The 72,089-nt window shown below is 35.1% G+C and overlaps 3 protein-coding genes across 3 annotated transcripts; 1 reads left to right on the plus strand and 2 right to left on the minus strand.

The window, feature by feature from the left end:
• Nucleotides 1–5,533: 5,533 nt before the first annotated feature.
• On the minus strand, nt 5,534–7,423 carry LOC149403059 (uncharacterized). Its single transcript, XM_089608615.1, has 4 exons — nt 7,381–7,423; nt 6,419–7,021; nt 6,216–6,319; nt 5,534–5,758 (listed from the first exon to the last, which is right to left on the minus strand). Exons 1-4 carry the CDS (start codon nt 7,421–7,423, stop codon nt 5,534–5,536), a joined length of 975 nt encoding a protein of 324 aa, XP_089464741.1.
• Nucleotides 7,424–20,397: 12,974 nt separating this feature from the next.
• Nucleotides 20,398–23,738, minus strand: LOC149403060 (F-box/kelch-repeat protein SKIP11-like). The gene is made up of 3 exons (XM_089608971.1): nt 23,434–23,738; nt 22,875–22,950; nt 20,398–22,672 (listed from the first exon to the last, which is right to left on the minus strand). Exon 3 carries the CDS (start codon nt 22,456–22,458, stop codon nt 21,157–21,159), a length of 1,302 nt encoding a protein of 433 aa, XP_089465097.1. The 5' UTR covers nt 22,459–22,672; nt 22,875–22,950; nt 23,434–23,738; the 3' UTR covers nt 20,398–21,156.
• A 25,357-nt stretch (nt 23,739–49,095) lies between these two features.
• LOC149403061 (uncharacterized) lies at nt 49,096–50,985 on the plus strand. Its single transcript, XM_089608616.1, has 4 exons — nt 49,096–49,556; nt 49,860–49,924; nt 50,261–50,570; nt 50,658–50,985. Exons 1-4 carry the CDS (start codon nt 49,096–49,098, stop codon nt 50,983–50,985), a joined length of 1,164 nt encoding a protein of 387 aa, XP_089464742.1.
• The last annotated feature ends 21,104 nt before the right edge of the window (nt 50,986–72,089 follow it).

Consider the following 72,089-nt stretch of genomic DNA (forward strand, 5'->3'; position numbering starts at 1 on the left):
GAGCCTAGGAAAGTTTGAGCCATACGTGTTTCGAGAAAGTACGGCTTCCTCTCACAGGATTAGGCGAGGTACCATCTGTGCGAAGAACTTGGAGAGAGGAAATATCGGAGCCAGAAATGATCTAAGACCTTGCAGTGACAAAGATCGGAGAAAGTCCCACAAGAAAATTCATAATGGCCATTTTCTCCTGCTGTTGCTGCTGAACTTTCACATCAGCGGTGAAGGGAACCAACATGTTGAGTTCTTCATAAGTCTTCTAGAACTCCATAAAATAAGAAATGAGTGATTGGTCCTGTTTTTCAGCCAGTAGAAGGGCGTTGCACACATCGTACATGCGAGAAAGATTTCCTTTTCCATGATAAAGGAAGTCCGAATACTCTATTAATTCTTTGACAAACTTGCAGTCATTAACAAGACCAATTACCTCATCGCCAATGGAGTTTTGGATTTGTAGAAAAAGACGAGCATCCTCACGAAGTCATGTAAGTCATGATTCGTCACTCGGGGCTGAGTTAGTAATGTGATTATCTTTGTTGATACTTAGGAGGAACAAGGAATTGTCTTACTCCAATCGAGGAATTTTGAACCATTCAGCTTGTCGTCTGTGATCTTCGAGAAGACGGGCACCATCTCCGATACACCAACAAGTTTCTGTTCAGCCATTCCGATAGAGATAAAATTGGTAGCAACCCGGAAGCAGCGGTTTGTTGAGGTGATTCGAGATTGAGACGAACGACACAAGAATGGAGGCAAAAGCTTCCGTCGGGAGACCAAAAAAATACTGAAATAAATCAGTCGAATTGACTGAGGAGAGGTAGACAAAGCAAGCGGGAGCAACGAAATCGGAAAACGACGGCGACAGCAGGCGCGTGGACTACACACGCAGCGGAGGACGATGGGCGCGTGTGGTGGCGCGTGGGACGGTTTCTAGGTCGCCGATCAGCACACACTTGGTCGGAATTTGATGCTCGGTCTATTTAGAAGGGTGGTGAGATTAAGAGGTAAACAAAATGAGTGATTTTGATACAAAACTCAAATATGGAAATAAGAGTTTGGAATTTCGGGGATTTTCTAAGAAAAATAGAGGTGATTTAGGACATTTTTTTTTTAGAATTATAGGAAGGCTAATTTCATTGCTCTGATACCATGTAATCATAGAAGAATTGGAGAAAAAGGTTATCGCTCTTAACGTACAAGAAAGAAGTAATTAACAAATATTATATAATCAGCCTAATGACTATATGATAATCTCTCTAATAATTATGTAATATTCTCTATAATCTCTATCATAGTACTGTACGTAGTATTCTAATATTTTGCTTGAATGATATCGAAAGGCGAAGTTTCTTTAAAAACTGCATTCACATGAGATTTTTATTTTAATATTTGTGATGTTTCGTTTTAGGAATCACATATTCATCTTTAGCGTTTAGGATTCAAAATATACATTCTGATTATTTATGTGAAATCTCAAATTTTTTAGCCTAATAAGAAAAGTTAAGATTTTTTTTTTTTTTTTTTTTTTGGTTTAGTAACTTTAATTTTTTTTTAATGGGGTGACAATCATTATTTTGTTTTTATGATGCATGTTTTAGTATTTGAAAATTTAATAATCATGGCATATATATAGATATGTGGGTTAGTCCCTAAGGAAGTAAATTTTCCATTCTCATTCATGTTATGATATGTACGTATATTATGTATTTATATAGATAGTTATTCCTTTAAGTGTACGAATATTTTTAGGGATTAAATAGTTACTTACGTGGTCAAACTGAATGCTATTGTATAATTATTATGTTAAAGAGAATTTTGGTTACGTGTTAGCAATCCGAATCTTTAGTTATTTTTTTTTAAATAAAAATAAAAATCCAAATCCTAATAGATTTTATTTCACGTGGTTGTTTTCACAAAGCCCAAAAAAAAAAGCCTCAACCTTAGCACATGAGAACCCTAGTACTCCCAAAGCCCTATATATAACCTAAGCCAATCTCGATTCTTTTTTTTTTCACGTTTTATATTCTTTCAACCTCACACTCGCCCTCTCTCCAAATTCTTCAAATCCATCATCGTTCCTTGTGTTTTTTGCTTCTAAAAGTCTCAAGAAACAATCATCTACATCCCCATCAAGGTATTCTCTTTAGGTTGTTTTTCTTTGATTTTTGGGGTTTTGTTTTTTAAAAATCGTTTCATAAAACGCTTATCGTAGTTTCAAAACTCGTTTCTTTAATCGATTTTTTTGAAAAAGCTAGATTTAAATGCCTTCTATCTAAACCTTAATCGAAAAATATTTTTATGAAATACAGAATATTTTTCGATTATTTTTCAAATCAGTACGTAGACCTGATTCGCAGGTCTGGCCTATTTTCGATTTTCAGACTTTAAAACGTTTACTGTGGATTCAAAAATTATGATTTTTCATTGATTCTTTTTGGAAACTCTAGTTTTACATTTCTTATTTTTAAAACTGTAATCGAAAAATATTTTCTTCTTGTAAATAATATTTTCTGATTATATTACGATAAGTGCACAGACTTGTATTCGCCCTGATTGTTTTTACAACAAAATGTCTTCTTATATATCTACAAAATTCGTTTTGACCTAATTTTTGTACACGACCTAGTTCTATATGTTTTTGGTATCTAGTCCAAATTTTAGAATTTTCGGATGCACACATAATATATTTAGAATAAATTCCAAACAGTGCGCAAAATCGTTCCAAAACAGTTTTTGTTTTTAAAAAGACTAAATATTGCTTTCTTATACTTTTGATTTTTATCAAATAATCTGAGCATATTTTTTATATGCCTCTGAAGTACGAAGTGTTCCAAATATCATTTTTCTTTTACTTTAATTTTTATAGATTTATTTTTCAAAAATTTATTTTATCGACCCTAAGGGTATTTTCGTAATTTTACACCTTCAGCCGAAATTAAGAAATTTCCGTAACCTGAGTTGTCTTTAGAACTCTTTAACAGAAGCTTAGTATTTTTTTCGTCGATTAGGTTCTGAGCCGCTTAGCTTTCCCGAGCCGTCTAGTTTTCCCGAGCGGTCCACGACCAACGGTCGTACTTTTCGAAACAACGGTGAGAATAATCTCACTGCAACACGAATTAGTTCAAAACTATATATTAAGTATTATGTGATCTGAAGTATTTATGTGTTATGTGAATTTTTGTGTGTGCGATTGTTCGGAATGTGTTTGATATGATATGACATGACGATATGTGAGTTTATGTTATCTTATGCTGTGCATTAGAATATCTATAGCACGTCTTATTTTTTCTAGCTATGTTATCATATATGTTTATATCTTATGTCGCTCATGCTTTTAACGTAATAAATAAGATTAATAAGTTAAAAAGTAAAAGAGTCGTACCGCCTCGAACTACGGAGGCAACTAGAGGAATTTCTCGAGCCGAATTACGGGCTCACATAGAGAGTTCCTCATATGTTTATTTATGTGACGGGGCGTTCTATGGGAGGTCGCAGCCCCATGGTTCGTTTCCAAAGTGTACACTGAAATCGGTACGGCTACTCTAGGGGACCCCCGAATTAAAATACGATAGACTTTTAATAGAGTTTCTCATGTCACGGTTAAATTTAAAATACTAATAACGGTTCATACATTTTATTTTACTGCTTATGTTTTATGAGTTATAGTTATTCTCCCTGAGCATTAACTCACCCTATATACATACGTCCGTGTTGTAGGTAAACAACATATGAACACATGAAGAGGGTGGATCAGCGGCGGCAATAGCAAGATGGGTTGGGTTATGGTTTCCATTTTCGAAAATAAAAGACTTCGGCTTTGCTTTCCGTTTTTAAATAATCCAAACCCAAGGATTTATTTTTCATGGTTTTAAGTTACGCATTTCAATTCCGTTAAAGGTACTTATGACTTTCGTTATGGTATTATCCACAATGGTATTTCTGTGGTTTTAATTTCGATTATGCAACTTCGATTGCTTTTTTGTTGTTTTAGTTCATCAAATTTTTAAACGAAAATTTATTTTTAGGTCATGAATTTTCAAACTTTATATTTCAAGTTATGTTTTTAAAAAAAGTTCCTCAAATTTTCTAAAAGATTAAAAAGTAAGATGAGTAAGACGGTCCGAAAAGTCATCATAATTTGATTTTGATTCATTTATAATTTTTGTTTAGTAAGTACATATCACCAAAAAGTAGAATAGGCTATAACATGAACTTATGTGTTATTTTTTTTTAGCGAAGATTTTGATTGATATGAGAAATCGGTATGCTTACTTACTAGTGTTTTTATTTTGTTATTGTTGTTATTTATCTATATTTCATTTCATGCGTGCATATGGTCTTAATTATGCTTGACTAATTACTATTAAACGTGCAGCTCTTGGAATTTGATGCCTTTTTCCCAAGGATCGAAATACCGTTACCGTTATCGTTCCAAGTTTTAGAATTTACTGGTAACCCTTGGTACCGTAAAAGAATACCGGGGAAAGCAGGAAAAAGGAAACCGGTACCGTTGAATTTACCGTTACCGTAGAGGAATACCGTCAAATACCGTATTTACCAAGGGGAATCCAGAAAAGAAATATACAAAAAACATACAAAGTACGTATGATAAAATTCATTAAATTAAAAATAGTGTACAATGTTTCAACACATTACCAAATTACAAACACAACAAAAACTAAGTTCAATAGTACAAAACAAAATGATAAAGTTCAACACAATCCACCAAATACTATAGTTCAACAAATTCAACATAAAAGGAATATAAATGACTACTCATAGTGACCGTATGCAACGGTCGTACAGTAATCATACCAACTCATGTAATGAGCACATGCACGAAATTATTGTCCAAGTGATAGTCGTACTCATACTGAGATGAAGCAACAAACATGGACTGGAGGGGATAACCTGGAACTAGTCGCACCGTCTCGGGAGCTTGACTTGATGGATAGTAGTCCTGGTTGTAACTGGAAGACCCGTCATCATAAGAAGACTCCGTGCCTTGACGACCAATTGATACCAATCCAAAGTTGTAGGAAAAGTCATCAACGTCATTGCTAGACATAAATTACATGACATCATTCATACCTCCGCCCTGAACTCCGCCCCCGTATCCTGAATAAAAAAATGCGGGATGATGAAGACGATCATAATCTTTTTCCGATGGTGCGTATCCAACTTGAGTACCGCCGACATCACCATATGAACCTCCAGCACTAAAGGAACCTCCAGCACTAAAGGAACCTCCAGCCCGATATGAACCTCCACCACCTCCCCTTGATCCACCTTCACCTCCACCTCTTCCGCTTGACCTACGACTTGAACCTCTGCCATTTGAATCCGAACTGTCTCCGGATCCGCGTTGAGGTTGGACGTCCTCGTTAAGCACTCGCTCCGGATCAACTCCATGCTCTCGAGTCGCTTTAGCTACTGTCGGATCCGGGTTCTGGTTGACGTCGTCCATGTGAACTTCGTCAATCCAGCGGAGCATTTCTTCGTCTCCCTCATTGTCATTCCCCGAGCGTTTGAAAGCTCATTCGATGATATCCAAAAGATCCATCGGGGTGAGGTTGTTGTGGTGAATCCGAGTTATTTCTCGGAGCTGCAACTTCATGTTGTATGAGCAGAAAACAAGCTTCTCGAGTCTGTTGTACGCTAGACGGTTCTTTTGTTTTGTGTGGACGAGGGCAAATATACTCCAATTCCTCTCATAAGCGGACGCGGATGAAGTTTGTGATAAAATTCGAATGGCCAACGTCTGTGAAGTCGGGGTCCAATTTTCGTAACACTCTCACCACTCACCTGTAATCATGTGACATAAATCATATCATGTCATTCCATACCATTCCATGACATAGTTAATGTATACAATTCATCTCACAAGCTTACTTGCACAAAGGGTGTCTCGTGCCGAAATAACACTTCTTTGTGAGAAGTCCCCTCGAGCGTCTCGAAATACGATTAACTGTAATTACAAAATCAAATAAGACTCATATATTCATAATGTGATATACCTTGTAAGAATTTATACCTCTCTCCCAAGAGTTGCCCCATCAAGATCCGGATGCAAGAAAGAGTTGCCCCATCAACCTTTGTGACAGTGGTCATGTGAGTATTGTCACGGTTATATCCTGGTTAAACATCAACTTTGGATTTAGGAAGAAAGCTGCAATGTGTAGTGGATGCTCCATTTGAGTACTCCATATGTGGTTTACAATGTCGACGACCCATTTCTTCCCACTCATCGCTTCCAACTTCTTTTTCATCTCATGGAAGACATAGTATAGTAATCCCATCGTGGGATGCACCTCAGTGTCCACTAATCAAAGAATGGTGTACATCGGCTCGAATATGGCACACACATCGTCCACCGAATGTCAAAACCTGGGGTTTAAACAAGTCTCGGATATGGATCTACCTGTAGGTGTTGCACTCAATTTGGAATTATCCCACCATTGACTACTGAATATCCTCCTCAACGCAGCTCTCTTCTCTCGGAAACTTCTGAGAGCTAGATAGTTTGTGGCAAATCTTGTTGCGCCGGGACGGATGATTTCACCTGGGGATATGTCCCGTAACTTGGACAGCACAGTGCTGTGGTTGTAGATGAACTTAGTCGCATCCCTTGCTGCTTTGAAAGTCTGCATAACACTATCTCTCTTCCCAATATCTTCAAACATTATATCTAGACAATGTGCGGCGCAATTTGTCCAGTACACATTGTACTTGTGTTGTAATTTCAAACCGGCACTCCTGCAGTTCGAACCGTTGTCGGTCACAACTTGGACGACATTGTGTCTTTCGATTTCTTTGACCACTGACCTCAATATTCTGTAGATGTACTCCCCTGTTTTCGTATGCTTGGATGCATCAACGGACTTTAAGAACACCGTTGCACTAGCACAATAAATCATAATGTTGATGAAGCTCAATTTAGTCGGCCCCGTCCAACCATCAGTGAGTATGGTGCATCCGTATTTTACCCACTGCTTCTTTTGTTCTTCAATGTAGTTCTCCGCGTCTGCAACCTCCATATCGAGGTACTTGTTATGAATTTCATACGGTGATGGTATAGGAACATTAGGACATGCAATATGCCAATATACATCACGTTAACGTCTCAAGAACACATGCGGTGCGACAATATGGAAATATAATTAGTGATCACGAATTGAGGATTACCTAGATCTTGAGTGGTCGCAATCATGTTATTGAACTCATGCGAGTTCGCCTTACTCACCGGCTCATGTTGGTGAACAAAGAATTTTGTTATAGATCTTCCGAGCCACGTTTTCTTCTTCGGCTCCACCATCTCTTCAATTTTTTTTGCTTAGCACTCGCAGACTTATATAATGACGGAGCAGCTGGTGGAGATTTTACCGTAGAACCACTGCCGGTCCCCGACATCATTCGAGCCTCTCATTCTGTCTGAGCCGCCTCTTGTCTTGACCTCTTCATCACTGCTCGTAATTGAGCTTCGTAGTTTTCTTCGTCTGATTCTTCCACGCCAACATTTTTATTCAATGTCTTGCGAATCGTAGAATCCAACGACTGTTTCTCCTTCTTTTTTACGACATTGCCTTCAAGTAAACCTCGCATCTCTGCTTGTACTTCAGGAGGGATTTTTTCACAGAATCTGACACTCTTGGTTGGGTCTACATGGGCTAGGTGGTTTTTCACTCTCGTGATGCCGCCGCCTTCTATAATGTGATCGCAAAATATACACTGGTGGGCGCTACTTTTTCCGAGCACGGGTGTACAATACCTCCTAACTGGGTCGGGGGCCGACATTCTTGTAAGTTGTAACCTACAAATTAACAAATCACCTTTAGTAAATAAAATTAAACTAACAATCATGAATCATATTCACAAACTCTTAACATATTTCCATATCTAAATGAAAATTTAAAATAATTCATAACAAAGTTCAACATAACCATAATAATCACTACTAATAAAAAAAATTACAAAAAAATTATAAACATGAACACAAACTCTAAAATTAAAAACAATTCATAACAATTTTGTCATAAATCAATAAACAAGTTCAACATAACCTTAATCATCACTAACTAATAAAAAAATTACAACGTAATTCGGATTAATTACAAAAAAATTAGAAACATGAACACAAACTCTAAATAAACACTCCATTCATGTTCACAACTACCAATTTATACTTAATCTTCAATAATTATCAAGAAATTTAAAAAATTAAACTCAAAATCATCAAAAAAACATTAAGAGGTCGGGAAGCTCACCGGAAAATGAGTAAACCGGCGGGATCTGGGCAAATTTGACCTTCGTCGCGTCGGGAAGCTGGCGGCACGGCGGGATCCGGGCTGGATCTGGGCAAATTCGCACTAGCTCGCGGCGGAATGTTGAAGACCTAATCCCGACTGAAATTAATTTTTTTTGCAGGAAACCCGGGATTTACACTCGATTTTTTCATTTTTTAACACTGAACCGGACCCGGAAATGGGAACCGGGTTCTTGACTGGTTCCCTGTCCGGTTCCCCCGGAATCACCGGAATATTCCGGTTTTGAACGTTTCGGTGCCGGGGACTTCGAAAAAGGGGTTCCCGTCCGGTTCCCCTGGAATTTCAATCCATGCTTTTTCCCAGACGCAACAACACATGGCCCGTGCCGTGACTCAAAGAAGTGGCGGGGACACGATAGAATTCGGATTTACATAAAATCTATGTTGTAGTTATTTAATTTCTAATTTTATGTACAAATTTGTATTGTAATCTAACAATGGATATTTATGAAATATATCCCAATTTACTTATTCATTATTTTTAATTTTTTACATTAAATTATGTAAATTAATTGTACTTAAATAAATAAAAGAGAAAAGAGAAAAGAGAAAATGTCCTCGTCAGCAAATTAAGTCATTATTAAACTATCTTTAAAAGTTGTAAATAAGACATTATAAAAACATCTTCATAATTATTTCCACATTAGCTTTTTATAGCTAGGTGGAGCCTTATTTGAAGTCTTTTTTTTTATTCATTTAAAGACATCTTTTTTTTAGACTTTTGAAGACGTTTTTGTGATGTCTTAATAAACATATACATTTTAAGTCACTAGAATAGAAGTCGTTCTCTAGAACGTCTTTAAATGATTTAAATGTGTTTTTGTTTTGAGAGGAAAACTGTTGCGATATTTTTGTACGCATGTGCACGTAGTTGCTCACGTAATATAATCGTAAGTACGAGTCGATCCCACGAGGACTAAGTTAACTGATGAAATAAACGAACTAGCAACAAATTGAACTCAAAGCGAACAAATGCGATTATTAACTAAAAATGAAAAAAAAAATATAACTCGAAATAAACGCGGATGAATGGATATGTAGAAGGCAATGGTTGCGGTTTCGCAAAATTCTCCTATGGTCGGGATTCTTAAAAATGCGCCAAATCTTTCGCGACACTCTCTGCACTAGTTACACTCACGTAATATTATCGCTAAATTTCTCTCGAGCATCTCACAACCTATGCTAATACCGAATTTTTATCTTTCGATCTCAAATCCTAAAAATACGACAAACATCATATTCGAGAGTGTTCACACGACTCCATAGCAGCCTAGCTATCTCTAGTCTTAGGAGTGTACTACATTTATCTAATTCTGATACACGATTATTTAATCTATCTCAAACATCAAATAAATCCTAGAAGTCATGACCGAGGCCGCGATTCTCATACAAGCATTCGAACAAAATTAAATAAAGTGAAAGAGAAGATGAACATGAAAAATACTTCAATCAAAATTTAATGAATCCACACCCATATTCAAGCAAGCTAAACCATCACCCTCTCGGAGATAACAAAAAAACCAAATAAATTAAACCACACCATGACAATCAAACCAAAACAAATAAACATAAAACAGGAGTACCAAAATTAAACAGAAGAAGATGAAACGCTGAATTAATGACGGTGAATGGGTCTTCTTCTCTGACTTTTTTTTCTCCCAACAAAGGCAAACTAGAAAATAAAACCTAAATTAAAACCTAAATTCTGATTTATGATAATCTAATTCGTATATAACATGTTTAGGTATGTTTTCAGACGATTTTGAACCATTAGATATTATCGGATTTGCCCAATGCTTCAAAAATGCAAAAATTGTTGATCTAGAATTGCGCAGGCGCGGCGCGCAATACACTCCACGAGGTGCTCAAGAACCATGGTGCGGCGCACAATACAAAACGCGTGTCGCGCTCCTTCACATGCGGGGATTTTGTTTAACGTGCATAAGCTTCTGGAGTCGTTCTTCAACTTTATGCAGCGTGCCTAAGAGACTGCGCAGTGCGTCGACTTCTTTCTCTCTTTGTTGAGCTGTCTAATGTCTCATGTTGACTTGCTTTGCTTCCCTATCCATTTTGTAATGTCCCGAAAAGCTTCAAGAACATCTTTAACACTAAGAATAGCTCCCACACCAGTGCATCACTCAAAAACACATCAAACACAATAAAATTCACTCGAGAACACATAGAATTCAAGCTTGGTAATAGGAGTTTAACTCGTACAAAATGCACCTATCAAAAGCTCTCGTTGTTTTCTTGAGGGTGAAGTTTGAGTTGTTCTTGGTACCTCTTTCCCTCTAATATACTAGTAAAGAAATGAAAAATCCAGTGCACTCTATGATAAAAATGGTAAGTAGTGTTCATGGGGAGCTTATCACTAAGTGAATAATATAGTCATATAGTACTCAAATTCTCTTTCATGATTTCAAGAGGTATCCCGACTTGATTAATTTTGAAGAGCTTTCAAAATTTGACTTCAATTATGACTTATAGGTTAATTTCCAATCCAATTGGTCAATGATAATGAAATTACTTAACGTGATGTTAGACGGTTGTTCAACTAGGTTGTTGTGACTACCTTGTTGAACAACTGATTGATTTTTATCCAGATAACTAAGACTTGTGATAAATCAAACATGAAACGAAAGTAATAAGAGACACAGGAGATTGATAACATTGTTCAGTTAAAGCCACCTACTCGGGGAGACTAATACGTCTGAGTGAAAAGCAATCAACTGACAATAATCAAATGTACATGAATATTAAGTTTGACGAAGCCCCAATTCGCAAACACATTCGTCTTTGATTCTTTCTAGATTCTGTGCAACCTAAGCTCCTCTTAGGTTTGAGACTCCCTCTCACTTTCACTCACTCTTCTCTCGAAGATTTTCAGCACACTTACATGTAAAACACATGTCCTCACACTTTACTATGATGGTACACAAGCTGTGAGTTGCTCTGAGTTTGTTTGTCGATGAAGATCTCCTGAATAGAGAAAACAAACTCAAAGCTATGGCTTATGTGAATTTACCAAACAGTAAAGGAACAACACCACCACGCAAATCCCTAGATGAGTTTTATATGGCTTGTTTCCTATACATCCGCGAAGTCTAATAAGTCGGATTCTCAAATCCGATCTTCTTCATCCAAGAAAATTGAAACTAAAACAACGTGTTTTAGTTGACTTATTTTGCGATTATGAAAAGATGCAAGTACCCTTCGGATAAGTTGTTTGAATAACTTCTTGACGCTCTGACTTGAACAACTCTGTTACAATTTGTTTTACCAAACATAACCATGTCTCAAAAGATCCAACAGATAAAATATGCAAGAAATATGCCTTTTTCTTAAAGAAACCGAATAATTTTTAAGATATTTTATCTCGATATCAATTGATAATGCAAGAAGTAACCCAAGACCTTATGAGCCTTGCTAAGTACTTTCATCTTTTCGATGTGTAATCATGATACGTCTCTTCAAGATTATGCATCTTTATGCTTGTTTATCTTGGGTCGAGATCTCCGTATTTTTTTATCGGTGCCCATTTGGACTTGTTGGACTCTGATATTACGTGAAGTATTCCATCTCAAAATTCATTAATTGGTAATGATCGATGACTAACCGATAACCTTATAGTAGGAAATATGGCCACAAATAGCTCTAACACTACTTGTACTCATCTTGTTGTTATGTTGTCTGGAGCAACCATTACAACTATTAATGAAGATGCGGTCCTTTTTACTTGAAACAAAGATGAGAGCAAAGACGTTTATCTTCATGTTCATTAGCAAGTCATCGGCATCACCTGAAGCATAAGATGCTAACAATTAATTAGTCAAATTTCATATAAAATTACGAATATATATATATATATATATATATATATATAGCTCTATCAGAGCTACATATATAGCACCTTTCTCTAATATTAGTAATTAGTTTAATTTCTCCTAATACAATCAAAGGCATTGAACATTTTCATTCCGTGGAATTTTTAAATGTCTAATTATATTTAGATGGGATAATTAAAGGGAAATGTATGGTGTAACGAAATAGGCCTTATTAAAGAAAAAAAAGGGTATACTCATTAGGAAACCAACACTTGTAAGCACAATTACTGGAACAAAGGATAAAATTTTGAATGGGAAAATTAAATAAATAAAACCTAGATTACTTCATAGTTATATGATAATAATGATAATGTCGCTTTACATATAATATAAAATTATTCCGGGTTACTTCATGCTCCTTTTATTGTAAATCTCGACGTGCATACTTAGCAGCATAACCATATGAATATGCCCTTTCACTATTATATATCTACCCATTAATAAATTATAAATCTTTGTGAAGCAATTAGCAGCCAAGTATATAGTATAGGTTTTATCTGACTTGGAGAAACCTTAAAGAAAACAGTACCTTTTAAAAGTACACATATTTATTAAATGATAGAAAAAAAAATGTCATGACATTTGAAGTTATGAAAAAGTTTAAGCTAAACACGTCCACCAAAATATATAACATTTCACTTTCTCAACGGTTCTTAGCTGTGATACGTACAAGTCCACGATAATATTATTTTGGTGCAAACGAACAAGTCAATTTCCTCATCAAATACTAGCTGAATTAGGGTTTTGTATTATTTTTTTATTAGATATCAATAATAGTTCGGCACTTGGAAATTTCTGATATTTTCATGGAAATTTCCGTTGTATATATTCAAGGAACTTGTTCGTAAACGTTAAAATTAAAATGAAAGAGAAAAAGGAATAAAGCCACTTCAAAGAAGTAAACGCTAGGCAAAATCAAATTGAAACATCAGACATTATATAATTAGTGTATTTACACAACTAATATATGTGTGTATATATATATACACACATGGGAATTTCTGAAAGTTGAACGCTTACTGTATAACAGTGCATTCTCTAGTCACGCTCACGAATTAAGCCTGAAATACAGCATATGCTATATCCCATCAAAATACCAACAATTAACCTAAAAGTCCAATCTCTAGTGGTATTATATTGTATTAAGTTTCACCGAAAATCCTCTTATATTGATCGTAAGATGAGCAATTTCATAACATTATTAATAATATTGATTATATTGATCTTTCTGACGTGAGATCTTAAACATGTTTATAAAGATATGATTTTTTGCTTTCCGTCAATCTGGCTCGAATTCCATTTTTTTTTACCTAGTTCTCATTTGAGTTTAATGATTTTCGATACCATGTTAAACATCACACGTAATATTCCAAAACCATTTAAAATAAAATGTACAATTTTCTTGTTAATTAAGTCATTTTTATCTTTTCGATGTATGATTGGCGTACTAAGTTACATATAATTGAAGAACACTACAAAAAATAATTATTCAACTGAATTTCTGAATGTTGCGGCTGAATTGGTTTTAGCCATGACAAAAAACGTGGTTATGTATGTAAACAGTCGTGACTCGTCTCAATATTACGTAATGAGTTCCTAAACTAGATCAACTATATGTTCCAAATAAATATTACTAAGAGAATTGTATTCTTATCTTTATGACTATATAAAGTCGAAGAATATTGCGAAACAATTCATAGACGGCATACATTATAAAAAGTTTTATTGACAGATATTGATAATCATGTGATACATGTCAAGAACACACAATTTTTATTGTATTCTCAATGGCTGTAATTCAATATCGTTTATGTCAATGTCACTAATTGTTTGGTTTGTTTTGAGAATCTCCAAAAGGCAGGAATATACAGTTACCATATTCCACTTATTAATAAGTCTTAGAATTTTTAGGCACTATCTGACCAAATCTCTTCTCCATATCTTCAAAGATAAAAAAAAGACAACCAAAGTTATCACTAAAAAATGACATCTCTCTCTTTTCTTTATCTTTTTCTTTTGTGGTAAAAAGAAAAAAGGAAAAAAAAAAACACATGAATCCAGAAAAATGGAGACCTCGGAAAACTCACGTATTAATGTACTTATATTACGTAGGTGTCCAAAGAACATGCAATAAAAGTAGTGCTTGAAAAAGTTATTAATAACGTTAGATATGCTAAAATAAAATTGGGATTCAAGACAATCAAATAGGCAGATACAATATGGTGCTTTTTTTATTCCTTGTCAATAAAAAAAATCTAATAGTTTTTGACATGATGGTAGTTAAAGAGACATTAAAAAATCAATTGGGGGTTTACTTTTTTTTCTTTCTTTTTCTTCTCCAATAGTTATATGCTTGATTAGTGGAAATGGGAAATTATAGCCATTATTAGAGCATCAAAAAGAGGATTCCAATACCATTATCTACCACTATAAAAGAAATGGACCACCAACATTATATATGGAATATAAAAGATCGATTTCTCCAAGAAACCATGGACTTTGTTGAGGTCAATTCAGACATCAGAGATGAGTTGATCATTGATTTATTTCTACTTTTTTCTAATGGAAACGCTAAACACTAAAGAGCCCTTTGTGGGAAGCCGAATAATTCGTAATTGACATCGTATGAAATATCAATATCACACTTGATTTGATTAGGATTAGACACAAATAAAGATTTAGAATTATGAGGCTGTTTTTTTTTTTTTTTTTTTTTTTTTTTTTAAAACAGCTTTGTTGCAGTGGGGATTGAACCCACGATCTCCACACAGGAAACGGTGCCACTAGACTATCCTAGGTACCGCAATTATGAGGCTGTTTCACGGTTTCGGTCTTTTGATATATCGTTGATTGTTAATAATAATACACATAGCGGACCAAAGTTATCCTTTTGTCCTTTAAGCACTGCTGTTTTGGCCAATCATAATCTAGCACTTATTAAGATAAGATTAGGGAGACTTGTTTTTTTAGTTATTCAACTATATGGGGCTTTGTTACTTTGGAATATATATATATATATATATATATATATATATATATATATATATATATATTTAATGTTTCCTTTTATTCACTAGTTGATTTAAAGTTTTAAACATGATTTGAGGCACTCGAATTTTTATTTCTAGAAACACCGTAAGGGCATGAAATTAGGTAAAATGACACTTTAAGCTTTTTTTATTAACATAAATGAATCTCTAAGTTAGTTGCAAAGATTGATAGTTGGGTTCGTATGTTTCTATATTGTCCTTTCTATGTCAGTTTGGAATTTTAAAAACAACCCATCTAAGTCCTGTTATTATCAATGTGCTGTCCTATCAGCAGGCCTTAATGGGCCTTATTTTTGGCCCAATTTATTTCCACTGGATCAAGAGAGTCAGACTTGGAACTTAACGGGCTTTATTATTTGTCTTTTTTAGAGTTCACATTCTTTGATTTGGTTACAATTTCTTTTTCTTGTTCTTCAAAATCATCTTCCTTCATATCTCTCCTCCTCCTTCCTCCTCATTATTCCTTTTTTTTCCCTTACATTTTTGTGGCATTTGCGGCTGAAGTCACAACTTCAGTCATTCCTTGCATTTGTGTCACTTATTTGCTAAAATTACATCCGTATCACTTATTTGCATTTGTGTCACCTATAGAAAGTCTAAATTACCCTCTTATGATAAAATCAATCTCTCTCAAACTCCCCGGTCAGATCCGACAAGAAGAAGCTCGCCAACTCTCTCTCCCCTTCCTCATCTTCCTCCGCCGCCGCAAAGAAGAGGCTGGTTCCGGCGGAGACCACCGGTGACAGCGACGAGAACGCGGCCGCCCACGGGCGACAGCGACGAGAACGCGAGGCCATCGGGGCTGTGGTCGACGGCGAGGTTCGGGAGGCAGATCGAGAAGGAATCAGGAGTTTGGAGAAGAGGATTCTCCGATCGTCGTCGTCGGCGAGGAAGAGGCTGGTTCCGGCGGAGACCACCGACGATGGCGACGAGAACGCGAGGCCGTCGGGGCTGTGCTCGACGGCGAGGCTCGGGAGGCAGATCGAGAAGGAATCGGGAGTTTGGAGAAGAGGATTCTCCGATCGTCGTCGTCGGCAAGGAAGAGGCTGGTTCCGGCGGAGAGCACCAGTGACGGCGACGAGAACGCGAGGCCGTCGGAACTGTGGTCGACGGCGAGGCTCGGGAGGCAGATTGAGAATGAATCGAGAGTTTAGAGAAGAGGATTCTCCGATCGGCGTCGTCGACTAGGAAGAGCCTGGTTTCGGCGGAGACCATCGGCGACGGCGACGAGAACGCGAGGCTGTCGGGGTTGTGGTCGACGGCGAGGCTCGGGAGCCAGATCGTGAAGGAATCGGGGAAGAAGAGGACGAAGGAATCTGTGTTGATGTATTTGTATTTGTGAAGGAGTCTACTTTTTTTTTTTTTGAAATATTTGACTGCGAGTCTACTTTTTGTAATTTGTTCTGTGAGTCTATTTTTTTTCGAAATATTTGACTGCAAGTCTACTCTTTGTAATTTCTTCTGTGAGTCTACTTTTTTTTCGAAATATTTGACTGCGAGTCTCCTCTTTGTAATTTCTTCTGTGAGTCTACTTTTTTTCGAAATATTTGATTGCGAGTCTACTTTGAAATCTGCGTAAGGGTATTTTTGTCCTATTTTTTTTTTATCAAAGTGACATCTATGCAACACCTTTTTTCGTCGTGACTCATTTGCAATTTGGAGTCGAGTTTGTGACTTTGATGCAAATCTCTCTACATTTTTTATACTTATCTTTTAAGGGAAATATTATCTATTTATTTTCCCAAAACGATTTTATTTTCTTTTAAAATTTTGGACATAATAAGTAATTTATTAATTATTCATATTATTTTGAATAGTTTTCAACGTTTTCCTAATGGATTTTATGCGTTACTTATAAGGATTTTTTTAACTTTGTCTCAATTTTTTTATTTTTTTTTTATTTTTTAACTTAGTCTTAGCTAATACTTGATCAGACAATCTCAATCTTATATGCATAAAACTTATCCTATTATACACGAACGTTTCGAATGTTTTAAGAGTATTTAAAAGAAACGGATACTGTCCATTATTTTAAAATAATTCTGGTACCTTTTTTAACTATTAACATCCAACAGTTTAAACTATATTATTTACCATACTTATTGCAAATTCTTCCTTGTAAAATAAGAAAGCAAAAAAAAAAAAAAAAAAAAACTCCTACCGAAATGATGTATGGTCGAATTATGGTGAGGGCATATTAAATTATTAATAATAAGAAATGGAAACAACTTTCATATAAGGCAACCCATCCATCCATCTTTAAGTGGCAACACAACACTAGTGAATGATTCCAGGTTGTTATTCTTGCCATTAATTGTAAACAAAATAATTGAACAATTACTCAATTTATGAACAAACATAAATATTCTACCTTATATTGCATCAGTCACTTTCTCAGTGCCATGATGCCAATTTCTATATAAATAATCATGCACATACTTTAAAAAAAAAAAAAAAATCATGCACATACTAGACATTCTTCCTTACAAAAGGTGTAAAACCAATATTGCTCCGTAACCAATTTTATAGAGATATTGACATAAATATTACTCAACTCACGCCAGTTTACCAAAATCCACCGAAACTAAATTTTTTACACTTACATGTAAGTTTTTTTTGAAAAAAAATTATATGCTAATATTTTTATATTTATTATATTTTTAGGAGAACTTTGTTCAAGGTATTACTCGAACCAACGACCTCTAACTCGTGTGGGTAGAGACACTCACTGTCGAGCCTCAAGCATTTAAACTCAGCTTGGACGAATAAATTAGCAGGTGACTTGGAGTCCATTCAAATGGGCTTCATTGACATCCGAAGACAGAGACCGATCAAACCTTAGTTTTCTCACTCATTTCGGATTAAAAAAAACATGTGTCACGAGATAAATTAATCGACGTGTCCTCTCCAATACAAAGAGTTCATAGAGGAAAAATAAAGACTTTAAATCGAAGATGGATTCAGTAAAAATGGAAACTAACATTGATCTTGTGAATTCTCTACTTGTATCGAGCTCTCGAGCCACAACCCCATGTGTATTGTTATTTTAAAATCCAAATAAAGCGCATGTGTCATTGTGTTTTTACCTTTATTTAACTAGAGAAATCAGCCGTTCGATATTTTTTTTTTATGTGGTCATCGAACTGTGATTGTTTGGATCTCTCCATTTGTTATCGTTGGTATTCCGAAAGAGCTAAATAAGGGCTTGATTATTAATGTGCTCTAGTGTTAAATTCATTTTGAACTAAGTTTGTTTTGTGCTTGTACTAGATTGATGTTCACTTATATCACCGAAGGTTATACCACTATTCAAAGAGAGGCTTCGTTTAATTAATAAAAAAAAAAAAAAAAAGTTGGATGCAAATTAACATATATGCTATTGTTCCTTCATTAACTTAGGACTTTTTAGTCCCATGTCTTTTTAAGAGATAATTTGCAATCGAATTAATGTTACACTTTGACAATTCTACTATAAGAAAATGAATAATATAAACGATAACCAAAGACCAAAGTTATTACCATTGATTTTTTATTTTTAATTAAAGTCAAAATTTTATCGGCCCTCAGCTTCATCTCTTAAAAAAAAAAAAAAAATCGTACATCAAGTGATTCTATTGTTTATCTTTTTCATCTAACCAAACATATGCTTACAAAAAATTTAATGGCGACGAAATTTCAAAATATAATAATAAGATTGTTAGAATTAAAATTTAATGACGTCACCAACCATAAAGTTGAAGACCTAAATTATAATTTCCGTAATATGATAGCAGCTATTAATACATCCAAAGAAGGATATTCGACAGATAAGATAACGTGTGGATATTTTTTCTTTTCATAGTGGGCGGGCATGGCAACCAAAGCATTTTTGTACATTTCCTTGAGAATGAGGTCAGACGTAGTAATGATCATAATATTTTTGTAAACCATCTGTATTTGGTGCCATCATTTCAAATCTTCTTTAATTTAAATAATATAATAATAATAATAATGAAGAAAAGAAGAAGAAAAATAAAATAATAAAACAAGAGATCACAATCAGTGAATCTGTTTTGCTGTAGAATATAATATAATAAAGCATTAAACAAAGCTTGTTACGGGTCAAAACATCATATCCAATTGGTCCAAAAGGTATACGGAAGAAAAAAAAAAAAAGCATTACTAAAACAAAGTGATTCGTAATTGATCCTCACAAGTGTCATTACTAACCACCATATAAAATAAAAATTATAAAAAGAAAATACGAAGAAATGTACAGAAAAACCCATTTCAACAACTTGTCTTGGACACAGTGAGTCACAGCAACCTAATTTTGGACCATGGTCTGCTAATTATTAATGCTTATCAAAGATTCAAAATTGAGCTGTATAAAAGAAATTTGAGCTGTATAAAGATAAAATAGATAACTATCACGTCAATCAGATCGGTATAAACATATATACACATTGCTCACAAACGCATTATTTAAAGCAAATACTCTCTTATCCATTAACAGCTAAAAGAGTAATCACACAAAAATAAGCTCGGCTAAAAAGAAAAAAAAAAAAAAAACCCTAAATCAGTAGTTCTCTTCTTTGAACTTCTTTCTTATCAACTTTTTCCTCTACCTTATGATAGTGATATTAAAACATCTCTGTTTCTCTTAATAATTTTCTTAAAAAAAATCAAACCAAATCTACCGGTATACCTATACTAATTAGAATTTTTTTGATACATGCAGATCCGAAAAAAGATTAGCAGGCCTGATATATATATATATATTTTTAATAATTTTTTTCTCAAGTGATAACCAGCCTAAAAGTTATATAAACGTAACAATCATTTTCGTTAATATAGCTGCTATAACAGAGAAAAAAAAAAAAAGTTAATGAAAGAGGACTTGCTATGATAACAAAACAAAGCTTCCTTCAAAGTAAAGCAAAAGCAACTAATACCACAAATAAATAAATAATGTCAATATTTTTTTTTCTCTCATGCAAAACATGACATATTCATTATAATGAAAGCCGTGTCTTTTTCCCAAGTATAGCATAATCACTAAATATTTTAACTCCAATTTTGATCATGACGTTCATTGCAGATCTGAAAACTTGAATTAAAATAAGACATAGTAAAACTGTTGAGAAAGATATATAAACAAAAATGATAAGAAACAGAATGAGAATTTGATTCAATACCGCAATATACAAAGAAAGGAAAAACAATTGAAGAGGAAGCTCTAAAAAAAATATTGCCCATCCATCCATCAATTTCACCATCAAATTAAATGTAATAATTAATCAGTACAATAAGCCATCGCCCATATCCAAGGACAACCTTTCACAACTTATTTTTCTTCCCTTAAAAACAGAAAAAAAAAAAAAAAAAAAAAAAAAAAAAAAAAAAAAAAGATACTACTTTCTTCTGTGTTTCTTCAAAATAAGATTCATTTCAACAACCAAGTATTGATGACCTACAAATGTGTTGGTACTCCAAATTATTTTGAAACCTATTCCCTGTTCTACATCAACATGCCCACTTTTTTTTTCTTGAAACTTTCATGTCACTAATTTTTTTTTTGTTTTGGGGGGGCGGGTGTGGTTAAGGTGGTGGAGAAGGTAATAATAATAACCAATGCAACTAAAAGAGTATGAAAAAAAAAAAAAAAAAAAAAAAAAAAAAAGGTCTGAAACTCTTCCCCTGAATTATACCCACCCACCCACATAAAAGATTAAAAACACAAATAAATAAAAAAGGGGCGAGCAAAGGGAAACAAATTTACCAATTAGCATGAATGGATGGACTGTTTCTTTTTTTTTTTTTTTTTTTTTTGTGCTTTTATGTTTTGTGTTTTGTATTTCTGTTGAGAAGAATTCAACAATTTCCTTTCCCTCTTCTTTTTTTTTTTTGTGTATTATTATTATCAACAGCCCATCACAGCGCAATTATAAACAAAGCTACCGGACCTCTTCCTGGCGAGCAGGTTCCAATTCGGCGGGCCCCCTTCCCCCGGGGCCCACGAGTTGACCTCGATGTAATTCTCCCCGCTGCGGGGCCCGCCGATCACGATCAGCATTTCCCCGCACGCCCGGAACGCCATCCCCCACCCGTGCATGGACATCGCCCGTTCCGGAAGGTTCCCCACCGTCCTCCACTCGTTCCGACCCTTCTCGTACCTCTTCACCTCCATCTCCGCGTAATCCGCCGCGTACAGCTCGTTCCCCACCACCGCCACCAGCGGCGGCGCCCCTTCCCCGGCCCCTTCCCCGGCCGCCGCCGCCGGGGACATATCCGGAATTTCCCTCCACACCCTCGTCTTCAAGTCGTACTCTTCCCCGCAGCGGAGGACCCGATTATCGTCCCCGCCGATCCCCCCCACCACGTAGAACTTCCCGTCCATGAAAAACCCCGAGCACTTCTTCCTCGGCTTGTTCATCGAGGGTAGGCTCTCCCAAGTCCCCTCCTCGGAGTTGTACATCTCCGCCGAGCTCAGCACCGAGCCCTCGGTGTTGCAACCCCCGGCGAGGATCGCGATCTCGCCCGAGCTCGCCGACCCGAAGAGGGACCGCGGGGAGTTCATCTCCGCCCCGGGGGACCACGAGTTCGTCGCGAGGCTGTAGCGGTGGATCACGTTGGAGATCGCGGCGTCGGCGGCGTCGGCGTCGAGCTCTTTTCCGAAGACTAAGAGCTCGGCTCCGACGGCGAGTGACTCCTTGTCGGAGCACATGAAGAACTCGTTCGGCGACATTCTCGGGAGCCGCATCCACCGCAGCCGGAGCGGGTCGAACGCCTCCCACTCGAGGAGGTGCACCGAGAAGTAGACCCAGTGCTCCACCACGCCGTTCAGCCGCCGGAGACGGTACAGCTCGCCGGACCGCACCAGAGACCGGAAGCCCCGTCCGAGAGAGGCCACCGAGCCGTAGTCCGACCGCGAGCACCGGATCAGGCAGCTGATCGAGTTGTCGCGCCCGATCCGCCCGATCAGCGCGTCCGAATCCGGCGAGTTCGGGTTCCCGGCGTGGCTTCGCCGCCCGTCGGAGCTGGTTTTCTTCATCTTCTTGTTCTTGTTCGGATTCCCGTCGGAGTCGATGAGCCTCTTCCGGGGAGATCCGACGAGGTCGGGAGAGTCGATGAGGTGGCGGAATGTCACGCAGCCCCACTTGGGTTCGGGCTGGCATGAGCTCGGAAACAGCCTCGAAAGAAGGCACGACTGGTTTTCCAACATCGCTCTCAAAAGAAAAGAAAAAAAGTCCCCCCCAAAAAAAAATTTTTGGAACTTTCAGAGCTGATGATTTTTTTTTTTTTCTTCCTTTACTTTCCTTTCCTTTCCTTTCTCTTCTGGTTAAATCTGTAAATTCCCCGATCAACCTCTCTGCCGAATCGATTCCCTCTTCTCTCTTTTCTCGCTTGAAATCCCTAGCTCAATTCACAGATTCCACCTATTCGACGCAAAATTGAAGAACAAAGAAAAAGAAAAGAAAAAAACAAATTCGATTCATTTCCCCTAGATTTCTAAAAGCGAATTTAAGAAAAGAGTAACGAATTGACAGCGAATTAAGGCAGCTTCTGATTCAAGCAATTTGAAAACCCTAGAAAACGTAAGTGAACGAAATTGAGTTGAGTTAAAAAAAAAAGTCTGACCTTCAACGCTCGGCGATCTGAATCGAGTAAAAGAACCAATGATCCAAATGAAGTTCGGCGAAAAACTTGATTTCGTCTGTGTGTAATAAAAGTTAGAATAATATTGTCAAATTACCAGCTGTGAGAGAATTAAATTTAAAAGAAAATACAGACTAAAAATTCCTTTAGGAGGATAAGAACCAAAAGAGTTTAGAACCTCACAAGTCACAACCGAGAATCTTCAATTATAAACAAATAATATTACGCGTTTCAAACAATTATTAAATTTTAAATTTAAAACAGATCCTTCTAGACATCAAATTATTTTCTATTACCAAAATAACGGAATCATCAAACAAAACGCAGAAAATAAAAACGGATAGATCTGTGTCTTAATTCGATTCCTACACAATTATATTAAGAGGCGAGTATATCAAAACCGAAAACTGGAACAAACTAGAAACAAATTCAACAAAAAGGAAAAGATAATGGAATAGAAAGAAATAAAGAGGGAAAAGAAGAGAGACAGAAAGGAATGAAGGGAAGGTAAAAACACAAAAGAGAAATGCGAGGGACTTACGGATTGGATAAGAGGAAAAAAAGGACTTGATTGGAAATTCCAAAATATATATATATAAACACAGCACCAATCACACAGTCTCTCTCTTTCTTTCTGTGCTGTTTTCTGGTTAATCCTCTGAGTCTCTCTCTCTCTCTCTGATTGGGTTCGTTTGGGTTTCTCTCTCTAATTGTCCTTTGGATTCTCTCTGCAAATCAGAGGGAGCTTTGGCTTTCGGCTTTGGGAGAGCATAATAAAAAAAAACCCACCTTCGCACTTCTCTCTCTCTCTCTCTCCTCTTAACCCACAAATTTGATTTATAAACACCCTGCATAATTTCAACATTAACTGTTCTAAACCATATCGGCATAATATAATATTGATTTTAAAAAAAAAATATGTTAAAAGGACAATTTTCCGCGGACTTGGAAAGGAAAATAATATTGTATTGTCCATTGCGTGCTTCGATATTTGATTTAAATTTTGACCTTTTTTTTCTAATTTAACTATAAATTATTTAAGAATTTTGCAACTAATGAATATCTTAAATTTTTTTAAATCCTAGTCAAAACTTTATTTTATAAAGAAAATAGTCCACCAAGCCAAAGTAAATTCATTTAAATATAATAGTCAATTAATTTTATTTCAGTCTGATAAACTATTTTTTAATAAAATGAAACTTTTGCTATTTTTATAAGGGAAAATAACACATTTATACCATGTGTTTTAGTGAAATGTCAAGTTTAACCCTCGGTTTTCAAAAATATCGAGTTAATACCATCTGTTTAACTAAAATGACGAAATTATACCCTCTGTTTAACTAAAATAACGAAATTATACCCTGAAATGAATAACAGCGTCACAAATCTCCCTTTCATTGATATTAACTCTTATATAAGAAAAACCGAATCAAATCTAAATCAGTACCCTAACTTCCAAATTCTCAATTTTGAAACAAAAATAGCCCCAAATTGAAATTAAATAATAAAACTCATACCTCCTAAGAAATAACTTCATTCCGTGTTCGAATTATAACTCTACATCATGGATTCTCGGTTCGAATATGCGATTTTGATGACTATCAACTATCCATGTTTACCCATTTGCCTATTTCTGTGTTCTTCACGATTAAGAGACTGTTGTTTATTTTTTAGTTTTTAAATAAATTACATCTATGACGCGAATGAATAAAGATAATTGGTGTTTATATATAAATATTATAGTCAACGTCAATAAAAAGAATATTCGTGACACTGTTGTTTATTTCAGGGTATAATTTCGTCATTTTAGTTAAACATATGGTATAATTTCGTCATTTTAGTTAAACAGAGGGTATGAACTCGACATTTTTGAAAACCGGGGGTTAAACTCGACATTTCACTAAAATATAGGGTATACATGTGTTATTTTCCCTTTTTATAATAATAGTAGGCTAATAAACTACCCACTTAATTGTCCCAAAAATTATTACATTACATTTATTTTTCTCTAATTTGTTTGTATCCGTGTGTATGTGCTAAGTAGAATGGGAATGATATCTCGTTAAAATAGTCATTTTTGCTTACTTACATTTATGGAATTTTTGTATATCCACTTTGTGGAGTCAGATGCGAAGACGATGGTACAAGTTATTGAGAAACACTTTTTTTTCTTTTAAAAATGAGTTTGATTTCATTTTGTCAGACGTATCATGAATTTTGTGATTAATAATAGATTTATATTTTAAAAAAAAAAATTGTTTGAAAAAAAGTTCCATAATGAATAAACCAACTTGAATATTAAATCATTCAAGAAGAAGGGCAGGATGGCTAGTTAATTAAAAAATTTATTTTTGGTAACATACAATAATATTTAACAATTTACTTTTAGTAAATTATAAATCTAATTTTTTGATGGGATTTTATTGTACTGTTTGTTGTTTGTGATAAAAAGTTGTTTGATAAAAAATTTCCATCATTCTTGAATATTAACGATCATAAAATAAATTATATTTACTTATTTAACAGTATAGCCTAATTGATGATTTCACATGTTTTCAAAGTGGAGGTCGTAAGTTCAATCTTCATTGACACAGTTGCTCTTTAAAAAAATGGTCGGCTAAACAACTAGCCAAAACAACACCCCCAATTTAAAATTATAGCCCAACTATTAACATATTTAGGAAAATAGCCAATTTATCATGGCAACATTCCAATATTCCAATAATACCCTTAGGTTAATATTATTAACTATCATAGTAAAAAATATCATCCATAACAAAAAAAATTAGTAAAATCAAATTAACAATAACAGAAATTACAGTAAATCTTATTTGTCATAAAAAGCATAACAGTAAATCTTATTTACCGTAACAAGAACAATAGTAAATCTTATTTACCGTAACAAGAACAATAGTAAATCTTATTTACCGTAACAGGAAAACAATAAATCTTATTTACCGTAACAAGAACAACACTAAATCTTATGTACCGTAACAAGAACAACAATAAATCTTATTTACCGTTACAATAACAAAAGTAAATCTTATTTACCGTAACAAGAACAATAGTAAATCTTATTTACAGTAACAAGAACAACAGTAAATCTTATCTACCATAACAAGAACAATATTAAATCTCATTTACTTTAACAAGAAATACAGTAAATCTTATTAGCCGTAACTGTGACGACCCGACTTTTCGGACCGTCTTACTTATCTTACTTTTTAAAAACTTAAGAAAATTTGAGTTAAATTTTTTTTAAACATAACTTGGAATATAAAGTTTGAAAACTCATGAGCTAAAAAATAAATTTGTCATTTAAAAACTTGATAAGCAAAAACAACCCAAAAATCAAAGTTGAGTGATCAAAATATAAAACCAAAAATACCATAAATAAAGTCGTAACCCTTAACGGAATTGAAAAACATAACTTAAACCATGAAAAATAAAACCTTGGGTTTGGATTATTGAAAAACTGAAAGCAAAGCGGAAGTCTTTTATTTTCAAAAACGGCAACCATAACCCAACCCTCTCGATATCGACGCTGCTAGTCCGCCATGCTCAGTTCTTTGCAAGTTGTTTACCTACAACACAGACGCATATTTTTTTTTGAAGAGATGAGCTTACACTCAGCGAGAATAATATAAAGCTCACAAAAAAAAGAGTAATGCAATGCATGAACCGGTTATTAGTATTTTAAAACTAATTCATGACTTGATCTTTCTTTTCTTGATTCTATCACTTTTAGTTCGGGGTGCCCCTAGGGTATTCGTACCAATTTCAGTGTACACTTTAGATACAAAGAGATGGGGGTTATAAAGTCTCACACTTCGCTCTATCTTTTAAACTTATTAGGGCCTCGGCCCGAGAAATTTCCACATTAGAGCCTCGGTCCGGGAAACTTCTTTTTAATACCTCTCGAGGCGATACGACTCCCTTGCTTATCTTTATCTTTTCACTTTTAAAAAACATTATATACTGATATGACATGTACATAAAAACTTTCAAACATATGCTCATACAATACATGACTAAAAAAATATAAAACATGTACATTCTCAAATCTACTTTAACTTAACACTGCATAGTTGACCAAACATAAATCCAACTACTACAATCAATCACACAATCAAGTAAAGAAAAACCTACTCCAACATATAAAAAGCTTTTAAAAAAAACCATAACATGAATTAAAAATCATCATATTTAAGAACTAATCTGTGTTGTAGTGAGATTATTCTCACCTGGATATCGAAGGTTACGATCGCAGATCGTCGAAGGAAAATGACGCTCAAAACGACTCGGAACCTGATTGGGATAAAAAGCTACCGGGGATCAGCTAAGGAAAGGATTCAATACATACTGTAGGTTCTGGAAATTTTCAGAAACGACATTCAACGTGAAAATTACGAAAATACCCTTGGTTATTAGGGTTTCGGTGAAAAACTAAAACTCTGAGAAAACTTCTGTAAATATTCCAGTACGTATAAAACATAATTTTGATCACTTTTTGTAAAGGCACCACGGCCAAAATAATTTTTTAACTATTTATTAAAAATAAAAGGAGTACTAAAATCTAACTTTAAAATTTTTGCCAAAAATTGTCTGCGCACCATTTTTAAAATAATCAGAAACTATTATATATTTCATAAAAATATTTTTCAAGACATTTAAACCTAACTTTTCCAAAAAGAATCAACGCAAAACCAAAATATTTGAATCCACAGTAAGCGTTTAAAGTCTGAAAGTCGGAAATAGGTCTCAGGTATGCGCACTGATTTGAAAATAATCGGAAAATATTCTGTATTTCATAAAAATATTTTTCGATTAAATATTTAATAGAAAACACTTAAAACTAACGTTTCCAAAAAGAATCAACGTAAAACCATACTTTTTGAAACCAGGGCATGCGTTTTAAGAAACCGTCTTCAAGGAATCCGAACCAGATAGAAAAGAAAGCATACATATTTAGAGCTACAAATTTCCAAACAAAGAGATGGATTGGGAGGGAGAGCATAGAAGAAGCGTGAAAAGAAAAGGATGAGATGTTTATATATGACTTAATTAAACCCTAAAAGGCCAAACCCTAAAAGTCCAAACCATAATCCTACTTTTAAACATAAATTATTAATAATATTAAATATTACTTTTATTGTATATAAATATATAAGTATATGCATATACTCTAACACTCATTTAGTATTACGTGACCATGACTACTATGTATAATATTATATTATATTATATTATATAATAAAAATAATAACTTACATAACTTAACAAATATACAAATAACTTACATATAATAACTTAACTAACTATGTATATAAATATATATACGTACATACATAAAATAACATAACAAATTAATTAAGTATATATAATATACATAACTTAGTTATAATATATAACTTATATACAATATATATCCATATTTTGTATTTTAAAGAGTATATTAAAATTCAAAACACACCAACACACACATAAAAACTAAAACATCAAAACTACCACATAACTAAATCATTCACTACTACTTTATTAAAAAAAAATACTTGATAGGTGCGTTTATCACGCGTAAAACTCCTATTTCCCGAACCGAAAACCGACGAGTCCTCAAGTATTTTAATGGTTTTAGTAGGTTTTCGAGTAATTTCAGGTTCAGAGGAGCATTAGAGCATCTACAAACAATTTCGTGAAAAGATGAGGAGATTCGGAGTGAAAATGGTCAAGATGGAGTCAAAATTGAGAAGGGCAAGAAATTTGGCGAAGACGCGCGTCGCGCGCCCACCACCGCGCGCCGCGGGCCTCGAGTTGCGCGCCGCGCATACTGAGACTCAAACAACGAAATCGCACAGAGTCTTATGCGCGGAGCGCGCATAACCTGAAGCTGAGGCCGCGCGCCGCGCATTGACTACCGCGCGCCGCGCGCCCGCGGATTCCTGGAATAGGAAATTAGCGATTTTTGAGGATTCTTGACCCTTGGATCGAATTGGAAGGCTCAGATCACTCCGAAAAACACACACTCAGGGCTAAATGTTTGTTTTTAGTTTTTTCTACTTTTGGCTGCACTTTTGTTTTGAGAGCTTTTGTTTGGGAGCGAAGTTGAGTCGACGATCCGACGAACGAGCAACCGTCAACTCCCGTTTTTAATAGTTTTTACTTTCTTTCCCTTACTCTCTATTACGTTTATTTCTGAATTAATTGATAGTTTCATTATTCCCATCATGAATTTCATAGAGTTTTGCTTATTGATGATTATGTTGATTATTGCTTTGATCACTATGTTGTTAACTATGGACTCCGTTAGAGGCTAGATTTTTAGCGGGGTTGCGATGTAGCCGGATTAAATTGGGTTAGGGGGTTTCGTTAGGGTGAAAGTATGCTTTGATGTACTCAATTATTCATGCTTGTGTGGATGTGTTCTTAATGCGTTCTTTGGGTTGGCCACCTTTAGGATTGTTTTTAGGAGTTTCTGTCACTCGAGAGAGGGCGAAAACTCATGCTCATAATCCATGCTTCGTTTTGTTCTTAGGTTGCTAGACGGCTTAAGCTTAATGTAATCATTTGAATTCTCGTATTTATTGCTCGTGATTGTTTTAATAGGATTAGAGGCCGAGAGGATACATAATCCGTCAATTGCGTAGGTTGCTAGATCACTCGAGAGAGGCTAGTAATATGTTAGGGAGAATGAGATTAGCGTGAGTAGAGTAGGTCTAGTTGTTGGAACCCGAAACCCCCGAATCCTAGTTTTCCGGTGAAGTCGTGACCCCCATTTTCTCTTATTTGAAGTTTCGTGTTAAATTTCCGTTGTTTTCAGTTATTTTTATTATAGTTAATTCTTGCACCTCCCACCTTAATATAGTGAAATCAATTTGCTTTAGATTGTTTAACGTCGCTAGAGTAACTAGTCTCTGTGGGATCGATATCTGTTACTTACGTAACACTATTACTTGTTCGATACGTCCACTTGCGTGCTAGTTATAAAATTATCGCAACAATACTAACGTCACTCGAACACCAAGATTTTAGCTTTGTAATTAAGCTTAAAAATTTGGGATTTCACAGTAACAAGATCAACAATAGATCTTATTAACCATAACAAGAACGACAGTAAATCTTATTAGGTACATTTACAGATTAACCATAACATTTTCTAGTTAATCTAAGAGGAAACGTATCAGAGATGATGACTAGTTAATCTAACAGTAAATACGATTTACTAATTATTTCCGTGAACAATCGAGGACTGTAAATCCGACAGTAAACCATATTAACCATTGAGTAAATTATTCGTTTCTATGGTAAATATAACAGTAAATCTGATTTACTACATATTTCTTACGGTATCCCGTAACAAATATACCCATAATAGAATGAACAGAATTCATACTAGTCTTAATCTAAAAATTAAATACTCTTACAACAGAAGTCATACTTGTCTTAGATTAAAAATTAACAATTAAAAATTAATCTAAAAATTCATACAATAGAATGAACAGAATTCAAAACGCCATCGCCAAAGAGACCGCAAGAATCCTCGCTGAGCTCATATCCGACTCCGACCCCAACGACCCCGATCCAGACCTAAACGCCATATCACCATCACCGTACATGCTCGGCCCGAAGATCCAGAACTGGGACGAGGAGCGAGCCACGCGGCTGGACCGAAACCCTAACTTCCCTCGCCTGACCGGCGGCGCTCGGGAAAGAGTCCTCCTGGTGATCGGATCTCCGCCGAAGCCCTGCGACAATCCGATCGGAGACCACTATCTCCTGAAATCGATAAAGAACAAGATCAACTACGCGCGGGTCCACGGGATGGAGATCGTCTACAACATAGAGCAAGAGACGATCAGATCAGAGATGGTGGCGAGACTATCGGCGATGACGTCGGCGATGATGGATTTCGGCTATGAGACGGAGTGCATGGCGGCGTAGAGCTCCGTGAGGAGGAGAGCCTTCAGAACGGTGATGGAGAAGATGAGATATATTCGCAGTCTAAGAGTAGAAGACATATTGATCAAGATTACATGATAGTTTATGAACATTAAATTGAAAGAGGATAAATCTCCACATGTTTAAGGGGGCATGCATTTCTGCAGTTCTCCAAGATCTAACGATGAAAGTAAGTGAGATTACCACTAAACCAAACTAAGAACTTACATTTTGTGTTTAATTATCGAGTCTATACTTGGTAATATACTTCTATCTCCAATCAATTCTTAAATATGAGATGAGATTAGTATTCTAGTTGCAGGAATACACCGTGTACAAAAAAAATGGTTCCATTAAGTATAGACAAATAAATCCAACCATTTGTAATATATACATATAACACTCACGAGTTGGCTTAAAGATCAACATATCTAAATAGACAAATAAGATCGTGGTTTTCATTCTTATCGTTGTCAATTAAGATGAAGTATTATATTACTTAACATGATAGGAGAGTCAAAGTGTCAAACATTCTCAAATGAGCACCAAATCTAAAAATAATTATTTCCGACTCAAGATAAACATGTTTAGACCATCTCCAATGCATCTCCATATTTGCACCATAAATGAATAATAGTGATCCAAATTTGGATCATCAATATTCACTTATATTTTTTAATCCATAATTTTTTTTAAAATTGTAAACTTGACCCCAATTTTAATATATAGTTATAATCGTATACCTAATGTGTACAACTTTACATATGCATTTTTCGTTTTTTTTTTACTTTTATTTGTTACAATTTTATACATATTGTTTAATTTAAAATTAATATATTCTAATATATGATCGGATTAATATGTAAAAACTAATTTTAGGTTGCTCGAATTTGTAAAATATAAAAATAGTAAAGAGTTAAACTAAAATTCTATAAAAATATAGTGAGAAATAATATAGTTAACATATATAATAATAGATACCTTATTTGTCACAATTGGGATGGATATTGACACAATTTGATATAATAACAGATACCTTACTTGCGATATTTTATACCTTTCAAACTTATTTATTTGATGAATAAGCTTGAGCATTATTGGTCGAGCTATTGAACGTGAAAGAGGTTGAGAGAGATTGAGTAATAGCTAGAGAGAGAATGAGACGAGAATTGAATGAGAGAATTTTCAACTGATTTCTCGATTGCACTAACTGATTGTATAAATACAACGATAGAGATAAGCTCACAGCCATTGATCTTACAACTGATTTTGATCTAATGGTTGTGAGTCTATCATGTATAACTAACTTCATACTTGCCTAAACGGCATCGTTCCATACTTCTCTAATACACCCTCTCAAACTAAGCCGGGTTAACTAAGCTTAGCTTGTTGCACAAGTAAACGAATTGTGATATTTGTAGAGTTTTAGTGAACACGTCTGCGATTTGATCTTCACTTAGGATGTGTCTGACTTCCACCTCCTTGGCTGCAACCTTTTCCATGATGAAATGTACGTCCACTTCAATGTGCTTTGTCATCGCGTGAAATACAGTATTGTAGGCTAGAGCTGTGGCACCAATGTTGTCACACCAGATGACTGATGGATGAGGATCCCGTTTGATGCCGAGTTCAACAAAGAGAGCTTTAAGCCAAAGAATCTCTGTGGTGGCTAACGACAAAGCCATGTATTCAGCTTCAGTGGAACTTCTAGCCACTACACTTTGCTTCTTTGAAGACCACACAATTAGGCTGTTGCCTAAGTAAACACATAGACCTGTAGTGGAGCGTCTGTCATCCAGGTTCCCAGTATAGTCAGCATCTGAGTATGCTGTTATTGACATTTGATTTTCTGCAGAAAAAAGAAGACCTTGACTCTGAGTGCCTGCTAATATCTCAAAATCCTTTTGCAAGCTCCCCAATGATTGGCTGTGGGGTGTTACAAGAACTGACTTAGCCTGTTTACAGAGTGTGACGATCCGACTTTTTGGACCGTCTTATTTATCTTACTTTTTAAACTTTATAAAACTTGGAGAAATTTTTTTTTTGAAACACATCGAAACAAGGCGAACCAAAATTTTATAGATCTTAAAAAGAAACAAAAGCATTTAAGAAAATATGAAGATTGCATATCGAACATTTCATGAGAAGTACTTAACAAAAATTGAAAATAAAAACTTTAAAATTTATTTCTTAAAGACTCATAGCGGAAGACTTATTTTGTGAATGGAAACCATGACCCAACCCTCTCGCTATCGAGGCCGCTAGTCCACCCTGCTCAGTTCTCCATAGGTTGTTTACCTACAACACAAACGTATATTTTTTTCCGAAGAAATGAGCTTACGCTCAGCGAGAATAATATAAAACTCACAAAATAAAATGAGTAAAGCAATGCATGAACCGGTTATTAGTATTTTAAAACTAAACGGTGACTTGATCTTTCTTTTTTTGATTCTATCAAATTTTAGTTCGGGGTGCCCCTGGGGTAAACGTACCTATTTCAGTGCGCACTTTAGAGACGAAGATATGGGGTGCAAGGTCCCACACTTCGCTCTAATAAACATATTAGGGCCTCGGCCCGAGAAATTTCCCCATTTGAGCCCGTAAGTCGGCTCGAAAAATTCTCCTTAAGACCTCCGCAGTTGGAGACGGTACGACTCCCTTGCTTATATTTATCTTTTCACTTTTTATTTTCGTTACATGCACGAATTATGTATGACATAAAATATACATGATAACATGACTAGAAATAAGAACATGATATAAATATTCTAATTTATAACATATCACCAAATAACATACCATACCATATCATATCATCACATAACATACCATGCCATATCATATCATAAACTCAGTCATAACATATCATTCATAATTTATCATACCATAACATATCATACCATAACACACATATGTCAAACAATCACACAATAACAATTTAAAAAAATATATTATTAACTCATTCAGATCATATATTTATCGTATTTTATTTTTGTGAACTAATCTATGTTGCAGTGAGATTATTCTCACCTAGATATCGGAGGTTACGATCGTAGATCGTCGAAGGAATTGGACGATCGTAACAACTCGGAACATAAAAGGGATAAAGTGCTACCGGGGATCAGCTAAGGAAATGATTCAAGACATACTTTAGGTTCTGAAAATTTTTCGAACGAGATTCGACATGAAATTACAAAAATACCCTTGGCTATTAGGGTTTTGGGGAAAAAACGTGATTTTGAGAACTTTTAGTGAAGGCACCACGGCCAAAAGAAAATCGGAACTACTTATTAATAATAAAACAAGTATAACGTCTTACTTTAAAATCTTTTTATTATGTATAGCATGAAAATATTTTTCGATTACTTTTTATAAAAAGAAGACATGTAAAACTAGCGTTTCCAAAAAGTCAACGCAAAATAATAATTTTTGAATCCACAGTAAACGTTTTAAAGTCTGAAAATCAGAAATATGCCAGACTAGCGAATCAGGTATGCGCACTTATTTGAAAATAATCAAAAAATATTATGTATTTCATAAAAATATTTTTCGATTAAGGATTTAGATAGAAGACATTTAAACCTAACTTTTCCAAAAAGAATCGATGCAAAATAACGATTTTTGGAACTACAGTAAGCGTTTTAAGAAATCATTTTTTATTGAATCCGAACCACATAGAAGAAATACATATCTTTTTTTTTCAATGATTGAGTTGTCTATCTAGGGCTACGAATTTTCAAAGTAAAAGAGAAACGAAAGAGAGAGGACTGAGAGAAAGCGTTAAAAGAAAAGAATTGTATGTTATATATAGAGTTTGATTAAATCCTAAAATGTCAAACCCTAAAAGCCCAAACCTAATTCTACTTCTACTCTTAAAATATTAATTATTACTATTACTATATAAACATATACACATGCACTGAAAGTAATGTATGTATTACGTAATATTATGTTATATTATATTATATAAGATAACGTGTATATATATATATATATATTACTTACTATAATATATATATATATATATTACATAATATGTATATGTATTACGTAATATGTATATATATATATATATTATTTACGTATATATACGTTACCTTTAATTTATAACTTTAATATATATATATATATATATATATATTTATATAATAATATATGTAAAATATGTATATATACACACATAACTTATTTATAATATATAAATTATATATATTATATCTATATTTTATAATCTAAAGAGTATATTAAATTCAAAAACACAATAAAGCACACATAAAAGAAAAACTTCAAAAACTACCACATAAAAAAATCATTCACTACTATTTTACTAAAAAAAAATAATACGTAAATATCAGGTATTAATCTTAGCATTTTAATTAAGTTTAAAATTTGAGATTTCACACAGAGTAGGCTATATCAGGTCTTGACATTGTGAGGTATTGCAGTGACCCAATTGTACTCCTATACAGTGTTGGATGATCAAAAAGTTAACTATCTTCCTTGTAAAGCTTGGCACTTTGACACATTGGTGTTGAAGCTGCTTTGGCATTGCTCATGTTGGTCTTGTGAAGTAGCTCCCTTAGGAACTTCTATTGAGTGAGTCTCAGACGTGCCTCATCACGTGTAGCTTCAAATCCAAGAAAGTAGCTGATGGAGCCTAAGCTTTTGAGAGAAAAAGCTTTGTTGAGATTAGTGTGAAACCCCATAATTTTTTTTAAAATATTGTTGAAATCTTCTTTTTAGTATTTTAGTAGATTTAATATATATGTTTATATATATATATATATATATATATATATACATATATTTATATATATATATATATAAGGATAGTGTGATTGTGATAAGTATATATACATATATATAGTATGTGCCTGTAATACGTATATATGATATATTGTGTTATCATATGTACATATAATTGCTTCATAGTTACATTTGAAATATAATTAGTGAAGAGTTGGTATATTGGGAATATGTATATAATATAGGTTATTTATGTATAAATTATATAAAAGTTATAGATTATATAATATATATGTTGTTTTACGTGTATGTGTGTTTATATATATATATATATATATATATATATATATATATATATATATATATATATAAAAACACACATACACGTAGGATTATATATATATAAAGTAATATTTAATATATTAAGATTAGAAGTAGGATTAGGGTTTGGGCTTTTAGGGTTTAATTAAGTCATATATAAAGATCCCATTTTTTAATATATATATATATATAAAAACACACATACACATATATATATATATATAAAGTAATATTTAATATATTAAGATTAGAAGTAGGATTAGGGTTTGGGCTTTTAGGGTTTAATTAAGTCATATATAAAGATCCCATTTTTTTTTCACGTTTCTTCTCTGCTCTTCCTCTCCCATTCCTCTCTTTGTTTGGAAATTTGTAGCTCTAAATAGGTATGCTTTCTTTTCTATCTGGTTCGGATTCCTTGAAAACGGTTTCTTAACACGCTTGCCCTAGTTTCAAAAAGTATGGTTTTGCGTTGATTCTTTTTGGAAAAGTTAGATTTAAGTGTCTTATATCTAAATCTTTAATCGAAAAATAGTTTTATGAAATACATAATATTTTCCGATTATTTTCAAATCAGTGCGCAGACCTGAGACCTATCTCCGATTATCAGACTTTAAACGCTTACTCTGGATTCAAACATTTTGGTTTTGCGTGGATTCTTTTTGGAAAAGTTAGGTTTAAATGTCTTCTATCTAAACCTTTAATCGAAAAATATTTTTATGAAATACATAATATTTTCTGATTATTTTAAAAACGGTGCGCAGACAGTTTTTGGCAAAAATTTTGAAGTTAGATTTTAGCACTTCTTTTTATTTTTAATAAATAGTTAAAAAAAAAACTATTTTGGCCGTGGTGCTTTTACAAAACGTTATCAAAATTATGTTTTATACGTATTGGAATTTTTACAGAAGCTTTCTCAGAGTTTTAGTTTTTCACCGAAACCCTAATAGGCAAGGGTATTTTGGTAATTTCACTTTGAAAGTCGTTTCTGAAAATTTCCAGAACCAAAAGTTTGTCTTGAATTTTTTTCTAAGCTGATCCCGGTAGTCTTTTATCCCGATTAAGTTCCAAGTCGTTTTGAGCGTCTTTTTTCCTTCGACGATCTACGATCGTAACCTTCGATATCCAGGTGAGAATAATCTCACTACAACACAGATTAGTTCAAAATTAAATATGATGATTTTGTAATTCATGTTATAGTTTGTTTAAAGCTTTATATGTTGGAGTATGTTTTTCTTTTTTTTTTATTGTGTGATTGATTGTAGTAGTTGGATTTATGTTTAGTCAACTATGCAGTGTTAAGTTAAAGTAGATTTGAGAATGTACATGCTTTATATTTTTTAGTCATGTATTGTATGAGCATATGTTTGAAAGTTTTTATGTACATGTCATATCAGTATGTAATGTTTTTTTAAAAGTGAAAAGATAAAGATAAGCAATGGAGTCGTATCGCCTCGAGAGGTATTAAGGAGAAGTTTCCCGGGCCGAGGCTCTAATGGGGAAATTTCTCGGGCCGAGACCCTAATAAGTTTAAAAGATAGAGCAAAGTGTGGGACTTTATAACCCCCATCTCTTCGTATATAAAGTGTACACTGAAATTGATACGACTACCCTAAGGGCACCCCGAACTAAAAGTGATAGAATCAAGGAACGAAAGATCAAGTCATCAATTAGTTTTAAAATACTAATAACCGGTTCATGCATTGCATTACTCTTTTTTTGTGAGCTTTATATTATTCTCGCTGAGTGTAAGCTCATCTCTTCGAAAGAAAATATGCGTCTGTGTTGTAGGTAAACAACTTGCAAAGAACTGAGCAGGGCGGACTAGCGACGTCGATAGCGAGAGGGTTGAGTCATGGTTTCCATTCACGAAATAAGTCTTCCGCTACAAGTTATTAAGAAGTAAAGTTTAAAGTTTTGTTTTCGTTATTAAGAAATAAGTCTTCCGCTAAGAGTCTTTAAGAAATAATTTTTAAAGTTTTTATTTTCAATTATTTCAAGTTATGAAGTTTCAAAGAGTTATCTATTTTAGTTAAGACTTAGAATATGGATTATGTTTTAGTATTTTTTGCCGTTATGTTTCGGTTTAAATTCATATTTTCAATTTTGGTTAAGTACTTCTCATGAAGTGTTCAATATGCAATGTTCATATTTTTCTTAAATGCTTTTGTTTCTTTTTAAGATCTTTAAAATTTTAGTCCCCGTTGATTTGATGTGTTTTTAAAAAAAAATTATTCCAAGTTTTCTGAAGAATTTTCTAAAGTTTAAAAAGTAAGATAAGTAAGACGGTCCGAAAAGTCGGGTCGTCACAGATAGCCTTGGAGATAAGTGAGCCATCATTTCCTGTGATTAGTATATCATCTACATACACAAGAAGAAATAGACATTTGTTGTTGTGTTTGTAGATGAATAGAGAGGAATCTGATGTAGAATTGATAAATCCCCAGGCTAGTAATGCCTTGCTTAGCTCCTCATACGAAGCCCTTGGAGCCTGTTTAAGCCCATACAGAGCTTTGTGAAGTCTGCAGACATGGGTAGGCTTTGACTGATTTGTAAGACCTTCTGGTTGTGCCATGTATACTCTTTCCTTTAGAGTGCCATTCAGGAAGGCATTGTTGATGTCAATTTGTTGAATATCCCACTTGTATGTAACAACAATGGTGAAGATGACATTGATTGATGAGGGCTTGACTACTGGACTAAAGGTTTCAAAGTAGTCAAGTCCAGCTGTTTGTTGAAACCCCTTGACCACTAGCCAAGCTTTGTATTTGTCCAGTGAGCCATCTGATTTCAGCTTTGTACGAAACACCCACTTGTTTTGAACAATGGACATGTCGTCTTCAAATGGTACAAGAAACCATGTACCATTCTTGATTAAAGCATCTATCTCAGTCTTCATGGCCTGCTTCCATTCTGAATGTGCTAGAGCTGCATCCACTGTCAGTGGCTCATCTGAACATATAGGTATAGATTCAACATTAAACAACGTAGGCTTTGTGATTCCAGCTTTAGCTCTAGTAATCATGGAATAAGAGTTAATAGGATAGAGATGGGGAGGAACATAAGGAACAATTTGTGAGTTTGGGTCTGGATTGAGATCATTTTGGTAGGCTCAGAGGTTGAATGATCTTGTTCACTTACTTGAGGACTCATGTTTGGATTGTTGTGTGAAGGACTCATGTTTGGACAGTTGTGTGAAGGATGGTAAGACTCATCTGGGGTTTTGTGTGTTGGAGAACAGGACTGAGTAGGTGCGTTTTGTGTACTGAAAGGGACAAGACATAAGAGAGGTAAAATATTACAATTTTTTGAAGGATAGGGATAGATGAGCCATTACCAACAGTTAATTTATCCTTGCCTTTGTAGTCGGATTGGATAGACAAGTTTTGAGATCAGATGTGACATGGTTGGTGGCTCCACTGTCCAGGTACCACTCTTGACTGTCTTGATGATCTTCATTACTTGCCATGTAAGCATGAGCAGAGTTTTGAGCACGACCTTGGTTTTGAGTTGGACTTGTAGGAGAGTTTCTCTGGTTTTGATTGTTTCCATGATAGGTAACATCAAACTTATGATAGCACTTCATGGCAACGTGACCAGGACGGCCACACAGCTGACAGATCGAACGGTTTCCACCAGTTCTCCCACCGGATCGACCACCACGTCCACGACCTCTCGGAGCACCACGACCACCATTGTGATAGCCACCATGAGTTGCCACATTTGCCATAGGAGAAAGACTGTCATTGTTGACTAATTTTGTGCCTCTATGCACATCTCTTGAGACCGTAGTGAAAACTGCACTTCTTAGAGCGATAACGATTCAGATCTACTTGTGAGATTGACCACCACTAATTCAAACTCAGATCCAAGGCCTCCAAGAACATAGAGGATGAGATCTTTATCAGGAATTTCAGATACTGCAAAGCTGAGACTTTCAGCAATGTTCTTCATCTTCAGAATGAATTCGTCACTCAAATTTCCTTTCTTCATCGTCTTCAAGGAGAATCGGAGTTGGAGAACCCTTGCTTTTGAGGTTAAGGTGAAGATCCCTAGAATTTTCCAGGCTTCAGCTGAGCTCGCACATCGATTCACATGTCCCAGCATGGAATCAGAGATCGATGAGAAGAGCCAACTTAGTAAGAATTGATCGTGTCGAATCCATAAAACATACTCTGGATTTGGAGTTTGACTGGTAATGCCATCGCGACTGGTCGATTCAACAAACATTGGAGGAACAGGAATCGTACCGAGCAAGAAACCTTCAAGGCTATGTGTGCGCGTAGTGGCTAGAACTTGAGAACTCCAGAAGATGAATTTGTTGCGATCTAAGCGAAGACTCAGGGGATTCAGATGAGGAGAGAAGTTCTGATAGAGTTGAAACTGAGCGGAGCTGTGCTGAGGATCGATTGACATCAGAGAAGACGAGTTGCTTAGATTCGCCATTGATGAGTTGAAGAATTATAGGTTTAGATAACGAGCTCTGATACCATGACAGAGGTTGAGAGAGATTGAGTAATAGCTAGAGAGAGAATGAGACGAGAATTGAATGAGAGAATCTTCAACTGATTTCTCGATTGCACTAACTGATTGTATAAATACAACGATAGAGATAAGCTCACAGTCATTGATCTTACAACTGATTTTGATCTAATGGTTGTGAGTCTATCATGTATAACTAACTTCAGACTTGCCTAAACGGCATCGTTCCTTACTGCTCTAATAGAACGAAATGCATGTTGTCGGGAGAGTATTTCCTAGCAAGAAAGGAATTCTAATGAGATTATCATGTTTCAAAATAAAATTTTACATCTAGGAAAAAAGTGGAGAAAAAAGGCTTCAAAATTTTCTAAGCAACCGAAACACTAGGGACAAAGGCATTGAGTCCATGGTAGACAAATATAAAGTGATTGTAATTGTGGTACATATACTATGACAATATTAACATCCACGCGATTAAACGTAGTACACACATGTATCTGATGAGTGAGTTTCATACTCACTTATCATGTGCTTTTAAGCTTGAATCGACAGTAGTTCTTATGTATTTCTGATATTTGTTCTAGTTTTCTTGTTTTTATTGATTATTGCTGGGATAGAACTATTTGTAGGGTAATGGAGAAAATTCGGGGTGATTCTAAGGCTTTTAGCACAAGTTTTAGTGAAACGAGAAACATGGCACCTTCTTATGCATGATTTTGAGATTCTGTCATGAATATTTTGGATGAATCCTTTCTTGCATTGTATAGAGCTTTCTCTTATCTTTTCAATGCACATGTATTTTTTGAAAATTGGACATCGAAACAGAGATTACGGTCGATTCAAAATCGTTGTGCAAGCTTTCCAAAAGACGCGTGCCTTGTGCGCACCGCACTTAAAACCCGTATGCAGCCCACGTGGCCTTATATTGGTTATCCATATAGCTCTGAAAACTACCATATAGCACATATGAGATTAGATACCAAAAAAATGCATATTTCCCTGATTTTTATTTTATTTTTGCTTTTTGGAGAACTTTAGAGCTTGTTCTTCAACTTAAACTAGTTTCTTATTTTCTCTTTTCCTTAAAATCTTCAATTATGTCTTTGTATATTAGTTTGCTTTCATGTATTTAATTATGCACTGATTTTTATTAGGGTTATGATGATGCTCGAATCGTTATAACATACTTTGATGATTCTTTATTTCAATTATCTATTGTCTCGGTTATGTCCTCCACTAAAATATCAAGATCAAAGCTCTCGAAGTTATCAAAATTATATTTACTTGATCTTTAAGGATAAGTGTCCATTGATATAGTCAGTACGCAAGTAATTACCTTCCAGGTATAATTCGTAACATGGAGAGTCAAAATTACCATAAGATATTGTAACTTTTTACTCTATTTGGATAACATAAGATATTCTCTTTATTTATTCATTTTACATCATGTCGATGAATTTATATTCATTAATGAAAAAAATCCTCTTAATTATATTTGTATAGAACTACGGGTACCATGTCGTTATTCGGAGGGTTATTACAATCAAAGACAAAAATAGATATTGCAATCTATCCGAAAAAAATTGGCCGGTCAGCTAATATGGTTTTCCAGAGTTTATGTTCGTGTCATTATCAACATTGATATATCGATTTATTAAGAAATAATTAAAATTTATTTTATTAAGAAAATAATCTACTAAATCGAATTAAATTAAATCAACTGTTTTAATAAATTGAATTTACTTCGGCCTAATATAAGTTAATTCTTAATAAAATGAAAATTTGGTTAAAATCTTAAAAAAAAACTAAAAATTGACTAATTACAAAAATTATGTTTTTTTTTTCTTTTTTCTCTTTATTATTTTTCTCCTTCTCCTTCTATATATATATATACTCTATTACATTAGTAATTGGGCTCATCGGCTAAATAGCCATTTGGAACTTCAGGCTTTGCAAAATAGCCAACCTTTCACCATTTAGGGTAAAATAGCCCAAACTTGATAAAACCCGATTATACCCTTAGACCTAAACAGACCCAAACAATAGATCTCCAGACCATTCAAGCACCATTCGACCAGAAGAAAAAAACCATAAAAAACCTAATTTGACTCACCGTTCTCGTCTTCGTCGGCGTTCTTGTCTTCGTCGATCGCCATCGTCGTCCTCATTACTGTACTCATCTTCGCTGTTTGCATCCCTAATCTTCGTGGATCTCTGTCGCCGACGCCGAAAAACTCAGCCTCAATCTCCGACAAATTAGGTAAGTTTCATATTCAAGCGCCTCAATTCGACCTCGGGATCTCGTTCCATCTCGTCGTCATCGTCATTATCATTATCGATTTCTTTGTATCAGTGTCGGAGATCAAAAGTCAGAGATCGTCGTCGAATTTTTATGCATCTTTATCTTCTGATTTATCGCACAATGGATTAAAAATTTTGAGAGCAGGATTACATTTTTTGACATCTTATTCTTCTTCATTTTCTACTTTTGGTTTATCGAAGAGTAATTTAAATTTTTTGAAAGCAAGATTAAATTTTTTGACATCTTATTCTTCCTTTTCTACTTTAGATTTATCGAAGAGTGGATTAAAGTTTTTGAAGGCAGGATTTAATATTTGACATCTTATTCTTCTTCCTTTTCTACTTTTGATATATCGAAGAGTGGATTAAATTTTTTGAAAGCAAGATTAAATTTTTTGGCGTCTTCTTCTTCTAGTTTATCGAATAGTGGATTAAAATTTTGGAAGCTTAGATTAATTATATTGAAAATAATTAAGGGTATATTGGTACTTTTACATTATAAGTGGTTAAAATGCATCAACTTGTGAAACTTTAGCTATTTTGCTAAACACTAAGTTTGAAATGCCTATTTCATACAAAAAGTCCTTAGTAATTTACGAGGGCTATTTTGTATACTAGCCCAATCAGCCCACTAATATTAGGAGAATAGCTCAAGTTCTCCTAAATTAAGGGAATAACTCAACTAACCTAAACTACCTAAATTACCCCCATGTACTTCATCGCTCTCGTCTTGGTCTTCGCGCTCGCCATCGTCACCGAGTGACTCTCCCACTCGTACCTCCTCAACACGCTCTCCTTCGCCGCCCTCGCCTAGACGCTCCTCCACGTGCTGTGCGTCGGCCTCGCCTACCTCGTTATGCTCGCCGTCATGTCCTTTAACGGCGACGTCTTCCTCGTCGCCGTCGCCGGTCACGCCGTTGGGTTCGTGGTTTTTGGTAGTCGTCTTTTCCGGATCGGCGATACCGAGAAAATCGCCTATGATCTCTCGTCCATGGGCTGTTGAGACCATTACGGCTCTATCTACCCTCGATCGATCGGTTTGTTGAATTGTTGAGCTATTTTGTTGATTCAGTGCTAATTCGCGAATCAGTTAATTAATTAACTGACTGAATTGAGTTAGGTTAATTAATTAACTGATTGGTTGAATTAAGAATTAGCTTAGGTTAATTAATTGAATGCTTTTAATAGAAAGTGACTTAAGTTCTCATTTTGTAAATTTTTTGTGAATTTCCAATCCAAACATTCAGTTAATTAATTAACCTAACTCAATTCAGTCTGTTAATTAATTAACTGATTTGCGAAGAGTATAGTTGTGTGCTAAAAAAAATGAGCTATTTCGTTAATTAAATAAAATTTGGACTATTCCCCTAATAAAAAATATAAAATGTGTTAGTGACAACAAATTTCACATTATAAATGAAGGCGGAATAAATGTGCAGTTTATCCTACAAATCTAACCGGTCAACAAATATGTTTTCTTTTTCGTCGCAATTATGATGTTTACTATCTTTTTTTATGGCTGTTTCATTTTCTTTGCTATGGTATATTAGAATTTAATGTAAAGAGAACTTTGCTATTCATCCAAAAAATATGACCGGTCAACAAATATTTTCGTGGTTATTAATCATGATAATCAATCTATGCAACTTAGCTATATATAGCTGTTTTTTTCGTTTTTTTGGCAGCTTAAGGAAAAGTCATGGCCAGCTCAAGATCTGCATGTTCCATTTCCTACCCTAAAATAACGTGTCGATTCATTAAATGAATTTTCCAGTGAAATTCTTGTTCTAGCATTATTATTATATACCCTACTACCAAAACATTAAACACAATTAATTAAAATAAAAATCACTTACTTCGCACCTAGAGAATCTATGATATGATTAATGACTAATGGGCATGAAGCCATAATCACAATACGTAATATATGTACCATCACATCAAATCAAATCCAAATCACATTAGTGCATAAGGAAAAACAGCTTCTTAATCTAGGGTTTTAAAATTGGTTTTCCTCGTCAACTTGACAGTCTAAAAAATTAGAAAACACAAAGAAGAACGAAAAGCTAATGGAAAATTTGTAACCAACAAAAAAGTATTCTTCGACTGAATTATCATTTATTGATGAAAATATTGACATCAAAATTAAATATAATTAAAAAATATTATATATATATATATGTTAAGTATTCTAAAATATAATATAAATAAAATAGCTCTCGTTATGAGTCTAGCACTCGTCAACGAGACGTTCACTAACACCGCGACCCCGGACGTTCACTAACACCGCAAACTCAAACGTTCACTAACACCGTGAATCCTGTTAACCGCTTCTAATTTGTTGCGTCACTCTAACAAATTAAACCAAGTTCAGGTCAGAACCCTAAGTGTAATTCACAACATGCAAACTTAAAGCTCATGATTTCAAAATCATAATATCCGCAATATGTCAAATCACACAACTCAATCTCACTCTTCAAGACGAGTCTAACTCATCCCAACATAAGCATTAAATCTAAAACTCTATAAAGTTGTACAACAACAACAGAGAGACCCACATTCAAGCTTCAATTCTAATGGTTAACTCAATAGTGTGATTCTTATATTCACGTATCCGGTTTCACAGCCACAGAGATATCAAAGCTAGTTTTCAGATTTCGAAACACAATAACACGAGTACTAATTCCAAAAATTGAAGCCTTAAATAAAAAATACGAGAATCCCAAAATTTTATCCATTCAAACCAAACTCGAGGAGACCAAGACGTGAAATTAATAATAACCAACATTGAAGTTCATTGCAATCGACATCAATCCCACAAATCCAATTCAATAATTAAATGAATTATATTTTACTATTAGAATTATATTTTACTCATCGTAAGAGTATCCATTGATATAGTCAGTTCATGATCCTAATCCTCCAGGTTCAACCCGTATCGAGAAAGGTCAATTATTCCGTTATATCTTTTATGATACATATGAGCCATAAACATCGTTGCTTCCCCAACGAAAGATTATTTCGTACGCACTTACTACGAAAGTGCATGCAATCTAATGGTTCTTGAATCAACCATTAGGTGAGTGAACATTGACCTTCTTTCAGGAAGGCTGGATTCAATATCTCTGAATCATTTTCCGCTCAGATCATATCAAGAATTCCCAAGACATAAGTATTCTGGAATCTACAAGTAGCCATTAACGAATGAGTCAAAGAACTCGGTAATACAACCTAAAAGTCTATGACCACTTCTAGATTCAGATTAAGTCTCACCGTGACCATCATAGCAACTCTGATTAGTGTGTCGTAACGGTGCCTAAACGACACATCAACAACCAAAGTCTGTCCTAGTTGTACATGTACTAAAAGTGCAGAATGCTCCCTCCAAATGATTAACCTTCACTTGTGTTCACATATGATTTTGGATCCAGCTATCCAGGCTTGGATCAATCATCAACCAAATTTTAATTCACCGCCCAAACATAGATGCCCAACATGTAATTTAGTTTAATACGGAGACTAAGGATTAGATGAATTATAAATTTAAAATAGAAATAACGTTTTCTATTCATATAAATAAAAATGTCATAACTCAATTTTTTTGATAATTTCAGCATCTAGAAAATTACAAATAAATCTGCCTGTGGGCAAAAAACCCTAACAATTTCCAGATTTTGGAACACGATAACACGAGTTCTAATTCCAAAAATTGAAGCCTTAAATAAAAAAAATATGAGAATGCCCAAATTCTAACCGATTCAAACCAAACTCAAGGAAACGAAGACGTGAAATCAACAATAACCTTCATCGAAGTTTATTGCTATCAGCATCAATCCCATAAATCCAATTCAATAATTAAACTCGTCACAAAATGAAACAATTGAACCAACAAGAAGAGCCGGGTTTTAATTTCATAATTAACCTCAAAGAAAAATCTAACTCATGAGAATAGCCATAATTTCATAATCACCAGAATCGGATTAATACAAAGACATTCAAAACAAATCAGTACCTAGCAAGAACAGTAAAAAAATTCACTAAAAATTCCAAATTAACTTCCCGATTCAACCAACAATCACAACATCAAAATCAAGGCAAATTTCCAGAAATCAGATTCCAATTTCATAATACAAAGCCCTAAAAACAAGTTCCAAATAGGATTTAGAGAACAAAATTTTTTAGCGAAGAAAAAGAAATGGAATTAATGAGTCATTGCCTTGATGTAAAATCCGGCGAGCTTCCCTTTAATCTTCGACCGATTCTTCTTCTTCTTCATTTTCGGCTGTCGAAACCCAAAGCACAAAATCCTCAATCAGATTTTAGATTTCCAAACCCTTGAGTTTGAATTTCGATGAACATCAAACTCCCACCACCCTCGTCTCGGCTCTTCTCCTCGTTTTTCCCCTGCCATGCCGCATGTCTCTCGATTTCTCTTTTTCACTCGATCTTGCTATGTCCATCTATCCCTCTGCTCTGAACTCTCTCTTTCTCTCTCGCTCTTCCTTTCCTCTTTTCACGAATTCCTTTCCACGTTTTCTCTTCTGCGTGTTTCTCTTCTCTCGTTTGTGTGGTACTGTTCTGGTTCTTTCTTATTTAATTGTTCGTTCGTCTTATTATTCAAGGAAAGAAGAAAGTCCGTTGTATCAAGGGATAACGCTGAGTGAAGTTTCAAAAATTGCAATTAAATCCTTCTTTAATTGCTCATTAAACCCTTCCATATTTATGTATCATAATTTTCTCTGCAAAACATTTTTTTCTTTGTTGCAAATGAATCCCTTGCATTTAATTCCTTTGTCGAGAGATGAAAAATATAACCAAAAAATTAATTAAATAATTTTCCCATTGAATTGTTTTTTACGTAAAATTTATTTAAGGTCGTTGGAATTATTTTCACTTTCATAACCCTTCATAATTTCTTGAAAATAATCTAGAACTTCGTCGACCTTGAATATTCTTAAATTCCATTATCAATTTATTCTCGTCCTTTTCGAGAAACTTATTTTGCAACATTTGACTTAAAAAATTCAGTTCATTACATAAGATTGAAACAATTGTGAAATGTTCATAACCAAAGACTACGACGGAAGTGAGAAGTTTTCTTGGGTAAGCTAGCTACTATCGGAGATTCATGGAACGTGTCTCCAAAATTTCCACGCCACTTATTCAACTCACCCGTAAAGAGAAAAATACCACAATGTGTGAGGAGTCATTTCATGAACTAAAACGCCGGCTAACAACAGCGCTAATCCTCACAGTACCGCAAAGAAATCACAGATTCACATTATATTGTGATGCATCAAAATTAGGACTAGGAGCAGTCTAAATGCAACACGAAAACATGGTAGCTTATCAAGACAATTGAAATAATATTAGCAAAGATATCCGACTCATGGCATGGAGTTAGCAGCGGCTGGTTTTTGCTTTGAAGCTATGGAGATGTTACTTATACGATGTGCATTGTGTTGTTACGTTATATGTTGGCTTTATTTTTTAGAACAAATTGTTTGGGAAGATGTCGGTCTTCATGCTTCTACTTCTGGTGAGACATCTTTCCTCCTGTGTGCAGACTTTATTTCAGGCAAGTTTCCAGCATTGACAGATTGCCTCGCTGGTGTCTTCATTATGAGATATTGCCTCGCTGGTAGCTTTATTATGAGATATTTGTTTGAGGCTGGGAAAGGAAACCCTAGATACTCTTCCAGGCCTGTACAGCTGCTATAAAAGCCATGCGCTCCCCCTTAGCAGCCTTGACGCTTTTGATAAAACACTTAGATCTCTTAGACGTGCCAGACCGGCGGACTGTGAGGCTTTGTGTTTTGTTAATCGCGGTGTATTCTCTCAAACACTATTCCACAAAGATTGAGTGTCTGTGAGAATTAGGTTTTGTGTTCTTGTGATTGAAGACTCACGAAAGGTTGAAGACTGAAAGTCATCCGAGTACAGGCAGTTGTTCGAAGGGTGGAATTGAGACGGAGCTTAAATTCAGGGGGAGTCCCTGACTAGGTATTCACTGGTGGTAATAGTCTCTAGGTTTTATTGATTTGACGATTGTAATCATATATAAACATTGTGTGTACTATTGACTACAAGATAGTGAAATCATTTCCACTAGCAGAGTGCCCCCAGACGTAGGTGTATTTCACCGAACTGGGTAACCATATCGTGTGTACTTTGTTTATTGCACTTTTTGTTGTTTATCCATAATCCGTGTTCAAGCAAGTTTTCGGACACATTGTGTGCGACATCTTGTCTTTGTGACTAATCAGAATTTCAATTGGTATCAGAGCAGTCACCTAGATCTTTTGGTGGTTTCCTGGATTTTTTTTTCTGATTACCAGATATGGATAGTTCCAGAGAGGGAGGTTCGGTCAATCGCCCTCCAGTATTCGATGGAACCAACTATGGTTACTGGAAAGCCCGCATGAGCGCCTTCATGAAATCCCTTGATAGCAGAACTTGGAAAACTGTGATACACGGGTGGGAAGCTCCAGTTAGTGTTGATGATAAAGGAGCCCCTACTGGTCCAAAACCCGAAAAAGACTGGACCCCTGCTGAAGATGAGGCGGCTCTGGGTAACTCTCGTGCACTCAATGCCATTTTTAACGGAGTTGATAAAAATGATTTCAGGCTTATAAACACCTGCACAAGTGCCAAAGAAGCATGGGAAATTCTTGCTGTTGCCTATGAGGGAACCACAAAAGTCCGCGAGCAGAACATGCAGTATCTCACAACTAACTTTGAAGCCCTCATTATGCTTGAAGATGAATCAGTCGCTGAATTCAATGTTCGCATCCGAGACCTTGCCATCGAATCCTACTCTCTCGGGAAACCTATGACCGATGAAGACCTTGTTCGGGAAACTCTGAGGGCTTTAAGCCCAAGGTTCAAAATGAAGATCACGGCTATTGAAGAAGTCCATCACCTTAAAACTCTGAAGTTTGATGAACTCATGGGATCCCTCATGACATTTGAGCTTTCTCTGCCCAAGATGGAGAAGAAACACAAAGGAATGATACTCAAAAGTTCTGTTCATGAACAAAAGGAACATGTATACTCGGATTCTAACAATGATATTGACGATACTATAGCTATGCTGACAAAAAATTATATCAGGGCTATGAAGAGACTCAATCAGATGAATGGGAAAAATGTCTCGCAAGATGTTAAAGACAATTTCCAACAAAGATTCCAGAAGAATATTAACCCTCACATGAATGGTAAAAGTGGTGAACGCTCCGGCAAAGCGAAAGGTATTCAATGTCATGAATGTGAAGGTTTCAGACATATTCAGAAGGAGTGTCCCAACTTCCTCAAGAAACAAAAAAGGGGATACAACGCCACTCTAACGGATGAAGAAGATGAAGATAACGACTCCGACCAGATAAGTAACTTTGTGGCCTTTACTGCCTTTATTCATACTCATGAATCTACTGATGAATTTGGTGAATGCTCTCAGAAATTTGTTCTAGATGAAGAACTATCTGACGATGCCATGAATGATGCATACAATACTTTGCACACCAAATGAGTTGAGGAGTCCCAGATTCTCGACAAACAGAGTGCTCTTATTCTCACCCTGACTGAAGACAAGGCAAGGCTCCTTGAAACCATTGTGGATCTGAAAAAGGAAGTCAGTCGGCTAAATGGAGAGCTGGATCAGATGATTAAATCAGTCAGGATGCTGAACTCAGGCATCGACAGCCTTGACAAAATTCTCACCATTGATAAACCTGCAAAGAACATGAAGGGGCTTGGATATACTCATGGTGCTTCGACATCTCACACAACCTTTGTTCCCCAAAGGCTTACTAACCAGATGTCACGAAACATGCCTCAAACATTTGGTGATGACAAACTTCAACGTCAACATCAGCAATATCCTTTTGGACCAACCAGGTCTCTTGTCAACAGACCTCGTTGGGTCTGCCATTATTGTGGAAGAAGGGGCCATATTCGACCTTTTTGCTATCGGTTATATGGGAGAAATGTCCATGAGCAAAAATTCTTTCACAAAAATGCTCATCCTCGTCAACAACCCTCTACTCGGTTGGAATGGAGAGTAAAAGACACATCCTACCGTGCCAATATCGCGTACACATCTCTGAGTGCGTCCACCGGTAGCGACTGGTACTTCGATAGTGGTTGCTCTCGCCACATGACAGGTGATCATACCTTCCTGACTAACGTAAAACCTTACTCTAACTGTCATGTCACCTTCGGCGATGGAGTAAAAGCCAAGATTGTAGGTAAAGGTCAGCTAAATTATCCTGGTATGTCTTGCTTCTTTATTGGTGGAAGGTCTTACTGCTAATCTTATCAGTATTAGTCAGCTTTGTGATCTGAACTTGCGTGTCAACTTTACTCGTGATAAGTGTGTGGTGATAAATGAGAAACATGATGAACTTATGAAAGGAACCAGGTCTCATGACAACTGCTATATATGGACTCCCGCCCCAAACACTCAGGCCAACAACTGTCTTATGACCAAGATTGACGAAACCAAACTGTGGCATCAAAAGCTTGGTAACTTGAATCTCATGAGCATGCAGAAAATTGTTTCTGAGAAGGCCATTGTCGGTGTCCCAGATCTAAAGATTGTTGAAGGAAGGATCTGTGGTGAGTGCCAGATTGGGAAACAAGTCAAGAAGTCTCACAAGATGGTGCAACATTTTACCACATCTCGTGTTCTGGAACTTCTTCACATGGATTTGATGGGACCAATGCAGGTCGAGAGTCTTGGAGGGAAGAGATACATGTTTGTGTGTGTGGATGACTACTCCAGGGATACTTGGGTTGATTTTATCCGTGAGAAATCTGACACTTTTGCTGTTTTTGAAGCTTTATGCAAGAAGGTTCAGAGAGAAAAAGGAGAAAGCATTGGCAAAGTGATCAGAATACGGAGCGATCATGGGAGGGAATTTGAGAATATGAGCTTTGCTAAGTTTTGTATTGCAGAAGGAATAGCCCATGAATTCTCTGCTCCCATCACACCACAACAAAATGGAATTGTAGAAAGGAAAAATCGAGCCCTTCAAGAAATGGCCAGAGTGATGCTGTTAGCCAAAGACATTCCAGCACACTTTTGGGCAGAAGCTCTCAATACGTCTTGCCATATTCATAATAGAGTTACTATTCGTCCAGGTACTTCCATCACTCACTATGAAATATGGAGGGGGGCAGAAAGCCAAATGTGAAATACTTCAATGTCTTTGGTTCTATTTGTTATATCCTTGCTGACAGGGATCCTCGACGAAAATTTGATCCTAAAAGTGATGAAGGTATATTTCTTGGGTACTTTAGAAATAGCCGGGCCTATCGTGTCTTTAACAAACGAACTAAGTCTATGATGGAATCCATAAATGTGGTGGTAAACGATGATCATGATGTTTCTAACAGTACTAATGATGAAGATGAAGTTTTTCATAGTAACAGATGTCAGGACAGATGCTGAGAACTCTTTGGACGACATCTCTTCTGGAAGCCCTAATGTCGGGACAGATGCTGATGACAAAGTTAGTGACATTGTTCCGGATGAGGGGTCTCCTCCTGTGACTGAAAGAAGAATCCCTTCCAGAAGATTTCATAAAAATCATCCTGCTCATGAGGTGATTGGCGAGATTAGTGAAGGAATGAGGACTCGCCCAAAACCCCCTGTAAACTATCGGGAGATGATTGGTAATCTTTGCTTTGTCTCTAAGATTGAACCTAAAAATGTGAATGAGGCTATTGATGATGAATACTGGGTTAATGCTATGCAAGAGGAACTTACTCAGTTTGAAAGAAATGAAGTCTGGGAGCTAGTTCCTAAACCTGACAATGTGAATGTCATTGGAACTAAGTGGATTTTTAAAAATAAATCTGATGAGCATGGCAATATAACTAAAAGAAAGCTAGACTTGTGGCGCAGGGTTATACACAGGTGGAAGGTGTAGACTTTGATGAAACCTTTGCCCCTTTTGCGAGACTTGAAGCCATCAGACTCTTGCTCGGCATCTCATGTCATCTGCACTTCAAACTTTTCCAGATGGATGTTAAAAGTGCTTTCCTCAATGGGTACTTGAATGAGGAAGTCTATGTGGCCCAACCTAAAGGCTTTGTAGATCCCAGCTTACCACAACATGTCTACAAACTCGGAAAAGCTCTCTACGGCCTTAAGCAGGCTCCTCGGGCATGGTATGAAAGACTAACTCAGTTCCATGTGCAGAATGGTTATACCAGAGGTGGAATTGATAAAACATTGTTCATAAAGAAGGAGGATGGCAACCTCATGATCGCCAAAATCTATGTTGATGATATCGTTTTTGGAGGAATGTCGAACAAGATGGTGGATCTTTTTGAACGACAAATGCAGTCTGAATTTGAAATGAGTATGGTTGGTGAGCTTAATTATTTTCTGGGCTTTCAGATCAGGCAAATGAATGATGGTATCTTTATCTCCCAAAGTAAGTATGCTCAAAACTTAGTGAAGAAGTTTGGCTTGGAAAAATCTTCTCACAAGCGGACCCCCGCCGCTACTCATGTTAAACTTACTAAGGATGAGCATTGGTAGTCTCCTCTACCTCACTGCTAGCCGACCAGACATAGCTCTGTAGGTGTGTGTGCACGATATCAAGCTAATCCCAAAGCTATCCATCTGGCTCAAGCCAAGCAAATTATAAGGTACATCTCAGGAACTGCTGATTTTGGCCTTTTATATACTTATGATACCTCCTCTACGCTTGTGGGATACTGTGATGCTGACTGGGCAGGTAGCACGGTTGATAGAAGAAGTACCTCTGGTGGATGTTTCTACCTTGGAAACAATCTCATCTCCTGGTTCAGCAAGAAGCAGAACTGCATTTCCTTGTCCACAGCTGAGGCTAAATGCATCGCTGCAGGGAGCAGTTGCACTCAGCTCCTCTAGATGAAAGAGATGCTTGCTGAATATAATGTTGGACAAGATGTCATGACATTATTATGCGACAACATCAGTGCGATTAATATTTCAAAAAATCCAGTTCAACACAGTAAGACTAAGCATATTGAGATCAGACATCATTTCATTCGAGATCTTATGAAAGATAAAAAGATCAAACTCGAATATATTCACACCGAAAGACAGCTCGCAGACATTTTCACTAAGGCTTTGGATGGTAATCGGTTTGAAAATCTCAGATCCTCCCTAGGATTGTGTGTGATTGAGAAATAGCAATTACTGAATTTTGGAGGGATTTTTGGTTTTTTCCTCTGTGTTGTCAAAGCTGGTACTTCTCTGATTTTTGTTCGCGTGTGTTTCGTGAAAGTTTTCTCATGGGCCCATTTTTCTGGTTGGCCCATTCGACGGTATTGCCAGGCTAAAATGCCACTTGTTATTTTTTCTTTGGACTTGAGATGGATCAAGGCCCATTCCATGTCACGACGTCGTATTGATACTTGCCAATCTCTCATACATGCAGACGGTTCCATTCTCGAGAAAGACGGGGAAGTTACCTCTTGTTCAAACTTTGAAATTTCTTGCATTTCATCGCTTTTCTTGTGCATTATTTCTCTAATTTGCACTTTCACCCCTCTCGACGGTTATTTGTGTGGCAGTTTTCTTGTATTTCTCTTCAAAATGGTTGGTACCAGAAGCGGCATCAACACAACCATTCCTTCTAAGAAAGAGAAAACCACAATGAAGGGGAAAGATGTCAAGACAAAGAAGCCTGGACAGGAGTGTAACAAGCACGGAGTCCGGGTACGAGGATTGCGATCCAGTGAACGCGCTGATGGTCAGGCCGGACGTGCAATCACCGGGTCATCAATTCCTCATGCGAACCCCTCTCTATCCGCCGCAAGAAATGCCATTCTCAAGAAAGCCTCTCTCTCGATCACTGACATAACTGGAGAAGTAAGCTCCAGTAGTTCTTCTGAAAGAAGAAAAGAGGACGCTGCTCCCGAAGAAGAAACCCTCACCGGTGGGTCTCCCATTGAAAGCCCTCACAAGGTTGTGCAAGGTAAACCTGAAACCTCTTTTCTCTCTGATGAGAACCCTAGGGACAGTGAAACTTTGAACTCTCTCCTTGGTGAACAAGAGCCTCCTTCCAGTGATGTTATGACGGTATTCTAAGATTGAGTGGAGATGTCTTGAAAGATGTTCCAACATCTTCCTCTCTGAGGCGTGAGAAAAAAGACTGATCAAGGTCTGGACACTGCTTTGAGACCTCTCCTGGTGTTATCAACGAGTTCCTTGGTCGAGGGAAAATCATTACGGCTGATCGTGTTCCCTCTCTGGACATCATTGCTCAAGAGATTACTGGTGACGAAACCAAAGTCTGGCCATCCAAAGGAACGCTGCCATCCTCAGATCTCACTGCCAAATACTTCATTCTCTATCGGATCGGCATCGCCAACTGGTCTCCCTCTTCTCATGGGTCGAGTATCAAGGCGGATCTGGCACGCCTAATCTACCAGATAGGTACCCGTTCCTCCTTTGATTTTGGTGAATTTGTCCTTGATCACTTGGCAAAACATGCCAAGTCGTTTGCACTGAAGCTTCCCATCGGTTTCCCTTCCCTCATTACCGGTATCCTACTCAAGCAAAACAAGAATATTTTGCGAAGTACAGATGTGGCGGGCAAAAGAACTGGTGTTCTCAACTTCAGTCACAAACTATTTGAGGGGAAACATGCATGTGACCTTGTCAGACCTTCTGTCGCGACATCTGACATCTCTGGGAACAAACTGAATTTGAGCTCAATAACTGATGAGGTTCAGAGGAATGTGCTGAAAGAACTCCTTGAGGAGATTGAGGTTCTCAAAAATACTATTGAGACTGTCTCCAACAGGAAGTCCAAGTGTGTCCGAGATCTTACTGTTCCTCCTAGTACTGCTACCGACACTCAGGCTGGCCAAGCTAATGCTGCTGATGATTCTGATGCTGGTGAGGACTCTGAATATGCTGAGGAGTCAGAGAACGATGAAGGTGATAATAGCAGTGCCCGTGATGACCTTGGTGATCATGACGATGGTGTCTCAGTTTAATTCTGCTCTCTCTCTCTCTCTCTCTCTCTCTCTCTCTCTCTCTCTCTCTCTCTCTCTCTTTCTCTTTTTATAACATCTGGTCTGTATTAACCAACCTCTTTTCAGACATCTTTATGTTTGGTTTTCGCTACAGTTTACTTTGTGTTTCAGACTGTTTTCTGGATGGTGTGTAAGACCTCATTCTCATACTCTTGAAGGTTATGTAATGCTGCTTGTTCGAGTTCTCATCCTTTTCAGGCTATTGTTTGTTCCTCCTTCTGTTTTGGTCGATCTTTGCCTTTGGTATTCTTTTAAGGCAATCAGGGGGAGAGGCGTCATGAGGTCATTTATTTTGACTCTCTTCTTCTGGTCATGATGCTTGTATGAGAACTGTTCCTGGAAGTGCTTGCCAAAAAAATAGCCAAAGGGGGAGATTGTTGTTACATTATATGTTGGCTTTATTTTTTAGAGCAAGTTGTTTGGGAAAATGTCGGTCTTCATGCTTCTACTTCTGGTGAGACATCTTTCCTCCTGTGTGCAGACTTTATTTCAGGCAAGTTTCCAGCATTGACAGATTGTCTCGCTGGTGGCTTCATTATGAGATATTGCCTCGCTGGTAGCTTTATTATGAGATATTCATTTGAGGCTGGGTAAGGAAACCCTAGATTCTCTTCCAGGCCTGTACAGCTGCTATAAAAGCCATGCGCTCCCCCTTAGCAACCTTGACGCTTTTGATAAAACACTTAGAGCTCTTAGACGTGCAAGACCGGCGGACTGGGAGGCTTTGTGTTTTGTTAACCGCGGTGTATTCTCTCAAACACTATTCCACAAAGATTGAGTGTCTGTGAGAGTTGGGTTTTGTGTTCTCGTGATTGAAGGCTCATGAAAGGTTGAAGACTGAAAGTCATCCGAGTACAGGCAGTTGCTCGAAGGGTGGAATTGAGACTGAGCTCAAATTCAGGGGGAGTCCCTGACTAGGTATTCACTGGTGGTAATAGTCTCTAGGTTTTGTTGATTTGACGATTATAATCATATATAAACCTTGTGTGTACTATTTTTTTTACAAGATAGTGAAATCATTTCCACTGGCAGAGTGCCCCCAGACGTAGGTGTATTTCACCGAACTAGGTAACCTTATCGTGTGTACTTTGTTTATTGCACTTTTTGTTGTTTATCCATAATCTGTGTTCAAGCAAGTTGTCGGACACATTGTCAACACATTGTGTGCGACATCTTGTCTTTGTGACTAATCAGAATTTCACATTGTGATATTTCATCTTTTATTAAATTTGTATTTGTTGGAATTGATCTAGGGTTTAAGAAAAAGTTTAATGCTTCGGTAAGCGGCGGAATTTTAAAATTTTCGTTTGACAAGTAAAACGATTTTACTAACCTTGACAAAGAGCAAGTACACGTAAATAAAAACTATTATGAGCATTAAATAATTTACTAACCTTTGAGAAGCTTGAACGTTGATGAGCCTTCGAAAGGTTGAAAACGTTCGTCTCCCTCGCAGCACGTCTCTCTTCTTTCCTCGCCAACTCGAGCAACCACGAAGGTTTCTATCACTATAATCACTCGAGAAAAATAGGAATTAGTGTGTGGGCACTTTTAAACACTACGACTCAAGAACAAGTCTCAAAGTCGAAGAGCTAAACTCGCTAGGTCAAATGAGGACCTAGGTGCAAAAAAAAAACGAAAAGAACTTAGAGAGAGAATGAGAGAGGGGCGGCCAAGCTAGAGAGATAAGTTCTCAATCTCTAAAACTTGGGATGAATCAAATGTGAAGAATGAGGCTCCTATTTATAGGAGAGACTTTACCTTCAATAATGTAGTTTCCTCTTCTATAGAATATCACATATTCATGAGCAAATATTGTCTTATTTCCTCTTTCATTTGGGCAGCCAAGGGGACTTCTAGAAGGCTTGGATTTGTTTCCTCTTTTGCTCCATTGCCTTGCTTGGCCGAATTCCCTTATGCCATGCATAGGAAATTTGTTTCCTCTTTTTCTTTTGGCAAGTATCTCGATACATTTACGTACAAAATATTCTCTCTTTCTTTTGGGTGATGGGCGCCCAAGTGGCTTTCTAGAACGAGCTTCTAGAAGCTTCTTCATTTGTTCATGACAACATGTAAAAGGCCCATTAATAATTTTAAATAAAATTCTTATGAAATGAAATTAATCCACAAGGCCCAATTAAATCAATTTTGGCCGAGTGGTCTTAAGTCATCAAATGACCTTGTCAAAAAATTTATTGACATTCATTTCATCCTATGTCCAAAAGGACAAAATTACCATTTTGACAATTTTCATAAAACTTGTCTCGTTCTTGTTTTGACTTAGCTTCTAGTTTAACTATTCCTACTCGATGTGATTTGTGACAGTGACCTCATGGATCCAAATGAACAAAGCTTGAGCTAAACACTTGGACTCAAAAGTTCACAAACCTTTTCCAAGTTTAGCTTAATGCCAACTGACTCCACTAAAGAGTTGACACTGAAAATATCTCGGTTCAAATGAATTTCTTTTCTACTCAAGAATTCAACCTAATTGTAATGAGTGGATCCACATAATATTATCAATGTTTACCCTTCATGAATATCATCAGCTAGTCGGGATTTACAAAATTACCATTTTACCCTTCTAGTTGTTATTTCCTCAACTCATTTGTCGCTTGTGAATAAGTTAGAAACAATGTATTGACGAGGAGCTAACAAGTCACATTGTTTCATCCAAGAGAGTCAGGACTCAATTTGGACACTGGCCAGTTCATTTATTCACATTCCAAGGAACAAAGCATGATGTGATATACATTGCATTTCAGCAATCTTGTACATGAATTCCATATCGCCATGAGAACTTCACAAAGTTACTCATGTCATCTTCACAACTTAGTACTTCACCAATAGGCCCTGTTCAGAATCACATAGTGAGTCCGAACTCTGACTTTCTCAAATGAGAATACGTAAGCTGTGAAATGGCATGTCTCATTTCAGGATTAAGGTAAGCACGATGCAATTCATACGTAGTGACTTCGAGACATAAGAGGTTAAATGGTTTGTTCGTATTTTGTCTCTAGAAGTGCACTGGTCAATTCGGTACCTTCGGAAGATACCTAGAAGAACTATAGAGTCTCCAACTCTCAATGCCCCATAATCAGACATCATAGATTCTCCTAACAATCGTACTGAGGTCAATAGTCATTTGACCCTTAAATTGCGAATATATCGTTTTAAGCAAACTACGAAGAGTTTGTTCATGCAAATCTACATTTGTCTCTTCGTAAGTTGTTAAGTTTGTTTATGGACTAAAGACTAAGGTTTTATCATAAAGCTTCAAACAGACAAGGAAGAATGAATGAACGTTTCAACTTTTTATTAATGAATAAGCAATTACAAGCAAGAGTGTTCGTGAGACTTTATTACATCAAATGTACAAAATAAAGACTACAACTCTTCTTGTGGGCACCATTGACAACAATATTTACTTAAAAAATTATAGTTTCCAAACGCATTTGTAAGGACAGTTGATTTTTTTTTTTTGCCAGATGATAATATTTTTCATATTTCTCACATTTCACCATTTATTCAATCAACAACCGAGTTTTTATATGTAAAATCGAATAATCCTCAAATGACCTTTGGTTTAAAGTTTAAACTAAATAAGTAATATATCTATAACCTTAGGCATGATTAAATTTAATGAGAACTTGCACTCTTAATTGAGTATTTTGCTATACCTAATGAAACTATGACTATTTTGCAAAAGTAATAGTTTGAATTGGATATTTCCTACCATTTTTCCTTTTAGCAAAGCAGAACACTAGGAATAAACGGTGTTGGGTTTCATGAAATCTTAGTGGAGTTATTCAACCAATAGAAGCATAAAAGGAATGCAAAGTACAATTATTGCACTCATTTAAGTTATTCTTTGGCTAACTAATGTTTCCCATTCGACACTTCAACAACCCAAATCATACAGATGCCATAACCCAATTGAAACACTAAATAAGATTACGTTGATATATTTTTATAATTCATGCATATGTATATCTACGGATTACAATTATTATTATTGTTAGGTAGAGTTATATACATATATAAATATATATATAACCACAAAAATTTATTATCTTAAAATTTAGTCTAATTATCTAGTAATTAAGAAATTGGCATGTGTCATTTATAAAAAAGTTAGATATGAGTTAAACTATATTTTTATTATTTAATTAGTTATAATTTTAGTCATCTTGAGACTACTTTAGGCCAAACATATTTAACTTTGGAGTTCTCAAGAAATTACATACCGAAAAAAAGATGCATGCTGTTGATATACATAGTAACCACCAATCTATTTGAGCTCTTCTCAAGTGAACAGTCCTATACCTACAGAGCCTTGTCCAGACGGTGTGGGATAGCACAGCTTATCTGGCATTTTCCTTGTAGATAACGGGACTGTGACTGTCATATAGAGTGCAAACTTCTCTAGTTCAGTGTGGATTATTTGTTTTTAGGGGTAGTGTCGGTATTTTGTAATGCTATTTGATCAAATTGGCTAATCCTTTAAATATAGGGTAATTAAGCTAAATAGCCTCCTGAAAATAGCCAATTTATTTTTAGCCAACATTATGTAAATAAGTGGTAAATAGCCCGGGGGATTTATTTACAGCTAATATAGGACGAGACTACCCTTATATTTTCCCGCCCATTAACCTCAGGAAATTTAATATCATTAAACGCAATCACGTAATCTTCTCTCTCATAGAAAATGAAATTTGAAACACGAAATCCCACTCCTTCTCCTTCTTCTCTTCTGCGCGCGGCCACCAGCACCAGCCCGAGCCCGAGCTTCTCTTCCTCGCGCGCGCCATCTCGCTGAGACCGAGCGCCGCCGTCTTCTCCTTCTTCTCTTCTGCGCGCGGCCACCAGCACCAGCCCGAGTCCGATCTTCTCGTCCTCGCGCGCGCCATCCAGCTGAGACCGAGCGCCGCCGTCTTCTTCTCCTCCTTCTCTTTTGTGTAAATAGGCCACCAGCACCAGCCCGAGGCCGAGCTTTTCTTCCTCGTATTCACCATCCCGCCGACGAAGAGACACCGGAGAAGAGACACCATCCTGAGGCCGAGCTTTTCTTCCTCGTATTCGTTGATTTTGAGTTTAGGCCGAGTGGTGAATACGAAGCTTATTTACAGGCTTATTTACAATATATATACTGTAAATACGGAGGTTATTAACGAAATATTCACTGTAAATACTAAACTTATTTACAGTATTTTCGTGCAAACAAAATTAGAAACTAATAACCTAAAAATATGCGCTCATAATAACTACCTGCACGATTTCAAAATCAAAATTTTGAATTTTGATTTTCAAAATTCTCGGCCTAATTGAATATTGTTTAATTAAAACTTGCCGAAAATTAAACTTGCCGGAATTGTTTTCAAATTTCAAACAAAAAACTGCCTAATACGAAACTGATTTACAGTATATTCACTGTAAATACGAAACTTATTTACTGGTTATTCGAGTAAACTAATAACACGAAGTTCAACAAATATCAACTATTAATATTTTCAATAAATATAATTATTATTAACCGATTTCCAGTGAATAATTTGTAACAAAATTAGAAACTAATAACCTAAAAATATGCGCTCATAATAACCTAAACTTGCCGGAATTGTTTTCAAATTTCAAACAAAAAACTGCCTAAAAAAGAAGTTACTAAATCGGTCAAGCAAGGGCAAATCAGTAAAAAAATCATTCTTAAATGAGCCGCCACGTAAGCGTCTAGGCTATTTACGGATTATTAACAAAACGTTGGCCAATTTTAAATTGCAACACTTTTCGTGGCTTAAGCGGCCAATTTTTTGTTAAATAAATCAATAGTTGGGTTAAATTTTTTAACGATAAGTGACTGTTTCGGCTATATATTTAAGCCCGCTAAAGGTGGCCATATGGGATCCCGCGGGACCCCGTTTCCCGTATTTTTGGTACCATATGGGAAATGGGAAAAAATCGTATTAGGAAATGTGGTACCGGGACTTTTGTCCCAGAACCATCCGGGAAATGGGACGGAACTGGGATCCCCGTTTAGCACCATTTAGTACCATATTTTTAAAATTGTATTTTTTTTAATTGAAAATATATGAATTTTATTTATTTTTAAATGTATTCATGATTAAAATAAAATGAAAAAAATAAATATGGAAAATATGGGAATCCCGGAACCGCGAAATATGGTACTAGAATTTTGCAGATGAGGGAGCCCCTGGTGGAAGCCACGAATTTTGTAGACCTTTTTCCTCGCCTCGAACCTCGATGGCGGCCTGAGCGGAAAAGTCGAGCCAGGCGAGCATGGCGAGAGAGAGAGAGAGAGAGACGTACCTTGGAGGAGGACGGCGAGGTTCACGGCGGAGAGCACACACGTTGCGGGAGATAGGCAGAGTGGAGCGTCAGCGAGAGAGAGAGAGAGAGAGTGAGACAGAGAGAGGGAAAGTTGCAGAGATGGGCGAGGAAGAAGGACGATGGGTATTTAAAATACCCTAAACTATTGGGTGCGACATGTCACACGATGGTCTTAGGTGCGACATGTCGCACCTAATGTCGCACCCACTATCAAATCACAAAACCAAAAAATTGGGGGGGAATGTTCTGACGGTTTTCAATTTTAAAACCATTAGGTGCGACGAATGTCGCACCTATTACCTTTCGGTGCGACAGTTTTATATCCGGTGCGATATTGTCGCACCGAATACCACTAAACATCAGCGAAATTTTTAGTCATTTGGAGGACTATCTGGTGCGACATGTCGCACCTAATATGGGCTTAGGTGCGACTATTAGGTGCGACATGTCGCACCTAATACCCTTCCGCACCCAATATGTTAATTTGTAGTAGTGTTAGTGAAAAGTTGGTATATTGGGAATATGTATAAAATATAGATTATTTATGTATAAATTATATAAAAGTTGTAGGTTATATATGCTGTCGTACGAGATATATATATATATATATATATATATATATATATATTAAGTGGTTTTTGGACGTATGTGTTTATATATAATAAAAGGAATTAATTAATATATTAAGAGTAGAGTAGTAATATGTTTAGGCTTTTAGGGTTTAATCAAGCCCTATATATACATACAATCATTTTTTTCACGCATCCTCTCTGCTCTCTCTCCCCGATTCTTCTTACTCTTTGGAAATTATTAGCTCTAGTTAGGCAACTCAATCCTTGGAAAAAAAATAGGCATGTATTACTTCTATCTGGTTCGAATTCAATAAAAATCATTTCTTAAAATGCTTACTGTGCTTTCGAAAGTCGTTATTTTGCATCGTTTTTTTAAAGCTTAGTTTAAATGTCTTCTATCTTAATTGTTAATCGGATAACTTTTTTATGAAATACATAATATTTTCCGATTATTCTCTGATTAGTGCGCAGACCTGATTCGGTGGTCTGACGTAATTTCGATTTTCAGACTTTGTAACGTTTACTGTGGATTCAAAAATTATTATTTTGCGTTAATTTTTTTTTAAACACTAGTTTTACAAAAAAAAAAATGGTCAAAATTATGTTTTATAGTTACAAAAAGTTTTACGGAATTTTTTTACAGAATTTTAAATTTCCCCCGAAACCCTAATAGCTAAGGGTATTTTAGTAATTTTCACGTTGAATGTCGTTTCTGAAAATTTCCAGAATCTAAAGTATGTCTTGAATCCTTTTCTTAGATGAACCCCTATAGTCTATTATCCCAATCAGGATTCGAGTCAAATAGAGCTTCTAATTCCGTCTTCGACCAATGAGCTTTACTCTCGATTCGTCAAAGTGAGAATAATCTCACTGCAACACAAATTAGTTCAAAAATAAATTTGATCAACATATTATTTATGAGTCTTATATGTAGTTTTATATACTTAAGTATGCGTTTTACTATCTGATGGCGTGTTTGTTCTTTTGTGATTTGATATTTGAGTGACCTATGATTTGCAAGTTATGTGTTGATGCTATTTATTAGATGTAATTTAAAGTATTGATTTATGTCTGGGTAAGGTATGTGGTGTTAAGTTAAAGGAGATTTGAGAATGTACATGTTTTATTATTTAGTCATGTTTTTGTTTGAGCATATGTGTGAAAGTTTTTATTTACATGTCATATCTGTTTGTAGCGTAATTCTCAAAGTGAAAAGATAAAGATAACCATGGGAGTCGTACCACCTCGAGAGGTTTTAAAGAGAAGTTTTCCGGGCCGAGGCTCAAATGGAGAAATTTCTAGGGCCGAGGCCTAATATGTTTATTAGATAGAGCGAAGTGCGGCACCTTGCAACCTCATATCTTCACCTCTAAAGTGTGCACTGAAATAGGTACGACTACCCTAGGGACACCCCGAACTGAAAGTTGATAGAATCAAGAAAAGAAAGATCAAGTCATCAATTAGTTTTAAAATACTAATGATCGATTCATGCATTGCATTACTCTTTTTATTTTGTGAGCTTCATATTGTTCTCGCTAAGCGTAAGCTCATCTCTTTAAAAAAAAATATACGTATGTGTTGTAGGTAAACAACTTGCAAGGAACTGAGCAGGGTGAACTAGCGGCGTCGATAACGAGGGGGTTGAGTTATGGTTTTTCATTTACAGAATAAGTCTTTTAGAAATAAATTTTTAAAGTTTTATTTTCAATTGTTTCAAAGTTATGAAGTTTCAAAGAATTTTCTATTTTGGTTGAGATTTAGAACATGGATTATGTCTTAGTATTCTCGCCGCTATGTTCGGTTTTAAATTCGTATTTTCAATTTTGCTCAAGTACTGCGCATGAAACGTTTGAAATGCAATCTTTATATTTCTTTTATTTTTTGTTTCCTTTTTAAATTCTTAAAACTTAAGTTTGCTTTTATTCGATTCGTTTTTTTTTTAATTCCTCCAAGTTTTCTATAAGTTTAAAAAGCAAGTCGAGTAAGACGGTCCGAAAAGTCGGGTCGTCCCAATTGGTGAAATTGTGTATAATCTAACATCATTGGGGACTCGTATTGCTATTCTAGACTATTTTTTGTGTTTTAGGATTTACCTTAAAAAAATTCAGTGTATTTCCGAGGTTACGTATTATGGACTCTGGAGTTTTGATTTTTCTTGCATTTATTGGACTAATTCTAAGTAAATTCCCACTGTTGGCCAAGATTTGGTTAATTGAGATTGTTGAAATGTTGGTTATATGAAGAAAAAAAAATGATAATATATCATTTATGAAATTATCTGTCAATAAAAATACAATGTTGAAATAAACCGTAAATTAGTATTCGTAATTAAAAACAAACTTCTAAATATGTATGTATAATTCAATTTACTACGCATGTAGATCTGTTTAAAATGTTCAGTAAATATGTATGTGTAATTCAATTTATTACATATATAGATCTGTTGAAAATGTTATGTAAATTTTTGTAGTATTATATCTCATACGAGAATGAAATAAACGAAAGCTGCTCAACACACTCAAAAAACAGAAAGGGCTACAAAGACTGGATTGGGGGCACCAACGATTTATACATATTGTATATATTGTATTTCAAAATGTGTGCGTGTGTGAAATAGATTACTTCTGCACAAATATGAATGACTTCTTTAATATCTATTAAAACCGATAAAAATCAGTTTACCCGTGGATATTTACAACCAATTTATAATGTGCGACTATCCAGCCATTGTGAAAACCATGGAAGAACGTCCAGAAATTTGGTGAAAATTTTGTAAAACGAGCGCCTTCAATTTGAATTTTTTAAGTTGACTGTAACACTTAAAAAAATGAAATTTGTAACTAATTAAACCATTATAAACTTAACGCTTGAGATATATCCAACATTTGAAAATTTTAGAAAAAAAAGTCAAACAGATGAGGTGTCAATTGAATAACCCATTTGAATTTTCCATTTAGTCATTTATTTAAAACGGTTTTTTTTCTTACGGTTTGTCACACACTCTCTCTCTCATATAATTTTTTTTCCTCATTAAAACTTCAAAAATTCATATATTCCTCGTATTAACTCGAAATTAAGCGATTCTGAATCCTACGCATTCGTGACGATGAGAGCTTCAAAAATAGACCAATTATCATTAATTTTAAATTTTTAGATTATTTACATTTTCTTGTTAATTATAGCATGTTTAATGATGATATTTAAGTCAAATATAATTGTCATTGTCTATTTTCTTAAAAAAATTCAAACGTTGGCTACATTCCAATTTATAACTTATTTTTTGCTACAAATCTATAACGCACTAAAAAATCTCAAAAATATATTATATATTGTTAGTTAATTGCATAATACAATCCACAAAGATATCATAACTAATTGCTATTTAATGGGGAATATTCATATTAAAATCAGTCTTAAAAATCTAAACAAACATTCCGAAAATAAAATTCAAATTTTAAACATAAATTCCAAATTTAAAATTCAAATTTTAAAAAATATTGCCTTACATAAATTTCCGAATTAATAATCAAAATTTAAAAATAACTGTCTCATAAAACACGAAAATAAACTGAATAAAAAGGGCATAACCGGAATAGATAATATAGCCAACAGTTGACACGTCAAAAAATTGGTTATTTACAAAAAAAAAAAAAAATATGAAAGATTGGCTATTTATCAAATGTCCAAGTTTATGTTGGGTAGTTAGCAAAAAAATGGATGTGAGAAAAAATAGAACATGAAGTTTTGATGGTTAATGATATGAATTTCATTATTTAATTTAAATTTAAGGCTATCTTTATTTCAAAATTGGGAATTTGGAAGTTAGGTGTGACGACCCGACTTTTCGGACCGTCTTACTTATCTTACTTTTTAAACTTTAGAAAAATTCTTTAGAAAACTTGGAGGAATTTTTTTTTTAAACACATCGAATCAAGGCGAACTAAAATTTTGAAGATCTTAAAAAGAAACAAAACCATCAAATTTATTTCTTAATAACTTATAGCGGAAGACTTATTTCGTGAATGGAAACCATGGCCCGCCCTCTCGCTATCGACGCCGCTAGTACACCCTACTCAGTTCTTTGCGAGTTGTTTACCTACAACACAGACGCATATTTTTTTTTCGAAAAGATGAGCTTACGCTCAGCGAGAATAATATAAAGCTCACAAAATAAAGTAATGCAATGCATAAACCGTTTATTAGTATTTTGAAACTAATTGATGACTTGATCTTTCTTTTCTTGTAACTATCAACTTTTAGTTCGGGGTGCCCCTAGGGTAGTCGTACCAATTTCAGTGTACACTTTAGATACGAAGACGTGGGGGTTATAAAGTCCCACACTTCGCTCTATCTTTTAAACTTATTGGGGCATCGGCCCGAGAAATTTCCCCATTAGAGCCTCGGCCCGGGAAACTTCTCCTTAATACCTCTCGAGGCGATACGACTCCCTTGCTTATCTCTATCTTTTCACTTTTGGAATTACGTTCCATACTGATATGACATGTACATAAAAACTTTCAAACATATGCTCATTCAATACATGACTAAACAAAATATAAAACATGTACATTCTCAAATCTACTTTAACTTAACACTACATAGTTGACCAAAAATAAATCCAACTACTACAATCAAACACACAAACAAATAAAGAAAACCATACTCAAACATATAAAGCTTTAAACAAACCATAACATGAATCACAAAACATCATATTTAATTTTGAACTAATCTGTGTTGTAGTGAGATTATTCTCACCTGGATATCGAAGGTTACGATCGTAGATCGTCGAAGGAAAAAGACGCTCAAAACGACTCGGTACTGGTTTGGATTTGAGTCGGTTTTTCTTATATAAGAGTTAATATCAATGAAATAGAGATTTGTATCACTGTTATGCATTTCGAGGTATAATTTCGTCCTTTTAGTTAAGAAGGTATGAACTCAACATTTTTGAAAACCAAAGGTTAAACTCGACATTTCAATAAAAACACAAGGTATATATGTGTTATTTTCCCTTTTTAGAATCTCAAGTATTTTCTATATTGTTAATCACAACCACCCACCTCACCCTGAGCATTCGGATGGAAGATATCGGAAGGAAGTCTTCCTCTTGTCAGCCTCACGAAAATGCCAACTTTCGTGTGCCACATAAATGCCAAAAATAATTCCGAATCCACGTGGACGTGGCAGAGACATGTTCGAAAGAAGACAAAATTGTTTTTGCCATTTGTAATGTTGAATTGTAACGTTGGTGGGCGCTTTAATCATAACCATTCATTTTTGTAATTGTTGGACGTCATGTGACTGTAAAAATGTTACCGTTTATTACAGTTTGAACCCAAAGTTTATTCAACTTTTACACTTTCAACCCATTCGGAAATTAAACACTATAAATAGACCAATTCAGATTTCATTTATTTTCACAATCACAACACATTCTTTACAAATCCTCTCTACACATTCTCTACAAATCATCTCTACACATTCTCTTGTTGATAACTTTGATATAAAATTTCAAAACAAACTATTAATGAAATGTAGTATGATTGTAACATTTTACTCATAATATTGTTGTAATGTTTGTACATTTTTTTATAAAAAAAGTTATTAATAAAGATGAATTTTTTTTACATATTAGTGTCTTCTTTTATAATTTTAACAGTTTAGTCCATTTCATTTATCTTTTTAATTTTTTTAATTACTTAATGGAAATCCATATCTCCATTAAACCTATAAGACATTCAACCTCCATTAAGCAATGAAAGACACCAAATTCTCTAACGGAAGTGGCACTTCCAACAAGAAATGGAAGGTACCTTATTGGAAATTCAATATGTACCGATTATCAGATGACAACCACCTATATATATATATATATATATATATATATATATAAATGATTGTACTGTATTGATGTGTGATGTTTGTAAAAAAATATGCATTAATTTCATTTTTGTCCCCTGAACTTTTCGACGAACTACAGGCATTACCCCACTATATTTTTCGTTACAACCGTTTACCATCAACTTATTAGTTTTATCAAAAGTTATCCTTCCGTCAAATATTTAACGGATTTCCCCAAAAATTATGGGTAAAATCATAAGACTGATATTTTATTTTATTTTTTCTTTTTAGTATAATATATTTAATAATATGGTATTATATTAATCGTAAAATCATAAAAAAAAAATATGCAAAATTGGTATTATATTTAAGGGCCGGCTAGGTATTTAGCTCAAATTGGCCACCCCCTTTAAAATTCTATCCCAACTATCACTTAAATTAGGTAACTAGCTCAATCTACTACCAAACAATATTATATTCCTAACCCCTCATCAAATACACATGAAAACACATGCCAAACACAATTTCTTTACGAACACGAATACTAAAACCTCTCCGTCTTCTACATGCAAAACCGAAAAACGAAATCCCACCTCTCTGTCGATTTCGAATCCTTCAATCTCTCCGATATTGCCTCCGACCTCCTTTTCCGCTACCAATTTTCTGATATCGCTACTTCTGAAGTCGATGAAGACATCTCCGTTCTCAGACTTTGGAAAAAAATGGTAAGTTAATATTATTAACAATTCGATTAACCCATAGAACACCATAACCGAAACCCTAGCCCTCATCTCTGATTAATTCTCTGTTAGATTAACCATAAAATATGTTATATCAATACTGCTGAAATAATGTTTGTCCTTGATTGTTCACGTAAATAAGTAGTAAATCGTATTTATTTTTAGATTAACTAGTTCTCATCTCTGATATTTTTCCTGTTAAATTAATTAGAAAATGTGCTAGCTATTCTGTTGAAAGTATTTAACCTGGAATTTTCTAACAAATATGTAGTAAATCGGATTTACTGATATATTCACCATAGAAACAAATGATTTGCTCAATGGTTAGTATGATTTACTGTCCTCGATTGTTTACGGAAATAATTAGTAAATCGTATTTACTGTTAGATTAACTAGTCCTCATCTCTAATACTTTTTCTGTAAAATTTAATGGTAAATAATATTTACAGCCCGGTCATTGGATAGTAAATATTATTTACCATTCGAAAAAGCAAAATACATGTCTCCGAATTGGTAAACGATTCCATGATTCAAATCCGATGACGAATAACTCGAAAAAATTTGGAATTAACAAACAAATATTAAGGAATTTTTATGAAACCAAAGAACCTAAACACCTACACTAGACAAACAGAAACTAAGAAGGATTAAATAACTAACCTAGACAAACAGATAATATAAGAACAATAGAAGAACATCTACGAAATCGACAATCCTAAACATCTATTCCAAATGAAAATCCATCGTCGAATATCCTGGTTGCAAATCGTAGGATAATCATGAAAGACGAATCGATTAAAAAAAAGCTGATTCAAACCTCTGGAAGAAATTGGAAATCGCAAATCGCAGGGAAGAAATTGGAAATCGCCGCCGTGAGATTACAAATCATCTCTTGTCCTCTCGTGCCGAGCTCTGGAAGAAAAATCCAGTGAAACAGAATGATCGGATGAACTGAGTGAGCTGAGGAGAAGAGTTAGTTAAAACAGTTTATATGAAGGGCAATTTTAAAAGTATGAGAAATATGAACTATTTCCCTAAATAAATAGATAGTTAGGCTATGATTTAAAAGTCCCCTCTATAGTTAGGCTAGTTGTTTACAAATATCTATATTTAATATATTATATAATTTATTATATATATGTAATATAATATATTTAATATAATATAAAACTGGGGAAAGAAAGTAGAAGAAAGAACCTGTTTGGGAAAATGAAAAAATAAATAAAAATTTAAATTTAAAATGAAAAAGAAAAGAGAAAGTACAATACTGGGGTTTTAATATTTTTTTTTTCTTTTCAGGAGAGAGAAAAAAAATTGATTAACTGTTAAAATTAACATATTTTAAGGATATATTAGTAAATTTATATCCAAACCCATTGATATGTTTACATGTATCAAATTTTGTTAAAAAATTTGACGGGAGGACGAGTTATGAAAAAACTAATAAGTTGATGGTAAACGTATTTAACAAAAAATAAAGTGAAATAAAGTCTATGGTCCGTCAAAATGTTCAGGGGCACAAATGAATTTAATCCAAAAAATATAAACTTTATAGCAAGTCAAGTGTGGGTATTTTTTTTTTTTTTTTTTTTTTACATTATTAGGAAAACAAAAAGAAATTTAACGTTACATTGTATGATGATAGCGTTTGTATTTTTATGGGGAATGCATTTCTCATACAAGATTCCCTTAAAACAAGAACAAATGTAAGCAACACAATATTTGATGTTATTAAAACTAAAAGTCCAAATTCGTGACTTAAAATAAAAACCCACTTGAATTATAGGTAAATTAAAATAAAATATAGGGCTGCCTCTAGGAAGTGATTTTGGCCTAAAATAACGGCGAGGCTACACATGGGCAGGAATGTCCGTCACTGCCGGCTTTATATCGATTTGATTTTATTTTTATTTTTTGGTCAAAAATTTAAAATGCAAAGTTATCCTCATATGTCAAATGTTGATTATGGCGATCCACATATTTAATAAACTACTCTTTTAAGTACCTATTTGGTGGAGAAACGCAGATACCTACAACGCTAAAAGCAGTTTTGGTGTTTTTATATGCGTTGTCGAATTCCCTATTGCTGTGTTTCAAATAAAATAGAAGCACATTATTGTAGGGTTTTTACCTTTGGATAATTCTCTTTTTCTTCCACCACTTTCGGTTCAATGATTCAGTTTTACAAAAAAAAAAAAAATAAATAAATAACTGCTTTAATATAATATAATTTTTTTTTTTTTACTTTTTTTATATATCAGTGACATGAAAGTTTGTCATGCTATAATCTATTATTTACCCTTAAAAAAGCTTTATAATTTTGATATTTAATTGTTTCCATGTATTTTCATATAAAAAAATAATTTATGAAATACGCATATAATCTGAGAATAAATCAAAAAATATATAAAAATATTTGTAAACTATTGGCTTTATAGTTGTAGAAAACATTTTCAACATCCCTTCATTTACAAACAAAAAGGAGGAAGCCAGAAAATATTTATAGAGGACTAATATTCAGTATAAATTTATACCATATATTAGAGAGTTACTGTGATATCTATAAAAAAAATTTAGAAGAGTTTGTTGAGACTAGTCGTGGGATTGGCTTTTTTTTTTTTAGATTTTAGCCCAAATTTTATTTTATTAAAAAAAATAATACAGCAACTCGCAACTAATTTTAAAAGTTAATTAAATTAAATTTTTAGTTAATTTAATTTACTATAGCTGATTGACTATTTTTTTAATAAAATGAAACTTGAGCTACTGGTGTAATTTTCCCCAAAAAATTATCCTTTATAGTATATATGAGTAAATAAAACATGCAATTTTTATTATTACAAAACTCAGTAAAATTCATTATTTATATGTTT

This window comes from Urtica dioica, chromosome 3 (assembly GCF_054948205.1).
Source record: "Urtica dioica subsp. dioica isolate 48M chromosome 3, U.dioica_male_clone48M_v1_H2, whole genome shotgun sequence".
In the NCBI taxonomy this organism is placed as follows: Eukaryota; Viridiplantae; Streptophyta; class Magnoliopsida; order Rosales; family Urticaceae; genus Urtica; species Urtica dioica.

Bases quoted from the DNA above. Each gene is read 5' to 3' on its own strand.
- LOC149403061 (XM_089608616.1), top strand. From the start codon at position 49,096: ATGAGCGCCTTCATGAAATCCCTTGATAGCAGAACTTGGAAAACTGTG. The intron at 49,557-49,859 runs GTTCAAAATGAA...TTTCCAACAAAG, and splicing joins CTGAGGGCTTTAAGCCCAAG to ATTCCAGAAGAATATTAACC. The intron at 49,925-50,260 runs GTATTCAATGTC...CCCTGACTGAAG, and splicing joins ACGCTCCGGCAAAGCGAAAG to ACAAGGCAAGGCTCCTTGAA.
- LOC149403060 (XM_089608971.1), bottom strand. From the start codon at position 22,458: ATGTTGGAAAACCAGTCGTGCCTTCTTTCGAGGCTGTTTCCGAGCTCA.
- LOC149403059 (XM_089608615.1), bottom strand. From the start codon at position 7,423: ATGAGAGGCTCGAATGATGTCGGGGACCGGCAGTGGTTCTACG. The intron at 7,022-7,380 runs GTAAAATCTCCA...TGGAGGTTGCAG, and splicing joins GGACCGGCAGTGGTTCTACG to ACGCGGAGAACTACATTGAA. The intron at 6,320-6,418 runs GTAGATCCATAT...TTCTTTGATTAG, and splicing joins ATTGAGTGCAACACCTACAG to TGGACACTGAGGTGCATCCC.